The 72,089-nt window shown below is 34.4% G+C and overlaps 1 pseudogene; it reads right to left on the bottom strand.

Moving 5' to 3' along the window:
• Nucleotides 1-18,130: 18,130 nt before the first annotated feature.
• Nucleotides 18,131-54,132, bottom strand: LOC149562271 (CBL-interacting protein kinase 5-like; annotated as a pseudogene).
• Nucleotides 54,133-72,089: the final 17,957 nt, after the last annotated feature.

Raw genomic sequence — 72,089 nt, 5'->3', positions numbered from 1 at the left:
TGTCACAATACAATTCAACATTATTAATGTTGCATGCTATCTTCCTATCACCATAAGACTTCCTATCACAGATGTGCTCCTGCACCATACTCTTGAATTTCAAAAGTTTCCAAGTCCCTTGGAAATGCCTACAAAACAAAGCATTAGAAATACATATAGATCCCTTCAACTTGACTTTTGGTTTGTACTTTTCCTCCATCAGAAAACTTTGCTTTCTTGAACTTGTATCTTTTGAATTTGCTCTTTCTCCTTTATCTTTACCTTTGGTTTATTTCCCATTAGTAAAATAAAAATAATTTTTTGCTCACTATGCATCCACTTCATCATATTCTAAATTTGTATGGCTACTACATACACTTGTATCTTCATCACATTATGAATTTTTATTATTGCTACATACACTTGAATCTGTATTCTAAATTTTATGTTCCAAAAATAATTTGTTGCCTTATTGTAAACATATATATTCAACCTACTCTTCTTTGTCCATAACATCATCTGATATCTCTTCTTTGTAAACTTCTTCATGTGGAGTCTCTGTACTACCACCATGCTTTTTTCCATTCTCCCATGATGGCTGCAAACTCTTTCCATAAATCAAATTCTTCTTCTTGACTTGTTGCTACACATTCTTTATCTTCGTCCTCATGTCATTCTTCTTGGCATTCTACTAAACCATGCAATTTTAAGGCTTCATTATTTTCCTCCAAATTATTTTTCATAGGAGTAGCTTCCATCATTGTACTCATCTCTATTTTCAAAGGACACATTACCCTTCCAACAAAAAATTGATCACACTCAAATCCCACATGACTTGCCTCTTTACTCCTCTCATTAGTATTTACTTTTTGCACTTCTTCTTGCTGCACTTTTTTCTCTTGCTACATATTGTGTTCTTGGCCTTCCAAAGGACAACTTACATCTATCATTGTTGACATTTCTCTCCCAATTTCACATAAATTTGCATTGTTTGTGGCTATCTTCTCCATAGTTTCATTAGCCTTCACCAAAACTTCTTTCACTTCCTCTTTAACTTCATAATGCATTGGAAATACTATCCTATCAATAAGGCCTAGACTTCTTGATTCCTTCCATGCTGCATCATCCTTCAATGGAAACAACATCATCTTCTTTCCATCCTTGTTGATGTGATATGTGTTCTCTCTATAATCATAAATGGTTGACCTATCATATTGCCATGCTCTTCCCAAAATCAAGTGACCATCTTTTAAAGGCATAATCTCACATTCAATGGTATCAAAATATGGTCCAATATTAAAAGAAACATTTGACTTTTCAAGGACATAAATCCAATTCTTATCTCATAACCCATATGCTCTTTAAGGTAAATCATGAGGTGCTCTTGGAAGATTTAGTTTCTCAAACACTTCTACTGAGGTTATATTTTCAAAGGAACCACTATCAATTATAACTTTGCATACCTTGTTCTCGCACTTACACTTTGTTTGCAATATATAATGGCTTTGGTTATAGCTTTGTCTTTCTACTTCTTCTTCTTCCATAATCATGTAGAGCTACACTCTAGAAACCTTTCATCCAGATATACTCAACTTGAAGGGTTGCTTCAAAGGCTCACACTCATCAATCTCGAAACCTTCACAATCTACACATTGTATTTTGCTATAGGAACATGCTCTTCTATAGGAACATATGACATAAACATAATATGTTATAATTTTCACTTCAAACTTGGCTACAAGAGGATCAAATGCTTCAGGAACATTGAACCAATCTTCTTCTCACAAACTACAATCTTCTTGATCTTTCATTTTCTGTCAACAATCAAACCATTGTTCATTTACTTCCTAATCTACTATTGAAATATGATACACTGTGTTCAAAGAAAAATATCTTCTCTCATTTCTATAGTCAAAATACTTTAAATTTGAGTCTTATTTCTACTATAGGAACATAGAATGCTTTAGGAATGTAGGACATTTAAACAGAACAACTATTTTTCCATAAAAAAACATTCAATCTTGTTCTTTCACTCATTGCCTTCAAGTAGTAGTAATTGTGTCTTCACATTGACATGAATTTTGTCAAATAGTTATCCCCTCAATTAAAGAAAACTAACCATACTTTAACCATGATCAAAACAAATTGTCCAACTTGATGCTAGTAATTTTAGAACTGGGGATTTATTTCCAAACAAACTCTTTTAAAAATCCTGTCAAAACCAGTTGATGTTTCTCTTTTTGATTGTATAAATTTCTTTCCAACTAGTAATTCTAAATGTCTTTCAACCAAAGTCATTTCTAACTCCATGGAAATGAAGGAAGAAAAGACTTTCGAAACTATCGTCTTCCTATAGTAATAGTGACATGAAACAATGTAAACATGAATTTTTTTTTGAAATGGGTTTGTTTGACCCCTTAAAACACAAGATATTTTTTTTCTAGAAAAAATGAAAGTTGTTCAAAATAGAATGAACTATCCACCCACCTATTTTTAGGTCTTATACAACCATACATGACTGTTAAATTTTTTTCTTTGGACTAAAAATCTGGGAAACTAAAATGAGTCAAAATTGAACCAAATGAGATTATATTCAATATTTTTTCCAAAAATATCTCATGTATATTAAGGAAATACTTCATGCAAAAGCAAGGAAAGACTTTCCACTACATTGCTTGAAATCAAAAAGCTTCAAATTTAAGGAATGTTGACATCCACATAGTGTTCTCAACTTCATATATTTCTCTTTCAAATGATGGTAGTTTACTTAATTTGATTCATCCAAGTGATTTAGTAACAAATCAACCCAAAACTCATTTTTGGACCTTCTCCTTCAGCATTCACAAACAAATATGTGACTCAATTCTTTCCTACATGGAACCCCATGCAACTTCAAAATAAAATACCAAATCACCCTACACAAATCTTTTGTTGGGCTCTAATACCAAAAATGATGTAGATGGTTTTTAAAAAAATTAGAAAATCAATACACAACTTCATCCTTCACATGCATGCAAAGACCACTCTTAAAACAATAGAGAGTTCTAGCTAATAGGAAATGAAAAAATAAGAAAATACTAAGTTATTAAGATGTGATTTTTAGATTTCTTCCAAAAGAAAGATCTAAATAGAAAAATGCATCTACTATACTACACAATCATAACCAAATAACACTAGAAATTCAAGAAAACTCAAGGATTTCATTCTATTTACTTTCTCCCAAAAATCTCTCCAAAATCTCTTCTTACAATATGCACTCTTTTCTCCTTTTGAAAAATCCTTCTAATGTAACTCCTAAGAAGTCATCATAGCTTTATTGTGGCAGTTCTATTTTGAATGCCAACACATGATGCTTTAGGAATATTCATTATTTTCTACATTTTGAATTTTTTCCCATTAAACATTTTTGAAAATTAGGAACTTTTTTACACCCAAAACAAATTAAAATAAACTCATACTAAGTCCTATGTGGATAATGTTGGGTAGGCTTATAAGAATTCCACCTAAACATTTCCACCACATGAAAAAAAGGACTTTTATGTTAAAACATAAAACTATAAACTTACAAGCACACTAACATTTTAAATTTCAGATTTTAAACTCAAATTTGCCTAATATTTTCTTTGTGCCCTTGCATTTTAGTCATATTGCATGTTATCTTCCTATCAGCACTAAACTTCCTATCGCAATAAAATTCTACATTAATAATATTGCATTCTATCTTCCTATTGACACTAGACTTCATGTTGCAATACAATTATGCATTAATAATGTTGCATGCTATCTTCCTATTGCCACTAGACTGATGGGGACACAACCCAAGAATAGAATAGACACAATAGAAAAGGGAAATTGTATTAACTAAAAAAATAAGCTAGTACATTCAGTACAGAGAGAATAAACTTCAAAACATGCCCTAAGGGCTTACAATAGCATAATTCTGGAGATAATTTCTCCTTTCAGTACCTCCTCTCAAACTCCACTCTAAACTGCCTTTTACAATGCCAGAAATATCCTTAAATAGACCCCGGAGGGTTAAGGACTAGGAGTACATTCTAGAAAGTGCTAGTAGGCATCCACCGACCAAATAGAAGGTTCCAGAAGCTGCGTTAGAAGTCGGTGCAAATCTAGAAGAATCTAGAAATGGTAACTGAACTTCCAGGAGGCATAACTTTTGAACCGTAGCTCTGATTGACAAACTGTTTACATTTTCGAAAAGCTCTCGAAGTGCTCTATAGCCCTATGGACAAGCTTTTCTCATCCCCCATTTTTCAGCCCTTTTTGAGGTCATTTAATGCCCCTAACCTGACTTTGAAGCATTCTTAAGAGGTCTCCAAAACTCAAAAAACTGTAATAACTTTCAAACCGCGGGGCCTTTTGACCTGATTCTTTTTTTGGAATGCTCTAAATTACAATTACATTCATCTAGCCAATTTACACCTCCTAGTTCACCAAAATGATGGCCCAATTACATGCTCCTATTTTTTTAGGATTTTCTAGCACACTGATAGTGGAACTGTGAGAGTTGGAACCTTTATTTGACCCAAATGGGTATCCAAAAATGAAAACACATGAAACAGAAACTAAGTCTAAGTACATTTTTTTGGATGACACAAGATTGCCCTTATACCTTTGGATGCTCCTACATCAGACACCCAGGGTAGATTGAAAAGTGACCCTGTCACTTTATGAATGGTAGAGGGAATCCCAAATGGGAAACCTCAGCTGCTAAAATCCAAGTTGAGTCCTTGATCAGTCATCCTTTCCATTTGACCAAATACTCTTCATACTGCTTGTTTCTAGTACTCCTACCCACACGATGATCTAGAATGTCTTCTATCTCCTCCTTCTTAGAAGCAAGAATTGGACATGGCTCTAACACCAGCTCCTCATCTACACCATCATCATGATACTCTCTTAAATCTACAATGTTGAAAATGGGAGAATTGTGAATACCATCTGGCAGCTCCACTTTATATGCATTTCCTGAGTCATGTTTCTTCAAAATTTTGTAGGGGCCAAATTTCTTCATTTTCAGCTTGTTGTAAGTACCGACTGGAAATCTTTCTTTTTGTAAGTGCACCATGACTATATTCGCTTCTTGGAATTCCTTATGTCTTCTCCTTTGATAAGCCCTAGATTTATACTCTTGATTCATCTTGGTAATGTGTGCTTGAACCTCCTCATGTAGACGCTTGATATGTTCAGAAAATTCCTCAGCTTCAACAGTTGTCCTCTCCCCTTGCTCTATCTTCCTCAATTTTGGTGCAATCCTTGGGCTATTCCCATATACAATTTGGAATGGTGATTTTCTAGTACTCCTATTTATAGAGTTATTGTAAGCAAACTCTGCTTGTGGTAGAATCAAATCCCATCCCTTGGGCTTATCCCCAACTAAACATCTCAACAAATTGCCCAGACTTCTATTTACCACTTCTGTTTGGCCATCAGTCTGTGGGTGATGCGTGGAACTAAATTTTAGGTTTGTTTTCAACTTTTTCCACAATGTCCTCTAGAAATACCCCACAAATTTAGTATCTCTATCAGAAACTATACTCCTTGGAAGTCCTTGTAGTCTTACCACCTCTTTGAAAAACAAGTCTGCAATAAGGACATCATCATGAGTTTTGTGGTATGGAATGAAATGTTCCATTTTGGAGAACCTATCAACCACCATGAATACTGAGTCATTAACCCTTTGTGTCCTTGGAAATCCAACAACAAAATCCATACTGATGTCCTCCCATGGCCTTGATGGAATAGGCAATGGCTGATATAAGCTAGTATTGTGACTAAACCCCTTGGCAACTTGACAAACCTGGCAACTCTGTACAAACTTCTTCACATCTTGTGAAATTTGAGGCCAAAAATAATGTTCTCTAAGAATAGAAATGATCTTATCTCAACCAAAATGTCCTACCATCCCTCTACTGTGTTTCTCCTTAATCAGATTTTCCCTCATGGAACTCCTTGGAATGCACAATTGACTACCTTTGAACAACATGCCATCCTAAATCAAATAGTCTAACCACTTGGTTCTATCTACAGCAACAGGTTCTTTACAAGCTTTCCAGGCTTCAAAAAAACAAGATCCTCGGGGTACAAATTCTTGAGTTCATCAAACCCAACTACTTCAAACTGCATTACTGTAAGCAACAACTGTCTCCTACTTAGTGCATCTGCAACCCTGTTAGATTTTCCACTTCTATGCTTCAACACAAATGTATAACTCTACAAGAACTCTACCCACTTCATATGCCTCTAATTCAATTTACCTTGGCTATTTAGGTACTGTAATGCCTAATGATCAGTATACAAAACAAATTCCTTTGGCAATAAATAATACCTCCATTTCTTTAAGGCCTGAACTATTGCATAGAACTCTTGATCATAAAAAGAATACTTCTTCTTTGCATCATTCAATTTTTCACTAAAATATGCAATAGGCTTACCTTCTTAGCTTAATACAACCCCAATAGCACTGCCACTGGCATTACAATCCACCTAGAAAACCTTTCTAAAATCTAGAAGTGCCAACACAGGTTGTTCTGTTACCTTCTTCTTCAGTAATTCAAAACTTCTCACAACTGCTGCAGTCCATTTGAACTCTTTTCTATCCCCTCTTATTGTATCAGTTAGGGGTGCACATATGCCACTAAAATTATTAATAAAATTCCTATAAAAACTAACCAGACCATGAAATGATCTTACCTCAGTAGCAGACCTTGGAGTAGGCCATTCCACGATGGCTTTTACCTTCTCTGGATCCATTTTGAGACCTTCAGGTGATATAACAAACCCCAAATAGACTAACTCCCTTTTTGCAAAGATACACTTCTTCAGATTAATTAATAGTTTCTCTTCCCTTAGCCTTTCAAGGACACTGTGAATATGCAATAAATGTTCTTCCAAAGTCTTGCTGAAAATTAAAATATCATCCAAATAAACAATAACAAATTTTCCCAAGAACTTCTTAAGTACCTCATTCATGAGCCGCATGAAGGTGCTTGGGGTGTTCGTCAATCCAAAGGGCATGACTAACCACTCATAAAGACCCTCCTTGGTCTTGAAGGATGTTTTCCACTCATCTCCTTCTTGAATCTGTATCTGATGATAGCCACTCTTTAGATCTATCTTTGTGAAGTATTGAGCTCCACTCAAGCAGTCCATAATATTATCCATCCTTGGCAAAGGAAATCGGTACTTGATGGTGATCCTATTTATAGCTCGAGAATCTATACATATCCTCCACTCTCCATCCTTCTTTGGTGTGAGTATTACAGGTATTGCACATAGACTCAGGCTCTCTCGAATCAAGCCCTTCCTCAACAACTCCTGAACCTGTCTATTTAGCTCCTCTGTTTTAGTAGGAGTCATCCTATGAGCAACCTTGTTAGGCAAACTAGCTCCTAGAATCAGATCTATCTAATGACTGATTTGCCTTACTGGTGGCAATCCATCTGGAACATTATCAAAGATAATATCTCCAAACTCCCCTAGTAAATCTGAAACTTCAAGTGGTATTTCACTACTACCTTCTTTATCTTTCCTAGGAATCAAAGCATAACACATATGCTGATGTTTCATGCCATCTAAAAACTTCCTTTCATCAACAAGACAAATCCTAGCACTAATACATACCTTTTCACCTTTCTTTTTCATGGGCTTCAATTTGTGGTGAAGTCCATCCTTTGTCAGAGAGTATGTGTTTGCATGTCCATCATGTATTGCATGTCTATCAAACTGCCATGGTCTACCCAAAAATAGATGGCAAACATCCATCGAAATAACATCACAGAGAACTTCATCATGGTAACTCCCAATTTTGAATTTCACTAAACATTGTTCACTTACCAGGACCTTATGATCATCTTTTACCCAAGCAATTCGATAGGGCTGGGGATGTTTCTCCCTCTTGAGCTTTAGCTTAGAGACCATCTCTTCTAATGCCAGGTTATCAGTGCTACCACCATCAATGATCACATCACAACATTTATCATCACACTTGCATCTGGTACGAAACAAACTCCTCCATTGTCCTAGTTCAATCTCACCACTTAGTAGGACTCTTTCATTTACCAAGGTCTCTCCTCTTTCTGCATCCTTTGAATGTGATGATTGTGCATCCTCATCCACATGAGCAACCCTAGCTTGGCCCTCAGCTCTCCTATCTGTCCTTCCTTGTCATTGAGGGCATTCAAAGGCACGATGACCTTTTTCATTGCAATGGAAACAGGTACCATGGAAGCCTCCTCTTCCTTGTCCACATCCTCTACCTTTTCCTCTTTGATTTCCAAAGTCTTGATCATGGGAGTGGTTGAAACCATCATTCCTCTGGTTCCTGCTAGTACCCACATCTTCATTTTTCTTTTGGGTTTCATTGCGGCCTCCAGATGATCTACCGCTTCCCCTTCCTCCTTGACCGCACCCTCTTTGTCTTCCTTCAAACCTTTTATTCAGCTTCTCTTCAACTCGTAGGGCAAATTGGTATGCCTCTTCAACACAGGTCATTCTTACCAGACTTAATTCCTCCTAGATGCTAGGTCGCAACCCACTGATATAATGAGCAACCTTCTCCTTATTTGCTTCTACATGCCTCGCTCTAATCAAGAGTCAGTAAAATTCCTCTGTATATTCTTGGACTGATCTTCCTACTTGCTTTAACCTATGCATCTTCTTAAACAAATCAAGCTCGTAGTCCACAGGAATGAACTGCTTCTTTAATTTGTCCACCATGCGATCCCATCTTGTGATCTCCTTTCCTCTTCTGTTTCTTTCCAATTGAACCTCTTGCCACCAGATTTTGGCATGGCCTTTTAGTTTGGCTTTTGCAAACTTAACCCTATCCAGGTCCCTTATATCCTCATACTCAAAGTATTCTTCCAGCTCATTGATCCAATCGATTAACTCATCTGGTTTCAGATTTCCTGAAAATACACCCACTTCAATTGTGGGTCTTTTCCCAAACTTAGTAATGGCCCTAAAAAGCCTTTCCTCTGCATGATTCAGAACTTCCTCATCAAATTCCCCTTCTGGTCCCATTACTTCTTCTTCATTGTCATCCTCACTATCGTCACCTGTGGCAACATTTGCTCCTCTACGGAGCTCCTCTTCCAATGCCTGCACCTGCCTTTGGAGGGCTCTAACCTCCTCAGGATTAATAGCTCTGGCCCTTCCACCATGCTCTCTTCATGGAGGCATCTTCTAACTCAAACCCACAACCACACAGTCTTGGTGCAAACTGCCTCATAGTCGGTGCTCTATCTACACACTCAGGAAAACCAGCTCTGATACCACTTGATGGGGACACAACCCAAGAACAAAATAGACACAATAGAAAAGGGAAATTGTATTAAATAAAAAATAAGCTAGTACATTCAGTACAGAGAGAATAAACTTCAAAACATGCCCTAAGGGCTTACAATAGCATAAATCTAGAGATAATTTCTCCTTTCAGTACCTCCTCTCAAACTCCACTCCGAACTACCTTTTACAATGCCAGAAATCTCCTTAAATAGACCCCAGAGGGTTAAGGACTAGGAGTACATTCTAGAAAGTAATAGTAGGCATCCACCGACCAAATAGAAGGTCCCAGAAGCTGCGTTAGAAGTCGGTGCAAATCTAGAAGAATCTAGAAACGGTAATCGAACTTCCAGGAGGCATAACTTTTGAACCGTAGCTCTGATTGACGAATCGTTTACATTTTTGGAAAGATCTCAAAGTTCTCTATAGCCCTATGGACAAGCTTCACTCATCCCCAATTTTTTTAGCCCTTTTTTAGGTCATTTAATACCCCTAACCTGACTTTGAAGCATTCTTAAGAGGTCTCCAAAACCCGAAAAATTGCAATAACTTTCAAATCGTGGGGCCTTTTGACCTGATTCTTTTTTTGGAATGCTCTAAATTACAATTACATTCATATAGCCAATTTAAACCTCCTAGTTCACCAAAATGATGGCCTAATTACATGCTCCTATTTATTTGGGATTTTCTAGCAAACTGATAGTGGAACTGTGAGAGTTGGAACCTTTATTTGACCCAAATGGGTATCCAAAAATGAAAACAAATGAAATAGAAACTAAGTCTAAGTACATTTTTTTGAGTGACACAGGATTGCCCTTATACCTCTGGATGCTCCTACATCATAGACTTCCTATTGTAGTCATGCTCCTGCACTAAATGTTACACAAAAGGAAATAGATTTAGCATATAGTTTAAGATATCAACAAGTACATATAATTTTGTTAATGAATTGTATGTTTTTGAACTCATGATGGAATAATTTATACATGTTTGACATTATTGTAGGTGAACCACCATAAGGCTATGTTATGCAATGGTTATAACTTTCACATCTAAAATTTTGATGACACAAAGAGAACTTGTGATTCTAGGATAAGTGTAGTCTTCTAGGTGACCAATATTTCATATAGAAATGACTTACATCCTCAAGAATCTCAAAATTGATACTACATTTTGGTTGATATAATTGATTGTGACTTTAATCCCTTCAAATTTTTTCTCTTCATCATCAAATGGTACATACTAAAATTCAATCCAAATGATCCTAATAGAACTATTATTGAGCATGAGAATGGATTTCCAATTATTAATACAAGGATTTTTAACCCAATTGGGATGAATCCTATGTTCTTCCAAGTCAATGTGAGCAAGTATTTTACTTAGAGGTTCCACATAAACTAGGTTGGTCATTTGTTACTAAAAATGATCCAAGAGGAATGTCAATAAAGTATAATGCAATGGAAGAAGAAGATACCAAGGAAGATGAAGAAGTGGATAATGACTGAGAGTTAGTTGATGATTCTCCTAATGCAAATGATGTTTCTACTAATCACGATGATGATGCTTCTATTGGTGATGATGATGATAACGATGAAAACCACAATAGTAGTGGTGATGATGTCAATGAAAAAAATGATCTTAATGATGAGATGGATGAATAATAATATCAATGACGGTTTGGTTTGATTAGCTAACATTGAAGGGGGGTTTGATTATCAATGACAATAATGAGATGTACAGTTATGTGATCAATGTTTATGCTATTCAATATTGAATTCTTGATAGATCAATGATTAATTTTATTAACTTTTCATGTACCTTTTACTATTTATAATTCATATGTATATGTATCATGAAATTTGTATCTAACATAAGACAATTGATTTACATGTACAAAAACTCAAAGCCCTTTCACGAGCATCCCACACAGTCTCATGGATAATCAGGTATAAGTCAGTACACCCCATTAAGATTAATGTATTTTACCATATGTAAAATATCTCTCTCATTGCCACCTATCTCTTTTATTTTATGGAGTGCAAGTACCAACAAATAGTATTTGCTAGACTTGTCTTCCTCGAGCAAGAAAAATGTAAGAATGGAAGAAGAAAGTGAGACATTTAGTATATCTAAATTAAGGAGATCAACTCTAGGTCAAAATATCATAAATAAATTCAATAAGAGCTTGAAATTTTTCCTTTCTCAAGGGGGCTCATGTTCCTAGGATGATGAGATTGAAGGCAACTCCAATGTGCCCTTTAGGTACAAACATCTACAGAAGCAATGGGTGTCCATAGATTATTGTGTTGGAGAGAGAATATATATCACATAGCACCATCCTCATTACATGGTTTGGGCCTATTTTCCATGGATGACATAAATTTATCTTACAAAAAGGCTATTGAATTGATGGAATATGTCAGACCTTGTTATGATTACAATAGTTGGATGTAGATTGTTAGATATAAAAAAAAAAGCGTAGGTATGCACTCGCAACAAATTATATTCAACAAAAAGTTAGTGAACAAAGTAAAATATTAGCTATATACATTTATTGAAGGACAAAAGAATTAGGAATATTGTAGGTCTTATAAATAGTATATGACCTATGTCAACTAAGAAGCAACCCAATTGCATATTTGAGGTGTGCAAGGGAAATCATGTATTTTTATGTGCGATAAAATCAATATGTGGAGGCCAAGAGCTTCTTATTGATTACAATTTGAATCACATAAATACAAAAAAAGCCACTATTATAGGCGAGGTGGTACATACTATGCACATTTAAAATCAACTCCAATCAATGAGTCCAACACACAATTATTATTATTTTTTAATTACTAACTTAGAATAATAACACACGTGTTTTAACATGTCTCAATGATTTATTTTTGAGATATAAGGCTATAGTATGGAGCAATAGCCACAGGATATGCACGATGGTGATGGTTCTCACAAGACTTCTTCTTCTTGACAGGTAAAACTCATTGTTGTTATACAAATTAGATACAAGAAATATGTTAATGCATATTTTTTATTATGTTTTATTCTTCACTACTATTTTGGATTGATTTTAAATATAGAACTAATAATATTGTTCTCACAAATGAGTGTTGATCATGAAAAAGGAAAGGAAAAAGTAGTCCATGAGGAGCTGCACGATGAGCAGGATGAATTCATGATTGATTTTGCATCAGCTGCAGATCCTATGGTTGCAGTATAAAATGTTCTTCTTAATTTATCAAGAAGGTTAAAGAAATTGGCATCAATTCGACCTCAGACTCCTAAAATACAATAGAGGGAGGATGAGTTCATGCACCTAGCTGAAACATATACAATAAGTATTAATGTAGTTTTTAATTATAAGAAAAGTTCAATAATGCTTTTTATAGTATACTCTTTTATTTATGTCATAAAAAAAATGCATATGTGTTATTTTTATAGAGGATGCTAAAAAGGTTCAAGGGCAATGCCCCAAAGGATGATACTTCAGGTGATTCAAGTACATTGCATGTTCTATCCTACACTTTTGTTTTGCTTGAACAATATTTTTTTGAATAGCTCCAACAACCTTGTTTTCAAGGATAACTTTAAGAAACCCCCCTTTAGAAAAAAGTATAAACCTTTGGTGAATTGAACATTAGTTCAGGGGAAAAAAATAATTTATATTGACAATTTTTTATTTTTTAGGAAGGAATTATTTAAATTTTATTGGCGATTATTTTTCAATAATATGTAAATTCTATAAAATCCTGGCAAATATGTCATTATTGATGAAAATCATAGAAAAAAGTACACATACCTAGAAACAATGAATTTTATTATTATTATTATTATATGGAGCCTAATTAATTATCAAAATTTAAGGTTAAATTTAACCCACTTTTATCATTATAGTTTCCCTCCAAATTATCGAATGGTGGTTTGGGGGAAGCACCCCTATTATTTTTAATCATTGTATGATCCTAAATCAATGGCTTAAATCCTATTTCAAGATAAACTTTGAAAAGGATGCCAAGTTTTAAAGAAAGTTCCCAAAGTAAAGACTTGTGTCCCCAATCAAATCTATTTCATGATAAAGTGAGAAAGGATAAAAAGTTTCTTGAAAAGTCTTCAAAATAGAGACACATGTCATATCTACATACTTAATCTGTAGAACAACATAAATTCTTACCAAATATTGGCGAATATGACCATAAATTAAGACAAGCCATGAAAATTGTAGACAAAAATATTTAAGTTACTACATAGAAAAATTTAGATTCCATTGGTGAAGTCATCACTAAATTATAAATACTTCTATAATATTATTGGCAATTAGCCTAAGCATGGGACCCAATTTTGGTAAAGTGCAAGTGACATGGACACCCCAAAAGTGTAAAATAATTAGCCAAATTTGGGGTCCCCAATGAGTGAGATTAGCCAATTGGAAAATATTAGCCACTAAAGTTATCCTTGCTTATTTTATTGTGCTCTAACAATCTCATTTTTCAGATCCTATTATTGATCCTATGTTCACTACACTGCTTGCTACAAGGAACATAACCGAAGAGGTAATGTTGACTACAATGTCAAAAACACGTAGCATGTCCACATATGCGACAAAAATATCTATTGGTAAGTAGATTCCTCTTTTTCTCTCTCATTTTTCATGTGTTTATTTCACTTGAACTATTATTTCTTAGTGGTCATTTTATAAGATTGGATTTATTTCATGTAGGAGGTGATGAGGAAATTCCTGGGTGTACTCGTGTTAGATGTATGAGAACACTAAAGAATGTGATCAATTGCCCATGAGTAATGAAGATGGACTTCCCCTAAGAGTAATCCAACTTCCAGGTCATTTAAAGATTGATCCTTTTGTTTACTATACAATCTTATACTCATAATCAAATGCACTAACCTCTTATATAGTCCCTTGCAATAACTGCTTATCCCATTATTATTTTGTAGGGAATAATCTATTTTGTGAAAAACTTAATGATGAATGTTTGCACATATTTGGGTGGACTATATGCACAGGGTATCATATTTTTATTTCATTGCTCGATCATGTTTCCTTTCATCAATTTCTTCAATTAAATTAAAAGGTAGCTTCAATTCATTTATGACTCTAATTGTTTTTTTCTTTTCTTAAAAGGTGGAATTTAAAAACTGAAGAGTTAAGGGATAAACTTACTTTTTGGCTCTGAGATTTTTAGAAAGTGAATGAATTCTTTTTCCTATTATCAAAGATTAAAGGTTAATAAAGTGATTCAAGATGATTGCATCGATTGCATTCCTTGCATGCTTTTAAATATCTATAATGTAATGTACAAGGGCATATGTTTTGGAAAGTACTACTCATGAATGAGATGGATCTTATAAGGGTCATCCCATTTTTAGGATTCAAGATATGTGATTCTTGCCTTGCAATTCTATTTTTCAAAAGTCAACAACACAGGAGCTAAACACTAATTCCATGCAATTTTTGAATTTTGATATGTCAATGTAGGTTCTCAACTATATGTATTATGAACTAATGGTTTAACAGAAAAAATTTGAGGAAGATTTTGTCATGTTGTTGAGGACTACAGGGAAAACACATGGCTTAAACTTTTCATATGATGCAAATTTAACTCTCAAGTAAGGTCACAGTTTGGTCACATTAATTGTTGGATAATATTTTGGGTGTATGAAAATTATTTGAGCACTATGTCAATATTGTTCTATTATTAAAAAGTATCACTACTTATATTATTGTATGTACAATTTTGGTTCTGAAGTGCACAAAGATCTAATAATGAAGTTTGTTGTGCCTTTCCCTTCTCCTTTGCATGATTAGTTGTGGCTGATGAATTTTTGGTAGTGTCAATATAGAATTCTAGAGTATAACCATCATAGAAGAATAATAAATGCATTGGCCTAAACATGCTAAAGGGTTATGAAAGAATTTGTTTGACCCAACTTCATCCTACAATGTCAACTTTTAGAAGCGTGGTGTGTCTACTCAGTCGTATTCACTCTATGAAATACTAAAACAAAAACAAGAAGATTTGCACAATATATATAAAACTATCTTATTTTATGTTTTTGGATTTGATTATGTAATTATTTTTGTAACAATGTTTTAGGTCGTACTCTATGATCTATCATCAACATGTGATTTAAAATACATTACTTGCACTTTGTTATTTGTTATGCATGTAATTAAGTAAGATATTCTTATTCTAAAGTTGTAGTTGAAAAATTAGCTAAAGAGTTTATTTGTAGATGTTATAGATATTAATTTTGAATTCTAATATGTGTGAGAGGGAGACATGCAATATTATATAAAGAAAATGCATGTATGTTATATAAATTTACTGAAATTATATATAAAATGTATTCAAGTTGTATATACTAATTTGCACACTATATATATGTTTCTTTTTATGCAACCTCTAAAAATTATGTTTATGTTGCCATTATTTTTATATTTCTCATTTCTTGTTTTATTACATTTCTTGTTTCTCATTTATAGTTGGTTTTTGATAACTATGAGACTCAACTTTAGGAGAATTTTATCTATCTGATATGATATTGATACATATTCTTTTAAAAATAAGAATTAAAATATACCATCATATCAAATTCTTGTAAGAAGTTTGTTCTCTTCAACCAATAAAACCGTAACTAGTACAAAGTTGATCTCCTCCTCCTAAATGCATGTAGATAAATAAGCCCAAGGAGATGAAGCTAAATGTTCATAAAAGTTTAGTTATGTGCACCATGGAAGAGGAGAATCTTAAATATACCAAAGATGTCACTATTGATAGATTTGGAAGACTTGTTCTCAAATCTCAAATAGGTGGTTGGAAATATTCAATTTTGATATTAAGTACTCTCAAACTATGTTTCTTGTTTGTGTACAAAAATATCATATGAATGATGATAAAAGTTATAAGATAATTTGACAACTGGCCAAGTTATATGACACTTCAAAAAAATATAATTTTAATAAGAAACAAGAAGATTTTCATAATTCATATAAAACTATCAAATTTTATGCTTTTAGATTTGATTGTGTGATTATTTTTGCATCAAATTTTCTAATCATACTCTGTGATCTATCATCAAAATAAGAGAAAGAGAGAATCATGAGAAAGTGATGGATCAAAGAATGTGATTTGAAACATTGATGCAAAAATAATTGGACAATCAAATTCAAAAGCATAAATTTTGATTAATTGATCTTGTACATGATGTAACTTAGTAATAAACCAATGGTTGAGGTTCTCTCACATGACATATGTACACAAATTTTTAAGTTGATTGGTCATGCCAATTATGAAACTTGCACACTATGATAAACTAATTCATTGTAATTGTACATTATTTTTACTAGTAAACCAAGGATTTGTGATGATAGCATTATTTGAAGTCGGTGTAAACCTAGTTTTGTTCCTGAAAAGAGTACTTAAGAAAAGCAATACATTAGTAGAAAATAATGTGAGAAAATGGATTGAAGCAGTTTATATGTTTTCTCTTGTTTGAGCATTTCTAAGTGATTCATACATGGGACACTTCACAACATGCACTAGCTTTCTTTGTATTTTTGTTGGGGTAAGTTAAAGCCATTCAATTCAGCTCACTTTTTTCCTTGTATTTTGGTTAATGGTTATAGAAATGATTGATAATTTTAGATAGGCACCTGATGGACTTCACAGGGTATGTGATTTTTTTCATGCATCTATTCAAGTATTTAGTAAGAAAAACTACCAAATGATCCATGCTAGAAAAATCTATAGATTTATGGGCATTTTCTTTACTAAGTATTAGCAATTTCCAAACATATTGTCTATGTTTGAAAGATATAATGTGGAGCTAGGATATTAAATTTCTTATTGCTATATGCCCTTCCCTGATACAAAGATACATAAATAATTATCTCTTCCCATCATAATAGGATAATTTTGGTTTGTTTGAAATAAGTACTGCTGACAAATTTTGTTTTTGGATTTAATTGTGTATGTGTTTTAGCATTAATGTTTTAGATACATCATGTGATCCATCATCACATCTTTTTTTATTTATTATTCTTCCCTCTCATTCTAATGATGGATCATAGGTGCATCTAAAACATTGATGCTAAAACACATACACAATTGAATCCAGAAACAATATAGAATTTAAGAGTTCATTACACTGAAATTTGTCAACATTTGGATTTTGGAAATTTTTTCAATGCTCCCCTTAGGATTCCTGACAAGGGCTTAACCATCTCCTATGTACTATAAATTGAGTGGTTGTATTAGGCATTGATAGATTAGTCTTTTGGTGCAATGGCAACCTAACTCTAACAAGTGGTATCAGAGCTTGGTCACAGGTTTGAATCCTTAGACCCTCGGGTAACGTTGAGGGGGAGATTGTTAGAAATTTGTTCAATGCTCCCCTTAGGATTCATGAAAAGGGCTTAACCACCTCATGTGTACTATAATTTGAGTGGTTGTATCGAGCAATTACAACTTTGTCTTTTGGTGCAATGACAACCCCACTCTAACATTGGATTAGACCTCAAAATCAATATTGAAGTGTTTGTGTTATTAATAACTAACAAAGAACAATATATTTCTCTTATTTCTCCCTTGTCATTAATATTTAGATTGAGGTCAACAATTTTTTGAAATTGTGGATGAGTTAACTTTTTTTTTTTTGTAAAGATTAATAGAACTAGGCATGTGAATTTTAGTATCACATTCTCAATACAAGTTCTTTATGTTGAGAAAAAATATTATTAACAAGGATTAATAATTTTGGATATTTGTTTTTATGGTTTCAAATGTACAAACTGTTTATCCCAACATCTTGATTTTGCAATCTAGTTTCTTCAAATTTGACTTAACAATTTTAGCTTCTTCCTTAAGAATGACCCAAGTCCCAAAGTATGATTATCATCTTGTCAGATCCATACAATATCTTTGAGAGTGTGTTTAAGCTATTGATTACATAAATTTTTCTTATTATATTGTATCTCCATTGGCTTTTCTCAACTCCACTAGAAATAGTGAAGGTGTCACCTCAAAAATATTTGAAGATACCAATTTACCTTTTCTTCCATTCTTATTTCCTTGCATCTTGATTATGAAATCTATTTTCCTCATATTGAAGTTCAAGAGTTTAGCCACTTCATCAAGCTTTGTGCATATAATAGAAAATGATTGAGTAGATGTAAATCACTTCTCACTTTTTGCTATGTTTTTCCTCTTCAAGTAGGTGTAATAGATGAAGCCATGAGAAAAAAAAATGACATCAAACACATTTTCAGCTTGATAACCTCTTTACATGGGTGTTGTAAGGGGATGAATTTTGACTCATCTTGAAGCTTGCTTTGTCCAAAATTTTTCTAACAAGGTCATATCCTCTATCTCAGATTATAAAGGCTTGCATTGTATTTTAAATAATGGAACTTCCATCAATTAGGGAATAGTGAGTTAGGTTTTAGGATGGGGATCTAATAATGTGTATGTTATTTTTCTAATGTCATATATATGAATACTAAAATGAACATTTAATTTATTTGTATAGCTTATTGTACATGACCATCAGGTTGGGATATTGAAAAGGTAGACAACTAGCCATCAAAACAAACAAAATAACCCCTCATGGTGATACATCTACCTTGGCACCATCATAGAATTTTCTTGTAATCATCTCTTGTGAAACATATGTAGGAGTACCAAAAGTTGTATGCAATAGACCATCGTGATTGAGTTGTTGAGTCATTGAACTTAATCCAAAGTTTAAGACATTCAGATTGGTGATCTAATCTAGACTCAACTTTTGCAGTTTCAAATCTTTGTAATAAACTCCCATGCTATCACAAAAGTCCACTATAATGATAACTTGTTTGAAGTATTCACTTGCTACATCCTCCTTTATCTTTCCTTTTGCAACTTTGTAGAAGAGTTCTCCTATAATAAATTCCATATCATAATAGATTTTGGTATGTATTTCCATGACTTAAAATATTTGTACAATTTTGGGATGCTTGACTAGTCTAATCACAGTTGTACAATGTTGGATGCTTGACCGGTCTAATCTTAATGTATGACTTTTGATTTTTCTTGTAAGAGTTGTTTACATGACTGGTAGATGATAAAATGAATTGTTAAAATGAATAGTGATAGATTTTTTTATCATAGTCACAAGTCATGGAGGACTGTAAGTAGCAGTGGAGAAGGATAGCTAAATAATGTGAAAAATAGTGATTTTCCCAGTTACAAAATGAAGTGATAGTGTAAAAAAAACTAAAAATGGTGATAAGTCATTTTTATACAATAGCAGTATTTGGTTCAAGAAGAGATGAAAAGCTAGGTCCAAAGCCATACCCAACTATCCAACCACCTCCATAAGTACACGCAATCAAAGAAAAGCATAGAGAAAAGCAACAAGGAGAGAGAGAGAGAGAGAGAGAGAGAGAGAGAGAGAGAGAGAGAGAGAGAGAGAGAGAGAGAGAGAGAGAGAGAATAACACTTTTATTAATTCATCAAGTTTTCAACATACATACCAGCTGTAAGGCCTTTTGGGTTATGGTCAAATAAAAAAATACAATTTCAAGATCTATAGTACAACTTCAAATTTATAGCATCTTCTTTGAACTCACTAATTCCCTCCTTCTCCTAAATTCCCTCTTTTTATTTCTACCCTAGACTAAACCAAATACCTCTACTTATACTTTCCAAAACAACTTACAAAAGATTGAATAACATTAGATAAAGAAAGGTCAACCTCAAAATGGTCAACACTCATCCCTAGAAAAGATCATATTATTAAATTCATAATCTAAATTAAATACAAGAGTTGGATCCAACTAAGAACCGAATACAGACAAACTAAATCAAAGAAGGACTCAAGCATCAACAACAATAGGTTCACTCAGTGCAAGAAGGATTACTCAATCATTAGGTCATCATAGAAAAACTCAACTAATATTATAGGACTGGGTCAATATTGAAAAATCTTAGTTGACACTGAAATCGTTCGGTTGACACTACACAACTTAGTTAGCAAAGAAGAAACTCAATTGACACAACAAGCTTAGTTAACACAAAATAGCTCAGCTAACATTGGAGAGCTCGGTCAACATAGATAGAACTTAGTTAGACTACCAGAATGAACAAAAGTGAAGGATTGCAAGGAAACCTACGATGCTCCTACATCAGATAACTAGGGTTGAAAGAAATGATTCTCCTAAATATTGCAACTATCACAACCTAAGCTGAATCCAACTCATATTGAGAAATCTGTGTAGCATCTTCAATTAGTCTATTCTTCCATTTTACCAAATACTTATAGTAATATTATCCTCTTGTGCTCTTACCAAATCTCTGATCAAATACTTGTTCAACCTCTTTAATTTATTTCTAAGGATAATCATATGATACAACAACTTCATCATTTGACTCATGATACTTATGCAAATCAGCAATATTGAATATAGGAGATATTTCCACAGTCAAACTTCCTCAAAATCTTACAAGCTTCAAATTTCTTCATCTTCACCTTATTTTATGTTCCAATAGGAAATCTACCTTTCTTCAAATGAACCATCACCTCCTCACCAACTTCAAAAATATGACATCTTCTAGACTTATCAACATTCTGCTTATACTTCAGATTACTTTGTTACAACCTCAACTTCACTTCCTTATGCAAAGGCTCCTTAAAACCAACAAATTATTCCCTTGTAGCACTTCTCTTCTCTTAATGAACAACATCCCTCAAATCTAATATTCCTCTAGGCTGCATTCTACTAACAATCTCAAAAGGTGTTTTACCTTTACTCCTATTCACATAATTATTATATGCAAACTCAGCTTGTGCCAATACCAAATCCAATTACTTGGTTTATCTCCAACTAAGTATCTCAAAAAATTACCCAAACTTCTATTCACAACCTCTATTTATCCATCTATCTATGGATGGAATTTAGAACTAAGTCTCAACTCAGTATCCATCTTCTTCCACAAAGTTCTCCAAAAATATCCAACAAACTTACAGTCTTTGTCAGAAATAATACTCCTTGGTAATCCATGAAATCTAACAATCTCTTTGAAAAAAATCTTAGAAACATACCCAACATCTGATGTCTTCTTATATGGTATGAAATGAGCCATCTTAGAGAACCTATCCACAACAATAAATATGGAATCATACCCCTTTACTATCTTAGGTAATCCAAGAACAAAATCCATACTGATGTCACTCTAAGGTTTCTTAGGAACAGAAATAGGTGTATACAAACTAGTATTCTGACTCACTTCTTTTGTAGCTTGAAAAACTTCACAACTCCTTACAAAATTTTGAACATCCTTATATACATTTGTGGCCAATAGTAGTTATCAGTTAGCAAGCTCAATGTCTTATAAAATCCAAAATGGCTAGCCAATCCACCACAATGCTTTTCCTTAATCAAATTGACTCTCATAATACTTCATGGTATACACAACTAAATTAATTTGAATAACATTCCTTCTTCAATGAAATACTCATCATACTTACTCATGTGACCTGATAGATTTGGTTCTTTGCACTCTCTCCATGCCTCAAAAAAACTAGGTTCAGTATCATACAACACTTTAATTTCATCAAAACAAAGAACTTAAACCTTTATCTCAGTCAAAAAAGAACATCTTCTACTCATAGCATTAACAACTCAGTCAGTAACTCCACACTTATGCTTAATCAAAAATGTGAAACTCTTCTACTTAATGCATCAACAACTTAGTTAGTAACTCCACTCTTATGCTTAATCACAAATGTGAAACTCTGCAAGTATTCAACCCACTTCATATGTCTCTGATTCAATCTATGTTGACTTTCCAAGTACTATAAAGATTTATGATAAGTATACAACTCAAGCTCCTTTGGAATCAAATAATGTCTCCACTTCTTCAAGGATTGAACAATAGCATAAAACTCTTGATCATACACAAAATACTTCCTTTTTGCATCATTCAACTTCTCAATAAAGAAAGCAACAGGTTTACCTTCTTGAGTCAACACAACTCCTATTATATTGCCACTTACATCACATTCAACTTGAAATACTTTATTGAATTTAGGTAAAGCCAATACAAGCAACTCAACAACATTTTTTTTCAAAGTCTCAAAAATTTTATCAGCTCCATGTCTCCACTTAAGTTTTTTTTTATCTCCTCTCATTGTCTTAGTCATAGAATTACAAACATAACTACAATTCTTAATAAAATTTGTGTAAAAACTAGCCAAACCATGAAATGGTCTTACCTTACCCACATTCTTAGGTGTAGGCCATTCCAAAATTGCTTTAACTTTCTTAGGATTCATTCTCAATCCATCAACTGAAATCACAAAAACCAAATACACAATCTCCTCATACATAAAAGAACACTTTTTCAAGTTAATCATCAACTTCTCCTCTTTCAATATATATAATACTCGTCAAAAATGCTAAAGATGTTCTTCCTTAGTCTTACTAGATATTTGAATATCATCCAAATAAAAAATCACAAACTTACCCAAAAATCTCTTGAGAACTTCATTCATCAACCTCATGAAAGTACTAGGTGCATTAATCAAACCAAAAGGAATTACCAACCATTCATAGAAATGATTATTTGTCTTAAAAGTAATCTTCCATTGATCACCTTCTTTGATTTTGATATAATGATAACCACTCTTCGAATCAATCTTGGTAAAATACTTTTCTCTACTCAAACAATCCATCATGTCATCCATCCTCAGCATAGGAAATCTATATTTCACTACGATCTTGTTAATAGCTCTAGAATTAGTAGACTTCCTCCATTTTTAATTCTTCTTAGGTGCTAATATAGTAGGTACATCATATGGAATCAAACTTTCTCTGATCAAACCTTTATGTAACAACTCATGCACTTGTCTGTTAAGTTCTTCATTCTTTGTGTGTCAATATATATGGTTCTTTATTAGGCAAACTAGCTCCAAGAATTAGGTCCATGCAATGACTTATACTTCTTACTAGTGGTAAAACATTAGGTATATCTTTTGCAACAATATCTTTATACTCATTTAGTAAACTTGCAATTTCTACTGGCACTCAGTCAATACTACTAGTTTCTATTGTCACTCAACCATCACTTAATTATGTCACTCGGTCACAACTGACTAGTACTTAGTTATTACTAAATGGAAATTAGTTATCACTATTTTATGTCACTCAGTTGCTATTGGTACAACTTAGTCTCCTAGGAATTATGGTAAAACAAACTTGATTCCTCTTGATTTCCCTTTCAAAATGCCTTCCATTAACCATATAAATTCTCATAGGAGTACAATTAACCTCATCTGTTCTTTCAATCAAAGGAAACAATATTTGCATTATCCCATTCACCCAACGAGTATATTGATTCAATCTTCCATCATGCACAACATATCTATCATGTCTCCAATGTCTACCCAACAAAATATGACAACAATCCATAGGCATAATATCACACAGTGTATGTACGAAAAGTTTCACACTTCTATAAACCATTATTCTTGATAATACCCATGAAAGAGGGCATCTCAAGAGTGGCTTACAACTCTCTATCTATGATGTGCAAAGGCTATGAGATGGTGGATCTCAAATAAATCAAACTATGCAACCCTTGCAAGGTGCACCATAGAATGAGAGATTCAAAGATGGGAGAAATAATGCTAGCATCCAAGAATATAGAATGAATGCAATGCAAATGAAAGCTAAATGAGAGAAAGTAGAATGTAAGATAAACCAGAAAATAAGTATTAAAACCCCTATTTAGACTAGATGATTTAAGCTACAAGCATGGAGGAAAACTATAATGAATGAGAAGCATGAAGAATGAAGAATGGAAGATAGAAGAATATGAGCTCCACGACTATGAGATCTTCAATCCTACAACATAACATTAGTAAAAGAGTGGATTTGTGAAGTGAGGAGTGAGCTCTCCCTTCTAAAGAGAAATGGATGATAGAGATCATGAGGCAAGATGCATGTGATCAAGGGTGGAGTTTGAAAGTGAGATTGATCCATGTGCACAAGCATTTCCACCAATCGAGATGAATAGTTGACTTTTGTCACTCATGTGGGAAAAAAATGTCTTTCCTTTTCTTTTTAAATAAGGGAAATGCTTTTGTGTGTGCAATTTAGGATAAGAGATGAGTGGGGAATTTTATTTAATTAAAAGGGGGATATGTTCTTAGGATAAAGTGGTCAAACTATAGAATACAATTAAATATATGATTTTTTGGACATTTCATCAAGGATAAGCATTAGATAAATTATGAAAAAATACTAGAAAGGGGGCTCATAGTCTATATGACCATTTTTGGGTAATTACATTTTCCCCTCTTTGATTAATGTGTGATCGATCTAGGAACACATTATGCCAAAGAATGAAGAAGCCAAGATAATAGAGAGATATAAATCTAAAGAACGAAGCACAAAGAGATAGTAGATCCTAAATGTGCAGTCTATTTAGCAGCAACACTAAACATTTAGAGAGAGAAGAGACAATATCAGTACCCGGGGCAAGCACTTATATGTTGAGAAAAGAAAGCATATAGATCAAGAGAAAATAGATAGTTTTATCAAAAAGAAATTTGCATCAATGATAGAATATTCCTACTCCCTTGGGATTGAAATCAAAATGAGATAAAGGAGGTGCAAAAATAAGCTAGATTTGATCAATTCAAAACAAAGAAAAGTTCACAATGATAGATAAAAGATTAAGACCAAAGAGTGACCACCAAGCAATGAAGATATGCCCCAGTTTGACTAAGTTTGACCAAGAAAGATAAAGCATAAAAATTAGGTCAAAGAAAGAAGAAAGATGAGATGAAATAGAAATGAAATAGAAATCAAAGTGAAGAGTGGAAGAGAGTAGAAATGATGAAAAAATGAAAAAATGATGATTTCCCCAACAAGATTTAAAGATTAAGCCTCAACTACATAGAAGAAGGAAGAAATTTTGACTAGTAAGATGAACCCAAATTTGGATTTCGATCCCAAAAATGGATCAAGGATGTCAAGATTAGAAAAGATAGGTCAAAAGAATAGATGAGATGGTAAGATAGAAAAGAACAGAGAAATAGGAAAGAGGAGATAAGATAAGATCGAGAAGAGGCAAGAGAAGGATGAACACAATTAGCTGACAATTTTGTGAAAGATAAAGAAGAGAGCTCTCTCAACATGCAAAATGAAAAGCTAAGCTAGAATGAACCTTGGAATGCATGATAGTATGAAAAGGTGCAATTGCAAGGGTTACATAAGTAGGTCCTAGTTTTTATCATTGAGCCTTATTAGGGACATCAGAAGATCATACAATCATTACTAGAATAAACTATGAGGATATGAATATGATCTATATTGGATAAAAATGTGGGAACCCAACCTATACATCAAAGACATATAGGTCAAGATGAATAGTCTAGTTAGACTCTCTAAGTTTAGTGTATCAAGATTACACTTGTATCAAGGTATAAGCACTAGGATAATCCTTGAGTGTGGTCTTACAAAAATAGAATAGGATGATATGTTGTAAGTGAAACTGTCAAATAGGAAAAGCATGGATGCTCTAAACACCTTAGACTAACAAAGTATACCCACAAGCAGAAAGTAAGTAAACATGGCCCATGCCCATAGTATTCTAGTCAATGACATCCTTGAAAGACTATTAGGGAGGGAACACATAGAAAAGAAATCATCATAAAAAACACACAAAGAAGGTAAATTTCATCATAGCTCAACAAATTTTATTGTTTAAGTGTGTGTGTGTGTGGAAGTCACATGACTATCTCCTATAGGAGTATTAATGAGAAGCATCATAACATCATAGCTGACTGTATCTAAAGTATCTAATAAGTATTGTGTAATACCCCGCCAAGGGATCCAAAGAATTTCACTAAGTTTACCAAACAATTTTTTTTTAAAACATAAATTATAGACCACTCACAACATTTTGCGGAAGCAATAGTAACATCCAACTGCAAGTAATCATAAACAGTTACATTCTCTGAAGATCCCTTAACGTTGAATTACTTCTAATCATAACTTATTCATCTAACATTACATCCTTAACAATGAAATAACAATGATACAACCAACATTCTTAAACTACACACAAGTGTCCTTTTTTTTGTAATTACATTTTAGATTGCTCAATCATCCACTGTACATTTTACAAGGTATGAAAAAGCTTAAAAGAATAAAGCATCCATGTAAATAAAGTACATCATCATCCAATATTAATCCATGATGCAATAAAAGTAAATGAAACTATAAACAATACATGATACATCATCATCATAAAGATATAGACATCCATCATGTAAGATAATCATACATCACAAACATAAATAACTAAGTGCACGGTTCCTCCCAACTGTAAATAGCATCATTAGACCATCGTGGATCCTAGCCATCCCTCCGTGCGTAACATTCCAAAGCATCGAAGAGATCATCGACTATAAACATAGTAGGAATGTCACTCCTAAAACATCCTACTAACATGCAAAGTAAAACATAAGATAACATCATCTAACTATTGCAAATCATCAATATAAGAAACATACCAATAAATACATCCATCATAAGGTATATCATCTATCATAATGATCCAAGAACAAAATGAAGATAAATACCAACCAATAATACTCCAGCCACGGTGTCTCAATGGATCTCAAATGATAAGAGTGATAAAACACTACCACCCGACCGCGTGGATCCTAAGTGGTCCACTCCCACCGTGCTGAGGAGATAATGTCAAGTCCCAAACAAGCTATCAAAAAAATCATATAGCAAAGATACTCTCTAAGTCCAGGAATCCTAAAGTATACTACTCAAAGGTTCCAACACACACAAAATTGACATCTAATTCCCAGAGGCACACAATGACATGTAGGAAACCTACTCTACAAGTGAGAAAGTGTCATCGCATTTATCTCATACAAGTTACCCTAGCAGTTAGCTAAACTCCACGGGTCCATACAGATCTCATGCGGCCACTAGTATCCTCTCATACTGACAAGGCATACTATGGAATGCAAGGTCGCAACCATGCGTCTCACTACTCCCATCCTAGCCTGTACAAGCGCTCAAGGCATGGGCGAGAACCAAAACAATTATCTTTTTAGGTTCATTTAATCCCCATTTAGTGTGTAAATGTTATCACTTATTAACCAAACTTACAATGAGTTACCCTGGCAACCACTTAGGGCCCCGACCCCCATTGCAAGCCACTTCTGGACACTACAAGTAGATAACCTACCCTAATGCTCATGGAATCATAAAATCACCACAGTCCTGTACAAGCGACTGTAAAGAAAATCCATAAAAAGAATCATCAAATATCCATGATAAAAGCATCAAATATCCATAATAAGAATCATCAAATCTCCAAGATAAGAATCATCAAAATCTCCATGAGCATCTGGAAAGAATCCATAGAAAATCATGACCACAATAGTTCTCTATTGGCAACTGAAGGCATCACTGATAATCATAATAATCATTGGTTCTCAATAACCAAAATACATCTCAAAATAAATCACCATATCCTTTGGTTCTCAACAAGCAACCAAGAATATCTCAAAATCATACTGATCAAAGACTCCAAAATGGTTGAGTCAAACATGTCACAACATGACATCATCAAGAATAAATCCACATTTCAGTCCCATCATGGCGACTACAAAGTAATCCAAGGATGACTGATCAATGACTCAAAAATGATTAGCTCAAGAGTCTCATACACATACATCTCAGCTTCACACATGAAGACTGATGAACAAATACAAACATTTCATAGAGCATACGATCACATAACCATGGTTGGGCTTATAAAGATCGAGACCAAATAAGATCAACATGCCATCACATCTCATAACCCCCGAGCCTCTGGTAACAACCTAGGACTGGTCATCACTAGTTAACCCAAAACCCAAAACAAGAAGCATATAGAATACACGATGCAAACACATGTTTTGGTTTTGCTATAATCTCATGGTTGAATTAAGTGTAGAGCTTCGGTTTCCATTTTCAAGAATACTTCAAATGTCTAAGTTTCATCATCTGACCTACAAGTCAACCTGTTTGTTCCCCGATAGCATTATCATTCCATTATTAAGAATTACATTCTAAGAATAACTTAAAGATAAATATTCACTAAACTGATCATCATTGACCTTAATTAAATTGTTTTCTATTTTAACCATGATCCATATTCAAATTGATCAACTCTTCTTATCGTTCTTCAACTTTTCACATAAATCAAGGATCATTAATCGTTAAATTATAAGAGAACCAATTATCGTTCTTCGAATAAGATATCATAACTTAATTAGAATGATCAATTAAATCCATCAATTAACATAGGCACACCATCCATGACCTATTATCATTCTAATAATTCTTAATTAAGACTTAATTAAAAATTTAAGCCTTTTAATTCAATCGTTATCATCATTGACAATCATATAATATCTAAAGTCATAATTCAAGTCATAAGATTTATCAACTTCAATATAGATAATCTACAATCTCGTTAAAAGAATTATATTGATTGAATCTCTATTATATAACTTAGTTATTAATTAAATCCAATTAACTCTCACTAATTGATTTAATTAATAATTGCATAGCAACGTTCCAATTAATTTCAGTTGACTAATAACTAACTATAATTTTGTAAGTTAAAAGTCATACACAAATATTCATATTCATAGATCAATAATAATAACTTGTTATTATCTAATAACAAGCTATATAGAAAATCTTAATAATAATTCCGTATGACCACATTCGTCATTCCTATATGAATACTAATGTTTCCTTAATTAATCCACATTATCAATAATCATTTAGATCATTAAACTATTATTTATTAATAATTTCCTAGACCCAACAAACATTAATAAATAATAAACTCATCAAAACTATTATTACTCGTTCTAGAGATCCTTCCACAATCTTCATTAGTTAATATTCAACTAACCTTTAAGGTATATCAATAACTAATACATAACGTATTAACAAATCCAGATCATGACTAGGTTATTAAATATTATAACAATGATTTTGACCTTTGTCAATTAAATCCAATATCATTTAAAGTCTCTTGATTTACATTACTATAATAATCATCATTAAACATCTTTATATATTACCATCTCATAATTATTTAATATATATTAAATAGTATTTAATATACATTAAATAAAATTAACATTAAAAGTCAACCATTAGACTCCATTTTCTAAAATCAACTAAGGTAAGTGTTCAAATAACCTAAATCTTCAGATTTATAACTTCATAATTTTCTCAACACATTATGAGTTCTTTCCCACTAAATTCGATCTCCACTAATTCATTGATTATTCGTATTTAACCTTGTTAATAAAACAAATATGATACATTGACGATAATAACATATCATTTTTATAAAATAACAAACATTATTGTTTATTCATGATTTTATACATTTTAAATGATATTTATTATCATTTTTATTATTATTAACAAATATATATATATATATATATATAATCTTAAGCCACATAAATAACTCATTCCTAAAATAATTTGTCTATTTAAGAATAAACCAAATTATCACCGAGCAATTATTGGTTCTGATAATTATTTATCAACATTTTATTGAATGAAACTTATTAATACACAAAACAACATTTATTATGCTAAATAACATTTACTAAAGTTAATAATATTAACTTAATATCATATGATAAATACAATATAAATTAACAACTATGCAAAAATGTTTATCACGTAATACAAAATAACTTTTAATAAACATAACATCACCCTCCACTCGTGATGAAGTTTATTATAAGCACTGCTAATACAGTCGCCTATCTGTACAGGGGTTGTGCGGTCTGTGAATAGAGACGTACGACAGTCTTAAAGAGCCACCCTTATCGTAGGTTCTCTGCGATCGACCATGCAATTATTTTGTTATAATCATTTTTTCTCTTCTAACATTACACATTTCCTACTATCATCGGCCCCTCTCATGCATATAGTACATAGTTTGGTAAGCCGTGGACGGTAGCAGATTCTGTCGCTGGGCTATTAAATCGTCGTGCGGTCACAGCCTCCGCAGTCGGCTACACTGCAATCGCAGTGCTGACGCAAAGGGAGGTCGCCAATAAGAGGTGAGTGGGTGTGGTGGGTATAAACCTCACCCACCCCAACACATATAAGTTGCTTTATATATTTTGTTTATAAAACACAGTTTTAAATAGTGTTTTTCAATAACGCTTTATGCGATACCAAACTAATAAATTTCCATTGCGCTTTAAATATATATATATATATATATATATATATATATATATATATATATATATATATATATATATATATATATATATATATATATATATATATACGCAGACTATTTTTAATTATTATAGCATATTATATATACATATATGCAGATTTATATTAAGAGAACATATACAAGATTTTCTAAATCTATAAATTAAGAGTTTTCTCTCTAAAATAACTGTTCTCTAAATTTAACCAATTCTTCTAATAGGTTTGGCTTATAGTTTTAGAAACTATTTTTTTAAAGTCCATTAATCAATTTGATTCCAAATCAAACCCAAACCCGTTTAGATCTAATGTCTCTTAAATTGGATCTAGGGTTTTCTAATATTTTCTTCTCAAACAAATAAATACATATCTAGATTCTGATTCAAATTGCAAATTCATTTAGGTCCCGTTTGGTTGCTGGCATAGGAATAGAAAATTAGAATAGAAAAATGGAATGGGAATGGAAATGAGGAATGGGAATAGAAATAGGCAATTCCAATCATGTTTGGTGCACTTGGAATTCGACTAGGAATATGTTAATCTATTGTTTGGTTGTACAAAAATAGAATAGGAATAAAGTTAAGTTTTGTATTTTTAAAAACATTTTTCCTAAATTTTTTTTTAATTTATTATTTTTTTAGTTAATTCATTTTTATTTTCATTTTTTTAAACAAATAGATATAATTTTAAAAAATGTTATCAAAATTTAAAAAAAAAAAAAATTAACAAAAAAAATTCAAAAAAAAAAGTTAAAAAAAAATTGAAATTTTTTTTTTTTTTAAATTTAAAAAAAAAAAAATTTTAAAATTAAAAAATAAAAAAAAAATAAAAAATATTTTTTAATGGAAAATCAGAATGGGAATGGAAATGGCCTATTCCAATAACAGATATTTTTTGGCATAGACATATGCTCATTTTAGGGGCAAAATTGGAATATGTCTTCCTATTCCCAATTCCGATTGAGCTTACCAAACAACGAATATAAAACATATTCTAATTTCATTTTCCTATTCCAGTCATATTCCAGGAACCAAACGGGGCCTCATGGAATATAATCAGACACATATAACAAACATGATGAAGACAGGAAGAGAAATGGTGCAAAGAGAATATGCAAATATCACAAGTGCACCTGGACACTGATGCTAATATGCCATGCCTCAGAAGTTCATAGAAAATCCATTCCTTCTCCATCATTCGCAATTCCTTCAAGATCCAAGCCAACCGAATCCTCCAAGTGACTAGAAGTGCTAGAAGATGCATAGAAGCATGTAGAAATATATGAGCATGGAGAAACATATGAGCATGTAGAAGTATATGAGCTTCTCAATTGCATGTAAGCTTGAAGCTTGAGGCTTCCATTTAACTTCTACTTCAGCTTGTCCAAACACACTAGGGGAGCCTCTATTTAAAAGCCTCTAAGATGCATCTAGAGTGTCTCTAGAACAACTAGAAGATAAGCATGACAACCAAGAACGGGTCTTCTCCAACCTTCTAGATGAGTCTTAAGGTTGTAGACACCATGTGCTCAAATAAAAATGCTAACTTCTAAGTGTAGACAACTTGTGCAAACTTAGAGTGCAAACTCCAGTGTTGTCTACATGACAACTCCCGATAATTTGCCAACTCCTATGTGAGCAAATATTAAAATAATGCACATTAATTAATATAATATTTACTTTTATTCTTTCCAATTTAATTAATTTATTTATTAAATCTCATGTACTAACTTTAATAATTCCACTTTACAATCTTAATATATTTATATTTTAGTCACATAAAATTTAGAATCTTTTAATAATTTAAATATATCTTCCACTTTTAAATTTCATTTTCCAAAACTTAATTGCTAAAATATTTATTAGCTTTAATAATAATATTATTTAGACATTTATTTAAAAATGAGCTCCAAATATATTATTATTAAAATAAATGTTGTCACATTCCAAATTTAAACTTTTAACTTTTATTTTCACATTTAATTATTTTATTTAATTAATTTCCCAATTAATTAAATAAAATAAATATTAAAATATCATATTAATTTCCCATTAAATTAAACCATTAATTAAATCTTTTAATTAGGCTTAATTAATAGAAAATACATCAAAGACTCACAAGGTAAAAATATGAAAATCCATCATAGCCAAAATACATACAAAATCAAACCAAGGGTTAATATCATGAATTACGTTATCCAACGTATTCAGAGGGTACTCAACTCAGATACTTGTCCTAATTTTCCAATTAGAACAAATGGCTTAAAAGGGTTGGAATTTGGACTTGAGAATTTATCTCCCCTCTCTTATCATTGAGGTAATGTGATAGGGTACGCTTATCTTGGCAATTCAGGGAAGTCGATACCCGGTACCCGCAACCTGCATAAAAATCACGCATGTACAAGCACAATATATACTTAACTAAATAGGCAATGGCAGGAAGTGGTGCATTGTGTAGATCCCGACTAGCAGGTGACTACGACTCCCTTCCTTACCACATCAGACACGCCATACAAAAGAAAACACGCAAAGCAAACACGCACACCATACACATGCAAGTATGGGGTAAGTATCCATAATAAAACACATATGATAATAAACCATCTAATCTAATCATTATCAATAACTGAAATCACTTGAATAATCATCATGCAACCATGAAATGTAAAGTACCAAGTAATCTCATCACATAATAAATTGAATTTAAAACATTATCTGATAATCTCAAAACAATGCCACTAACCATCAACATAAGACTAGCTCTAAAAGAGTTCAGCAATGATAACAAAATGTGAACTAGGGGCAGGCACTACATATTGAGAAACACTCGATGTCAAGGGGAGAAGTGTTGAAAAATACTATTTAGATAAGTTGCCAAAGAAGGACCAATGCACAAGGAGACCCTAATAAGATAAGCAATTTGTGTACCCTAGACATATACAAGAGTCAGTTCCAAGCTTGGAAGGGCATAGCGAAGTGAATGAGTGCAAAGAAAGACTAATAGACTTGGGTGCAAGGGTCTCAAGTAGTGTCTATTTCTAGGTTTTCACCACTTGGCAAAAAAAATTTCATGACTTTTTTTCAATTTTATTTTTTATTTTTATTATTTTTTTGTGATACATCAAACTACCTATTGCAAGGTTTTCACCAAGATGATCATTTTTTCAAGACATTTTCTATTTTTAAGGATTTTTTTAGCATCGTATATAAGTTTTTTTTGGATTTTTTAGAATGATTTAGAGATTGCTAGTTCTCAACCAATATCACATCATTTTTCCTAATGTCTAGCAAGGTGTAGGACATGATGGAGCAAAAATATGGTGGATAAGAATAGATGTATAAGAAAGGAGTATGAAGCAAGTGAAATTGATCCTCAAGGACTAACTCCTCAAGAGTACCCAAGCTAGGGAAAGTGTAAAATATCCATATGAGGTACATTTTGGACCAGCGAAGAAATCCAAGAAAGGAGATAGCATGTAGGTTAATAAGTAGACAATAAGAAAGATAGCATGAAATCATGTAATCCAAGAGAGTCGACATGTCACGAGGCCTAAGATCCATGTTTTCCTTTGTATGATCAATATGAAGAGGTTGACTGGATATGATAACAATGAGATAGAGAAATAAGAATGAAGTTGGATATGAAGGATATGAGTGAATGAGAAAGCACAGTAAGGAAGTACATGGATAACATAGCCAATACACAAGGATAGATCAAAATTGTCAAGATCAAAGAGGGAGAAAAGGGGATAGATGGATGGTGGAATAATTACACATGATGCCTATTTACTAGGTTTTCATCATGGTACTTATCCAAGGTGCCACAAGAATTGGTTTTCATCATAGGATGAATCTATTTCTCCTTACTTTTGCTACCAAGGTGTGATAAGAAGTGGTTTTCACCAAGGCACATTGTTTTTCTTTTGGTCTTTTCTATTTTTAGAAAGAGCTCAAAATTTTTCAATTCGGATAGTGCTCCTATAGGAAGGATAAGTCATGATAAGCCAAGACCATAGAAAGGTATGCTCAAAGATGTTGATAGGATGAAGAGAGATTGTAGTAGGAAGAGTATATGGAGGATAAGAGTTCATGTATAGAAAGTAAGTGTAAGATTTAGAGGATTTAAAGAGGGTAGATGAAAAAGTGGGTAAGATCAATACTGACACAGACCTTGAAGGTTGATGTAATGATGGAGGAATTGTGGATGAAATAGCTTGAGGTTTAGATGTATAAGGTGGTAGGAGAATTTTAGAAGAAGATGGAGTATAACCTTTTGGAATATTTTTATGAATATGTTTGGAAAACTATGGAGTGGAAGCTTTTGGAAGCTTGACTTTTGGAAGCTTGAATGTCAACTTTGAAGTATTTTTCAATATTCAAGTCTTTCAAAAGAAACTTGGGAATCCATATAGCTTTAGATTTTTCATCTCCTTTGGATGCTTTAGAATGTGTATCTTCAATAATGGATTTAGGAACCGATATTTTCTTTGATTTCAATTTTTAAATAGTGGACCTTTGTGGTCTCTTCAATGCTTTCTTCTTCTTTGCGATCTTCATTTTTCAATAGATTCTTATGTTTATTCTCTTTTCCAAAAGACTTGGGATTTGTGGATGAATAAGGCTAATATGAATAGTTTAGATGGATAGATGGGTGGAAACTAATCAAGGATGAGTGTCTTTGTTAATCTTGAGGTATGATGGGAGAGCTGAGAGTGGAAAATGTAGGAGATTAAGGAACATAAGGTCCCAATATAGATGGAAGGTTTGAAGGCTTTAGCTTTGATGGATAAGGACCAAGGATAGATCTAGGAGATGTGAATAGATAATGGATAGGGATATCAACATCTTTAGAGTGAGAAACATGACCAAGGCCAATAATAGACCCATGAGTAGCTTTGATAGGATAATTTGAAGCTTGAGCATAGTTTTGAAGTGGATATGGAGAAGTAGAATAAGAGGAGATACTTTGATCTTGATAAGTTTCTTTGGATAGTATAGGCATATAAATTTTCTCATGATTTTTAGTAAGCTCAATGGAAATAGTGGAAGTGATGTCTTCATCATACTTAGGAGGTGGATTAGACATAGGATATGGAATAATGACCTCTTGAAGGAGATGAAGGGATTCTTGATCTTGATCTTTCTTGACATTTATAGCTTCATGTTTTTTAGAGTCCTATTGACATAGAGCCACTTCTAAGGACATGGAAAAATATGAGATTTGTGCAATAGGGTCTTGAAGAGTTAATGGGGGATTAGCTAAAGTGGGAATAGTAAGCATATCATCTCATGGAAGTGGAGGATCTTTAGGGTTAGTAGCATGGAAAATATTTGCAGCCAAGTGAATATTATCTTGAGTTTCTTTTAGAGGTAGCCCTTGAGGATAGGTATAGTGTACATGAAAAGCATTCGGTTCTTTATTTGATGGAGGAATGTTGGAAATATTTGAAGTTTTGATAGGTTCATGAGTGTTGGAAGAATTAGGGGTGTCACAAAGACCATCACTATACATAGGTTCATCAACATGATCTTTCTCAAGAGATGTATCCTCATCACATGAGTCATTAGAGGTATCAATTATCCCATCATCAATAAAATCTTGGATTTTATGCTTCAATTCAATGCAATATGAAATACCATGCTCATTATGTCTATGATAAGAACAATAGATATTCAAGAATGTGTTTCCATATTAGCTATAATTAGGAAATGCGATGAGCTTAGTGCCAATGAGTGTTTGTGAAATGCTATCATAAGAATATTCCAAGGGAGTAAAATTCCTCTCAAAAGATTACCTAGGGTCTTCTTGTTTTTTTCTCAAATGCACAACATGAATCCATGTCTTCATCATTGTCTTGGTCAAAGATAGGTCCATCATGAAAGCTTGACATAGGCTCAAAGGAGGTATCACTTGCTTTTTCTCTAAAGAGGTCTTTAGATCTAGAATATGAAGACATTTGATGTCTCAGAGTAGGATATGTAGACCTTGAAGAAGATGACCAATGTGTATGTAAAGATCTTAAGGGATATTTATTTAAGAATGAAATCTTCTCCTCTAACCTTTTCTCAAGTTTAGACTTCATTTCTATCATGCTCTTAGAGAGATGAAGGTAAGAAAGATCATTTGTCTCTTCTAGTTCTTTGTATTGAGCTTATAGATCTTGAAACTCTTTAATGACATGGAGGATATCATGATCATCTAGATTGGGTTGAGGTTTGGTAGCAAAAGTATTTAATGCCATAGTGGTAGATAGATAATAAAGCATGAAGAATACTAGAGGAAGCTAATAAGGTGACACAAGATAACTTGATGTCCAAACTAGAGAGATTGAGTGTTCATTTTTTAAATAAAGGTAGCAACTAATGAGTGACTTATCAAGAAAAGTGTCCAAGAAGATTATGACACTAGCGACTCAAGTCAAGAGCTAGGAAAGAATCCCAAATAGCCAAGTAGATAAATAAGAAAAAATAAGTGAACAAATCTTACAATTAAGGAGTGCAGTCAATAGATCAAGGTAACCTTTAGCAAAAGAGGGTCCTAGAAAGAGGACATGGATGAAGAAGGTGGGAAAGACCAAGAATGTTAAGACCAAGATCCATTTTAAGAAAGTTCAAGCAATAGAGACATAGCGAAGAAAATCCACATGATGGAACTCCTGTTGGAAAGCAACACAAGAATTTTTTTAGACTTTCTGTTTTTCCCTGGTTGGCAAAGTTTGACAATAATTGATAGCATAGAAAGTTTGATATTCAAAAGAAAGTTTTTTTCAACCAAGATAGTGACACATGGAGTAGTTTGCAAAAAATAAACCAAGAAACAAAGGAACCTTGCATTATACAATAATATGTGAGGGCTAAAAAGGAAAGCCCTAGAACCATTGTCATGTGTTTGTTCAAAATATTTCCATGGGTGTAGCACATTTGAGAACACATCAAGCAATATCTACCTAAAGGACATAGTTCATTACTCAACAACTTGTCCCATGCTTGATTCTCATTTTCCTCACACCTCGTGGTTACCCATGAGAGATATTGGCTTTTTCATGGAGATTTCATTGTCATAACCAAGGAGACACAAATGGTGAGTGTAAAATCTTGGGGTGATCTAGGTAATCCACTAGGATCGGTCCTTGCACCAAGATATTGAGTGGGAAACTAATGTAGTTTCTATCCTAGGTTCTTAGTAAGGGCTTCCATTCATAGCACTCCTCTTTCTCCCAATACAGGGAACCTTATCATATGATAAGGAATGGACCTCGTGGCCATAAGAGTACCTCAAGAATTCTCACGTAGTGATTTCCTCATGGTCAAAATCCCACAAGAACTTCCACTACATGAAGACAAGTACTATGTCTACCAAGGTGTTGTGTCCTTAATAGCCTTGATTTTATAGTGGGTTGGAAGAGTCAAGTTTACCTATGCCTACTTGGGTCATTCCTCTTGATCTCTTAAGAGAAGGCCCGCTAGAGGATTCTAAAATACACAAAATGGATCAACTTTTGGAGGTCAAAATTTTTGATTCACCACAAGGGTGAAGAACATACTCTTATATTCCAATATTTTTCCCCAAACACACCAAGAAGTTCAATTAACCCACTTAATTTCAAAATATAAAGGTGGGTCAAGATTTCTAATTCAACACAAGGGTGAAGAGCACACTTTCCTACCATCAAGAGATCCCAATTGCAAGTTTTATGTGCCTATGAAATATGAACAACTAGTTATATTTCCATAGACAAAAATAAGGAAAATAAAGAACACTTTTTTGTTTTCCTATTTGCTCTGGGAAGCCCTACAAATGAATGTTAGTATCTCTTTTAGCAAGCAATGTCGTTGGCATGTGTTCTTTTTAGCAGTGAAATAAGAAACTCCCTACAAAACAACCAAGGTTAGGGAATAATAACCAAGTAAGACTTGTAACACGAATTGATTAGTTACATCAAAAATTTAAGTTATCTTTTAACCAAGTGTATGGAAAGAAAGTGAAAGCTAATCACAAATGCTCTCATTTTCACAATTTGTTTTTACCTAATCAACGAGATTGGACTTGTTTGCTATGATTTCGGCTCAAAAAATAGAAATGAAAAGAAGAGACCCTGGCTAAAAACTAGAGAGAATTCAAAAAATGCAAGAAAAATAGAAATATATTTTCATTTGTGCCCTAGGGACACATTTTCCCAAAATAGAGCTTTTTTTTTCAAATTGAGTTTTTGATCCCTAATATGACCACTAAATTCAAAAGACAAAGAACTAACCCACTATATAATTCAAATACATTTCCAAAAATGTAGAGTTTTTTGAAAAATTTGTTCATTTGTGACCAGACACAACTTTTTATGAAACACAAAGAGAAAATTAGACCTAATGCAAATAAACTCAAAACAATCTAAAAATTGGACAGAGACATTTGAGATGCATCTCCAACCTGCAAAAAAAAATTCAGATCTAAACTCAAAGATTTGAAAGATATGCTCAAATCTTTAAAAATAGCCTTCAAACCAATTTGCACAAGAGTTAGCCTTAAAACCAAAATGGAAAACCTATAAAAACCACTTGATTAGATGCAGTAAGATTATGTAAAAAATGGATATGAAAATGAAACTAAAATACCAACAAGAAAATGGAGCTAAAAACTTGGCTCTAGCCCCACAGAGGGTGCCAAAAATGTGTGTACAAAAAGTGTCACACTTCACTAAACCATTATTCTTGAGAATACCCATGAAAGAGATCATCTCAAGAGGTGGCCTATAGATCTCTATCTATGGCATGCAAAGGCTATAAGATGGTGGCTCTCAAATGAACCAAGCTATGAAACCCTTGCAAGTTGCACCATAGAATGAGAGATTCAAAGATGGGAGAAAGAATACTAGCATCCAAGAATCTAGAATGAATGCAATGAAAATGAAAGCTAAATAAGAGAAAGTAGAATAAAAGATAAAATAGAAAATAAGTATTACAATTCCTATTTAGACTAGATGATTTAAGCTATAAGCATGGAGATAAATTAGAATGAATGAGAAGCATGAAGAATGAAGAATAGAAGATAGAAGAAGATGAGCTCCACAAGTATGAGATCTTCAATACTATAGCATAACATTAGTAAAAGAGTGGAGTTTTGAATTGAGGAGAGATCTCTCCCTTTTAAAGAGACATGGATGATAGACATGATGAGGCAAGATGCATGTGATCAAGGGTGGAGTTTGAAAGTGGGAGTTATCCATGTGCACAAGCATTTCCACCAATCATGATGAAGAGTTGACTTTTGTCTCCCATGTGAGGAATTTTATTAATTAAAAGGGGGACATTTTATTTTAATCTAATATGAACTTAGGATAAAGTGGTCAAACTATAGGATAAAATTAAATATTTGGATTTTTGGAGATTTTATCAAGGATAAACATTAGATAAATTATGAAAAATGCTAGAAAGGGGGCTCATAGTATAAATGACCATTTTTGGGTGATTACACATAGAATATCATCAAAATAACATCCCATCTTGAATTTCAAAATATATTGTTCACTTACCAATATCTTATGCTCATACTTGATCCATGAAAAATGATAGGATTTAGGATGCTTCAACCTCAACACTATCGCTTTGTAATCAACTCTTTTGATGCCAATTTTTTTTGACTCCCATGGTCAATGATCATCTTGCAACATTATCCAATAATCTTACATCTGGTCTTGAAAAAAATTCTCCTTATAAAAGGATCCTCATCACTTCTCTTATTACATAAAGTTCTTCTCACCATAATATTTTCTCTAGCCTCATGCCCACTTGGTGAACCCTCGGGATCTCCATAAATCACAATATTTCTATTACCTTGTTCATTATCACTAGATGATCTATATGCAAAAGATATATGCCCTTCTTTGCCACATCTGAAACAATTACCATGAAAACCACCTCTAGAATAAGAATTACCTCTTCCTTGGTAAGAACTAGTACCTCCTCAATAAGAATTGTAATCACCTAAAAATAGTCATCTAGACTATTAACCCCCTTCTCAGCATTTTGACTAATTTAATTAATCATTTAACTAGACCAAATTGCTAAATATCAATTAATTTTATTATAACCTATAGTTTGACTATGCTATCCTAAGTTCATTATTTGATTAAAAGAACATGTCGCCTTTTAATTAAATAAAAGACCCCAATCTTCTAACCCACTTAAAGTGCACACATAAAGTCCTTTTTCTAATCTTCAAATTAAAAGAAAAGGCTTTGTGACTTTTGTCTTATATGAAAAGTCAACTTATATTCTATTGGTTGACTTGTGTTTGCACATGGATCACTCCTCTTTTTGAATTTCACTATTGATCATCCATCATCTTCATCTTGATCTCTACCATCTGTATGACTTTAAAAGGGAGAGAGCTTTCCCCCTCAAAGGATCCATCCATCATTTGAATATTGTTATGCTACAAGTTATATGTCAGGTTTCTTGGACATTTGAGGAGAACTTCTATTTCTTGTCTTCATTCTCTCATTCTACCACATACTAGCTTGAAATCATGTTGCATGTAACTTAGCTTTCATTTTGCAATAATTTAAATCACATAGAATTAGTTTGATTTGTAACACTTGCATATTGCTTAGAATAGCTACATTTTGTATTCTCATTCTAGCTTAGCTTCCATCTTGCATTGTATCATTAAGGAATTCCTTGTGGATATTTTCACTCTTGCATCTCATCTTTGGAACCTCCTATTGCATGGTTTACTGGCAAGAAGAGTATTCCTAAGGCTCAGCTGAGAGCCCTTGTACTTGAAATGCACTCTCTTGCACTCTGTGGATTGGGAGCTCTAAGCTAGCATCCAAGCATTCCAAACTCATGGAATCCCTTAGATAGAAGGGTTTAGAGTGGGATACTTTCTTACTATACATTTTTAGCACCCACCGTGGGGTAGAACATTTAGTTTTGTCCTCTACTTTTCTATTTTCATTGCATTTTTCGCTGCTTGTCTGCATTTTTTTTTATTTGCGGATTTTGGGTGACATTTTTCCAGTTTCATATGAGAATTCTTATAACTATTGGGCAATACTTTTTTTTGAAAATAGTGTCATATAGATATACTAAAAGCTATCGCCTTAGTAGAGTGAGTTCTATCATCTGGCTTAGGAAGAAATATAACATACAAAGGTTCTATCGCACACCTATACTAAGAAGTATCCTACGAAAGTCTTCTAGCAAGAACTATCACTTGACTTGAATTTTCTTGGTGTTTAGGGTGATTTTTTAAGTTTTTAGTTGTTTCTTGTTGCTTACTCATTTTTATAGGTCCTTAGCTATTTTACAAAAAAAATTGTTTACAGATTGCATATTGTTTTTGAAGATAACTAGTTTGGCTAACAGTTATGATTGCAAGGTGTTGTCTTAAAGCATTAACATTACCTAAATTGCCTTAAAAAGAATAGATGATAAAGCTTTAAATGCACAAGGGCTACTAACACTTATCTGTAGGGCTGCCCAATGCATAAAAACCCAAACTTGCTTGCTTTTTTTAATTTCATGTGCAACATCTACTAGTTGTTCATTTTTTTGTGGACATGTTAAAATTTAAATTGGGATTCTTTCATGATAGGAGAGTATGATCTTCACCCTTGTGATGAATTAGAAATCTTGACTTACCTTTGGATTTCAAAAGCAAGCAGATAATTGAAGCTTCTTGGTGTATTTGGGGAAAACAATCAAGATAGGAGAGTATGATCTTCACCCTTGTGGTGAATCAAAAATCTTTACCCTTGAGAGTGGATCCATTTTGTGTTAGTTAGAATCCTTTAGAGGGCCTACTCTTGGACAACCTAAGAGGAATGACCCAAGTGGGAATAAGCAAATTACCCAGCTCTTCTAACCCACTATAAACTCAAGGCTATCAAGGACACAAAACCTTGGTAGACATAGTGTTTTTCTTCACTCAATATGATCGCTTATGGGATTTTGACCATAAGGAGATCACTACGCAAGGAGCTTAAGGTGCTCTTGTGACCGTGAGGTCTATTACCCACCGCAAGGTGGGGTGTCCCTTAATTGGGTGCAAGAGGAACATTATGAATGGAAGCCCTTTCTAAAAACCCTAAGTTAGTAACTACCCTATTTTTTTCTCAACTTCTTGGTGCAAGGATCGATCCTAGTGGACTCCTGGATCACTCCAAGATTTTACACTCACCATATGTATTCTCTTGGTTGTGCTTATGGTACTTCCATGACAAAACCAATATCTCTTGTGGGAAACCACTTGGTTTGAGGTGAAGGAGCATCAAGCATGGGCCAAGTTGTTGAGTAATGAACCATGACTCTAAGGTAGATTGCTTGGCTACTATTTTTGAATGTATTGACCAGTGTTAATGTTCTTTTAAATCAAACATCTCAATAACATTGGTAGGAAGGCTATTTTGATATCACAAATGCATGTTTTCAAGGTTTTTTTTACCCTTGTTCAATTGTTTGAGACATATTAAAACCCCTACTATTTGAAAACCTTGCTAATAATTGATATGAACTGAAATCTCACACTAATTGATCTGAAAACTACCTGATTGTCAAACTAAAACATAAACTTTTCGAGTCAAAATTTGTCCTTCTTGCAAAAAATTGACACTTTATTGTTTATTCTTTGGAGAAATATTGCATGACATTCTTTTTCCAAAATTGTGTTGCCTTCTTGTTGTAAAGTCTATCAGCTTACTATACTAAGATCTATTGCCTTGCCTTGTGCAAATTATTGCTCAGAAGAAAAGTATCACATGAATGTTCTACATTGTGTCATATGACATATTATGCTATCCTACTATCACCTAGTTTCTAAGAAAGCATCATTTGAGATTATTTACTACCAAAATAGGGATTGTGTTCCAATTTTTATGATCTAGGGTCTTGTCACTTCAGTCTTTCCTAGCCCTGGTTGCACATCTGTATGTCAAGTGCTGCCCAAAGTTGAAAAGATGGGTTTAGTCCATTATATGTAAGTCTTGAAATGTCATTGATGAATCACTTGTCAAAATCTAGTTACCATCCTATTATAGTTATTTTCTATTGAGCTTCTTGTCTCTCACTCAGCTCAAGTCACCAGTGTTATAAGTTCTTGGGCACTATTTGACAAGCCATCTATTATACTTTGACAAGTGACTAATCTTGATTATAAGAGCTTCAAATTTGACACACTTTTCTTGTCCTCTTAAGAAAAGATGAATCCTTACATGCTATTTACAACTATATTTCAAGTTGGTAATGGTAGTCATACCCCTTTTGTCTTCAAGCAATTGGAAACACCACCTAGGCACCCTTGCGGACAACCTTGTGTGGAGGATCTTGAATCTACTCAAAGACAAACAACCAACATTTGGCATAATCTTCTTTACAGCTTTGAAAATATGTTCGATACACCTTGTGAGACACCTAAGGGTGAAAACTATTTGGTCACCATGGTACACCCTAATGAAGTCCAACACTACTTAGAAGAACAAGCCCATGAAAATCAAAAGATCTTGGAAGTAATGTACACTAGGGAAAAGGAACATCAATGAGATGAAAATGATAATCATACCCACCATGAAGGGAACAAAGGGACTTTCTCTCAAAATCCTTTTGATGGAAATGATGGTAACAACACACCTCCAAGAACTCCTAGAGTCACCATGGGTGCATGCCCTTCCCATCATGAAAGTGATATAGAATAAATTGGCGAAGATGATGTAAAACTCCAACGAGATGGTTTTGCTAAAAAATGGATGCTTAAAGATTTAGAGGAAAATAGAGACCAATACTTGTGATACATGGCAACAAGGGGATGGAAACTCCCCCAATATTTTGATGTTGAATGCATAATTCAAAAATGAGAGCCCATCGAGGCTAAAATCTTAAGGGAAGAAATACAAGAACTGAGGAAAAAATTTACACAATTGCAAACTTCAAAAGAACCACCTAAATCATCATTTGTTGAATCAATATGTGCTCTTTTGTTTGATAGGTGTCTATACATGCTACCATTTCCTAAGGATATAGAGGTTCCTAAGTATGAAAAATACATTGGAAATGGTGACCCTCACAATCATGTGAGGCATTTTTATGCTATTAGCATGGATTTTATGCATGAAGAGACCTTTCTTATGCACATATTTCCTAGAAGTCTAAGAGGGAAAGCCATGGAAAGGTTCACAAAATTGAGTCCACCTCTTAAAACATTTTTCGAGCTTGCACAATGCTTTATCTAGCAATACTCCTACAACATTCAACACCCTGTAACTATATAGGACTTATGCAACATCAAAAAAAAACTAGGCGAACCGTTTGCCACATATCTTCAATGATGGAGATCCTTATACTCTCGATACCCTCGGCAAGTTCCTGAGGCCGAAAAAATTGACATTTTTGTCAATATGCTTGTACCTAAGTTATACATTGATCTAAGAAATTAGTTATTCACATCCTTTAATTCCATGGTTGAGAGTGCATATCGCATTGAGGATGTTACTATCATAAAGGGTGACATTGTTATAAACAAAGACAAAAATAACAAATTAAATGGTAAAGACAAAGGCAAACCTTGGAATAAAAACAAGTATGTTGTCAATGACAGAGTAGTGGACACTCCTAAGACCAAGGAACCTATGTTTAACCTTTCTACTACCATCTATGCTACAAAACAACAAGAAAATATGACACCAAAAATATTTGACAAGAGCTCTAAGTTTACCAAAAAATGCCGTGTTTATACATCAATGGTTGAGCCTTATGAAGTGGTCTTAAAAAAATTAATTTCAAATAAGTTGGTTACTTTACAAGATGATTCCTATCCCTATGACCCACCTATCAAACCCTCGTGGTGGAGAGAGGATCATATTTTCAGTTATCACTAAAGCAAGGGTCACAATGTTGAAAACTATTTCAAGCTCAAAGACATAATTCAAGACCTCATTGATGATGGTAAAGTTGTCACAGATGGCCTCGTCAAAATTTTTGACCATAAATCTTTTAAACAACCCTTTCCAGAATACAAGAAAGATGAAGCATCCAAAGCTACTAAAAATAATCATGATAACAAGATTAGTTATGCTTATGCTAACATAGACAATGTTATAGGCATGCTTGAGCCTATTGAGTATTTATGCATGGAAAGTTCTAATGATGACAACCAACCTGAGGATGAACAACCCAAAGTTGTCCTACAAAAACAAAATTCTCCTCAACACCATAATGATACTAGACCTAAGGTGGTACTTTCAATGGCTAACTCTTCCTCTTCATAGAGTAAACTACTTAACACTGTCACTAGGGGACAATCTAAGGTTGTCCTAAAAGTTGTTCATGATCCTTAGAATGCTTCATCTTCTGAACAACCAACTACTTCCAAGATCTCCAACTATGAGCTTGTGAGCCAACAGCAATGTACACTAGCTCAAAATTTCCATTTTTGAGTTGTTACAATTGTCCCCTTTGCACAAGGATATCCTCAAAAAGGCTTTATGTTCTACCAACATACCCACATATATTGATCTAAAAGGATTCCAAGCTATGGTGAACCATATCTCTTCACCTCACTATCTCACCTTTTCTAAAGAAGATGACCAAGCTCTCAGTCATCCTCACAACCTTGCTCTTCATGTTGAAGTCCAAATCTTTTGTACTCACATTCATCGAGTCTTGATAGATAATGGTGCAAGGTTAAACATCATTACATTCAACATGATCGAACAATTGGGCATGTCTAAATTTGTCATCGACCCTTTATGTAGGATCACTATAAAAGCCTATGATGAGGTTGAATGACCTTCCAAAGGTCTCATTGTACTTCTAATTAGAGTTGGTCCAATTGAGAAGGATGTTTTTTTTCCAAGTCCTAGACATACCACTTGCATACAATTTGTTGTTGGGGTGACCATGGATTCATGACATGCAAGCAGTACCCTCTGCATACCATCAGTGCATCAAGTTCCCTTTTAATGGTACTAAAACAGTTGTCCCTGGAGACAACTCAATGTCTATCAACACATTATCTACTACTAAAATAGTAGTTCCACATAATCGCTCTTCTCATGAACCGATGTCATCCTTTACAGAGTGTGAACAAAAATTGAAAATGATGAGCCTTGGTATGGATGAATACACTCTAGACTCTATTGTTGCTCTACCTATTTTCCCTCAGTCTTATGGAAAACCATCTACCAAAAAGAAGCCTTTTGCTTTTGCCATGACTCTTTTTTGCACTTTTGTGTAGTCCTTAGTTCTCCTAGATGTAGAGAAAGAAGAACAAGCAATTAAAGATTGGATCTATAGAGAAGAGGAAGATGGGGAAGACGTCATAGTCACTACTCCTATTTTTCCTAAACATTACTGAAAAGGATATAAAATGCTTACAAACATGGGCTGTCAGGCCCATAAGTCCTTAACTAGTAATAAAAAAACTCTAGTTGAAACTTTAAGTCATACTAAAGGTCATGATACTTGAGATACTATTGGCCTAGGTTTCTTAGGCCAACATTGGGGCAAAGAAGAATTAATGATTTATAATGAAGTTTGGTTGGTCTATATGTGTCAATCTAAGAGCGTAAGCTTGCGAAAGGTGTCCGAGAAATATGCTACTAAGGGATGATAGTTGTGAGATGAGGGTTTATGAATGCATCTACAACACAAAAAAATGAATCTATGGAAGGCTGAAATAAAACTATGACATGAACTGCCACCTCCTCTGATAGGAGCTTGGCTGAAATCTACTAAAGTAATTCTGACAACAAAAATGTCTTTCTACCAACAATAACAATATAATTACCTCTATTCAAAACTATGAAAATACATTAGTAATTCAAATTATAAAGAAATAATAATCATATTATACCAATGCAAATCAAATTATAAATCGCTATAGGAACAATAAGCATATCATATTAATAAAAATCAAATTACCAGCTAAACAATTAAATCAATCATGAATTCAAACAAATCCTGATATTAATGTAATACAAACATACCATACTGAAATAAAACCAGAAAATACACTAGACGTTCCAAGAAGGGGGCCCACTTCTCAAAACCAAGCATACCAAGCATCGTAAATGAATATCATACATTCAATAACTCTATCATTAAGTAGGTTATTTAGTATTACAAATGATAGATAGAGTTATTACTATGAATAGATACTTGATAGAATGGATAAATACAAATAAACTTTTGTGTTCATATAATAGCAATGCTAGTTAACACTAGAACACATACCTTGAATTGTAGAGATGTCAAATGTTGAGGTTTGCTAAAAGGACCAACATAACAATCAATGAAGCTAGATTTGAAATCATCCAAGAACCACAAGATTGGAGGGATTCTACCCAAGTTAACTTCATGCTACAAGTCATGAAATCTTTAGGATAAACAAAGAAATTAGGTAACTCGAAGAGAGTAACACATCTTTAGAATTTTGTGAGCCTTACTAAATGATAGATAAATCAAATATTTCAATAATTCAATGGATGTATTCCCAAATATTGGTTATAAATGTATATGGAATTCAAATCATCCAAGGAATCAATAAATAAACATGTGTAATCAATGAAGGATCAATTGGATATACAAGAACCAAGAATGAAAAATATATAGATAGTAATACTTTGATCCTTGCTAAATAAATGAATCATCCATAGTGTATTTGGTCATCTTAGGACAATGAAAAGAATCAACAATGAGGAATAATGTGTTCGAAATATTCAGGATAAGATAGGTTACTAAGAGGGGAGGGGTGAATCAGTAACTTATAAAAGTTTAAATCGATTCAGCATATTAATCATTTACCATTCATTCATCTGATCTACTGCATAATTGAAAGAACAAGCATTCATTGCACATGTACACAGAGATTTGGTGACCCAGAAACCTTCCAATTAGAAAGTAAAACTTGGGTGGGGATGATACCCACAAAACTTCAATATTGCAGTATAAAGTTGGCCTATTAAGGCTTACAATGATCATTTATGATGATCTTCCCTATTAGGAGCAAGTAGGACTGCTAGATCCACCTTGTTAGAGGATTTACAAACATACACTGAAGTATGCACTCTGTTAGGAGATTTAAAAAAGATTGTTAAGTCTACTTTGTTAAAGGATTTAGAAACTCATTCACCTATTAGGATGAAGTAGTGGATCTGCTCACAACTATTTGCTAATAAGATCCTTTTTGCATTGATCACTTGATGTGATAGATATAACTTTTTTGCTCCTATGCTGACCTTGCTGAATCCCTTTTACCCTACTACTGATTCGCTTTCACTTTACTCAAAATATAGAATAACTTTTCACATTATTCTCTTTTTTTCATATACACCATTCCAATATTTACAACTACAAGGTCGGCCAAAACATAAGTGAAGAAAATATTACTGAGTCGGCTAGATAGTAGAAAACTTGGGTTCACTAAACTGACTCGGTGACCTTCTGATACTCAGCATCCACTACATTACTTGGCATAATCATGCACTCGGTAGAAGTGAAGGCTCAGTCCATACTAATCACCTAATGTAGTTCTAAACTCGGTAACCATAGGTGACTCGATAGATATAGTGTCACTCAGTAGAAACTATCTTCTTCATTTACCTTGCTGTGCTTGGTGAACACAGAGTCTTGTTTACCTTCTTCACTCGGTAAACACTACTGAACTGCCCATTCACTCGATATTCTCTGGAAAGCTTGGTGAAAATTGTTTACCTGCTTAGCTTGTAAGATAACTATTGAATACTCGGTGTGAACTGTAGACTAAGTGATGAGCTCAGTAAGCTTTCAGAATCGAATAAGTGTTTGCACTAATGACAAATATATCATAATTCCAACATAATGATCATCCAGTTTTAACATTTTGGTCATTGATGCATATAATCCCGTATGATTGCGCTTCATCAATTATTGGTCCCAAATCAACAAGTATGTGAGGAATGTACATTTTAACCATAGGCATCCAAATATCAATATGTATAAGTACAAAAGTAGTAGAATATAGATCGTGGAGGATATGGTACCATGTTTGTGTATATGGTTCAATATTACTTAGTGAATGATTAATATTAACACACATACTTATGAGTCCAATAATTAAAATTGGTTAAATTTGAAGTATGGGCTCATTTATGGGTATTTGGAATTCACTGAGTGGAAAAGAAGAACAAAGATGATTATAATTTAATAAGTAATATTGTTCTTCTAATTTAATTAAGCCAAAATCACATTCCTTAAGTGCATCAATATATTCCAATGTTGATTTATCAACTTCAAGCACATCATTGGAGTGTACAGGGATCCTTAAAAGCTTAATATTATATATATTATTAACCACCTTATTATGAAGTATTGTATAGGGCAATATAGTTGTCTTTGGTGGATAGGATGGAGTCCAATGTGAATGGGATAATGAATATGGTAAGAAGTGTGAAGGAAATAAAGTAGATGGTAATAAGTAGGATGGATGAAATGAAGATGGTAAGGATGGATATGGTAGAATATAAAAGGAATATATAGGTTGTTGTGATCATGCATGATTACATTCATTGTGCATGCTAGGTGGAGAAGTACATTTTGAAGAAATATGTTGGATTTGTAATGAATTAGAGTGATAATACATGTTACCAACATAATGCATACCTTGATCTTCTTGAGTTGGTGCTTGAGATGGTTCATAAGTTACAAGGAGCACAACCCTTTATTTGCACAACCCTTTGGTGCTTGAGTTGGGCATGTCTAAATTTGCCATCAACCCTTTATGTAGGATCACTATAAAAGCCTATGATGAGGTTGAATGACCTTCCAAAGGTCTCATTGTGCTTCCAATTAGAGTTGATCCAATTAAGAAGGATGTTTTTTTCCAAGTCTTAGACATACCACTTCCATACAATTTGTTGTTGCGGTGACCATGGATTCATGACGTGCAATTAGTACCCTATGCATACCATCAGTGCATCAAGTTCCCTTTTAATGGTACTAAAATAGTTGTCCCTAGGGAAAACTCAATGTCTATCAACACGTCACTTGTTGCTAAAACATTGGTTCCACATAATCGCTCTTCTCATGAGTCGATGTCATCCTTTACAGAGTGTGAACAAAAATTGAAAATGACGAGCCTTGGTATGGATGAATACACTCTAGACTCTATTGTTGCTCTACCTATTTTCCCTCGATCTTATGGAAAACCATCTACCAAAAAGAAACCTTCTGCTTCTTCCATGACTCTTTTTTGCACTTTTGTGTAGTCCTTAGTTCTCCTAGATGTAGAGAAAGAAGAACAAGCAATTAAAGATTGGAACTATAGGGAAGAGGAAGATGGGGAAGACATCACAGTCACTACTCCTTAACTGGTAATAAAAAAGCTCTAGTTGAACCTTTAAGTCATACTAAAGGTCATGATACTTGAGATACTATTGGCCTAGGTTTTGGGTTAGAAGATAATATACCAAAATTTGATCAAAATGCACCCATATATAGAAAATTAGAGGATGATGATCCTCCCTTTTGATAGGCCAACACTGGGGCAAATAATAAGAAGAATTAATGATTTATAATGAAGTTTGGCTGGTCTATATGTGTCAATCTGAGAGCATAAGCTTGCAAAAGGTGTTCGAGAAATATGCTATCAAGGGATGATAGTTATAAGATGAGGGTTTATGAATGCATCTACAACACATGAAAATGAATATATGGAAGGCTGAAATAAAACTGTGACAAGAACTATCACTTCCTGTGATAGGAGCTTGGCTGAAATCTACTAAAGTAATTCTGACAACAAAAACATCAACAACAAAAATGTCTTTCTACTAGCAATATCAATATAATTACCTCCCATTCTAACCTTCTAGAGAGAATAAAGGGCTAGTGGAGCATAGATGTGGAAGGCACTGCTATGTTCAGGGTAGCAAGGAAACTCAATAATGTTGAAAGGATGTTAAAAGTCTAGAATAAGTCAGATTTTGGTCATTTATTCTCTATGAAAGAGGATCTTTCTTCTTATCTCTCTTCCATCCAAGCCTCCATTCATGAATATGGGTATGATACCTCGAGTAGAGATGTAGAGCTATCCATCCTGTCTGATTTGCATGACATCATTAGTAAAGAGGAAAAGTTTTGGAGGCAAAGATCTAGAATCAACTGGCTCAAGGAAGGAGACCAGAACAAAAAGTTCTTCCATTTATCCACACTTAAACATAGAGCTATCAACAAGATTTCTAGCTTGAAAAAAGAATAGGGTGTGTTGACTAAGGAAGATGATATTTCACTTGAAGTTGTCTCTTTCTTCTCCTCCCTTCTTTCTTGGGATCCTTTTCTCTTTGAGGTGGACTAGGATGATACTGTCTCTTGTATCCCTCAGATCCTCCAACCACACCATAATAATATGATCTGGGCCATTCCTTCTGATTCTGAAGTGAGAGAAGCTCTTTTTTCTCTTTTGATGGATAAGTCACCTGGACCTAATGGTTTTCCTACCTTCTTTTTCCAAAAGTACTAGCCTATCATTATAAAGGATGTTGTTAAGGTGGTTCAGGAGTTCTTTGGAGCCAGATGCATTCTGAAGGAAATCAACTCCACTTCCTTAGTTCTTATTCCCAAAGTGCTAGGGGCTGACACTCTGGATAAGTTCAAACCCATCAGCTTATGCAACTCATTTTATAAGATCATCTCAAGGTGCTTACTTTGAGGCTACTTAAGCTCCTCCCCTTGATTATCTCCCAACAACAATCTGGTTTTGTCCCAGGCAGATAGATTTTAGATTCGATTATCATGGTGCATGAAGTGATTCACTCTATGGAAGTTGGTAAGAGAGAAGGGATGTTACTCAAACTTGACATGTCTAAAGCTTACGACCGGGTGGATTGGTGCTTTTTGGAGTTGGTGTTGAAGGCTTTTGGCTTTGATGTCAAATCTTGCAAGCTAATTTCCCAGCTGGTCACCACCCCCTCGCTAGCTATTTTAGCGAATGGATCCCCCTCTAATTTCTTCAAACCTACTAGAGGCCTTCATTAGGGAGATCATCTATCACTGATTCTCTTCATCATCCTGGCAGAATGTATTGGCAGACTCATGGAGAAGAAAAAGAAAGATGGGAGGATCAAAGGCTTTAAACCTTCTTCCAAATGCACTCCCTTCACACATCAGAAATTTGTTGATGATACCATTATGGGAGGAGAGGCTTCGATCAGGGAGGCCAAGGCTTTGAAAGACACTTTGGACACCTATTCCAGAGGGTCGGGGCAACTTATAAATTGGGACAAAAGCTCTATTTCTTTATTAACACTCCAGAGGGAAGACAACAGAGAATCTCTAGAATCTTGGGTTGTTAGGTGGGGAAGCTTCCTTCTACCTACCTTGGTCTCCCCTTGGGCACAACCCCTTTTGATTCCTTCTAGAATGACATCTTGGATAGTTTCAGTAAGAAGTTAGCTACCTGGAAAGGAGCCTCTCTCAGCAAAGCTGGAAAATGTCAACTAGTTAAATCCATCCTTCAAAACTTGCCTATATATACCCTGAGCCTTTTCACCATACTTGGAAAATACACCAAGAGAATGGAGAAAATCCAAAGGGATTTTTTATGGATGGGAACTAATAGGAATAAAAGGTACCCCCTTGTTGCTTGGGACAAAGTTTGTCTCCCTATAAAGAATGGGGGTCTAGGGATCAAGAAGCTCACTCATATCAACAAGGCCCTCCTGGCAAAGCAAATTTGGCACATCTTTAGTAGCATAGGGGAATGGAGAGACACTATGGTGAACAAGTATATAAAAAGGCCCTCTTTTTTAGTTCACTCTTTTCAGTGAGGATTTACCCAGAGGCTCAGTTGTTTGGAATGGTTTCTTAAAAGCCAGGGATTTGGCTAACTCTAAGATCTCCTAGAAGCTAGGAAATGGGGAGAACATTCTTTTTTGGTCAGACAGTTGGCTTTCTCAGGGCCCACTCATTAATAACCCTACCTATGGTGTTTGGGCTAATGATTGCATCAACCTTTTTGGGCACAAAGTCAGTAACTACAAGACTGATCAGGGATGGAAGGACCTTTCTATTATCTCAGAGGAACTCAAACCAATTATGATCATGCTTAATTCCTTATCTCTTAGCACCAAAAAGGATGAACTAGTTTGGAGGGATAATGCCAATGGGCTCTATTCAGTTGCCTCTGGGTACTCTGCTTTATGGAGTACAAATGCGTCCACCCCTTGGTCAAGGGCCTGGCTCCTGGGCCTAACACCAAAAGTCAACATGGTTTTTTGGTTGTCACTTCAGGACAAAAATATCACCTAGGAAAATCTCATTAAAAGAGGTCATATCATGCCCAGCAGATGTGTTTTATGCAAATACGAGTCAGAGATAGGCAATCATTTGTTCGTTCTTTGCTCTTACTCTAGAATAGTCTGGGACTTCCTCACCCAAGACCTTGATCATAGCTGGTGCATTCCTTCCAACCTCCTGGACATTTTTGGCCAATGACAAGGTATGTTCAATGGGTCTGCCTTGAAGGAAATCAGCTCCTGGCTCCTGCCCCATTTTTTTTGGAGCATATGGAAGGAGAGAAACAACCAAATTTTCAGAGACAGGGAGGAGCCGACTTTGCTTGTTGGAAGGAAGATCTTCAGTAACATAAAGGAAAATATTTCTGTGAGGAACAGGAGAGCTTTTGAGAAAGGAGGCAGGAAGAAGGAGAGGGTAAAAAGACAAAATGAGAAAAAGACAGGAAGCCAAGTGGCACCTCCCCCTTGAAGGCTGGCACAAAGCCAACTTCAACGGAGCCTCCAAGGGAAACCCTAGATCCTCGAGTAGTGGAGGTGTGGTTAGAAATGAAAATGGAGATAGTATTGTGGCTTTTGCTCTCCCATTAGGTTTCTAAACAAATCATTTTTTGGAAGCCAATTCTGCGTGCAATGCAATTAAACTGACTTTTGAAATTGGGGTCACCAATTTATGGCTGGAGGGGGACTCGAATAACATTATTAAGTGCATTAATGGAAATTTGTATCCTTCTTGGACGATTGCAAATCTTATCAATGAGACAAGAGATATCCTTGCCAAATTAAAAAAATTCCATGTCACCCATACTTTTCGGGAAGCAAACTCGGTTGCCAACAAGTTGGCAAATATAGGGGTTGGCATAGACCAAAAAATGACATGGCTTCCTAGAACTTCCTTGCTGACGGACGTCAAGTGCCTAATCAACTTGGAGAAAATCCAAGGAAGTACAAAGGATATCAAGTTGTAATAATGAATATGAAAGAGTTAAGATATATGGGTACTTTTCATAATAGAAAAATGGGAATTCGTAAATGCAGATATCCTTCATTGATTAATTGCCACACTTTGTGGATTTTTTATTGCATTTGTTTCAGGGGCAACAACAGACTTATTTTTCTCTGCTCCTTACTTAATCTCAACAGTCCTTTCCAGTCTCATAGTGAAGAGCTTATGAGTAAAGCAGGTGTGTAGAGTGAGGAGATGGTGGGTGAGAGATGCAGAAAGGAGCCGGCAAGGGACTTTGAGAAATGGAGAAGTAGGCCGAAAGTTTGGGAAAAGCTGGATGAGGGTGGGGTAACCAAGTATCTCATGAAGCTGCACGATTTTGATCAAGAGGTGACTAATAGTATGGTGGGGTCCTGGAAAGAGGGAAAGGTTAAGGTGAATGGCATCAACTTTCAGATAACAGAGGAGGTAATCTCAGCTGTCACCGAGATCCCTATCGAGGGTTTCAAATTCTTCAGGGATAAGAAGCTCTCAGCCAATGTGGTAAGGGATTTTGTGGAGAGTGAGAAGGAATTGAAGGCATTAAAAAATTTGATACCTACTATGTCCCTGACTCCATGAAGAAGTGGTGGAGGTATGTGCTGAAAGTTGTTATTGAGTATATCACTTTAGACCCAAGGTTTGATAGAGCCCGCACCCACCACTTTGTTATTTTAAATCATTTATGGAAGAAAGCCAGAATTTCTTTTCTTTTTTATCTATTAACCTCTATGAGTAAGGCGATGGACAGCTTCAAAAAGAAGCCCATTGTAAACTCGACACTGCATGAGGGGATGCTGCTTCTTATCCATGAGCACTTCAAAGCTTAGACTATTAGTAATGCCCCCCCTCAAACAGAGACTATGGAGTTTGGAAGTTCCAATTACTCCTCTGACTTGGATGACATTCAGAGGCTTAGTTCTAAGAAAGACGGAGTCTCCTCCTAAGGGAAAGTTGCAACTTTCCATGTTAAAAAATCCCCCTCCCCCATAACCCCAAGTAGAAAAAGCCCTAGGGATCTCGGGCAGAAGCATGCTAAGAAGGCTGAGGAGGGAAGTAGCGACGATGAGGAGGATCCGAAGTTTGAGGAGGTGGTGAAGGAGACATAGGAGGAAACAAAGGTCACTAGTGGAAGGAAGAAGTGCAAGAGGGAGAGTCTGGAGGATGTGCGCTCTCATTATGAGGAGACATCTGTGCTGCCCCTTTCTCCTATCCATCTCCACCCTGAGGAGCAGAAAGAGGAGAAAGTTGGGTATGCAGAAGGGGAAGTGCAAAATAATGACAGGAGGAAAGCGTGGATTAATTTCAATGTCAATACCACCAAAATAGGAATCTTCAGGGAGGCCATGAATCCCCAAATCCTAGTAGATAATCAAGAAGAGCAGCGGCTGGAAGAATTAATTGATCCGGCAATTGTGGCTATTTCGGACAAAGCTAGGGAGACAGGGATGAATCTTTTAAATAATTCTTAGAATAGTATGATTGGTAATTTTAGATCAATCAAATGGCTTTTCCATGAGCTTGAGGAGGTTAAAGACCAGGTGAAACACATTGAGGCAACAAGGGAAGGAATGGATGCCAACAGGAGGACAGATTCGGATAATAGGCTCACTCTGGCAGAACATAGGATACACAATCTGGAAAACTACAACCACAACCTTGCCAATCAAATTTTTTCCTTGTTAATCTCCATCAACAACAACATCATCTCTCTCATGGGCTAGATCAAAGATAGAGAAATGTATGATGATGAGGATGGAAATGACAGGAACGAGGCTAGAACTAAGGATGACCCTGCAAAGGAAAACTCCACTCCTGCATAGGACTAGGGGAATCAAAGAGGGCAATAGATGGAAATTGAAAAGAATAAATAGGCCTTTGAGGCTACTCAAGTGATGCATGAGCTGGAGTGAAAGAACAAGGAATAACTCTTACCTATTCTTTTGTTTATTGCTGTCTTTTGGCTTTTTGTGCTAGCTTTTGGCCATGGCTTTGTTTGTTTCCTTTTCCTGGTCTTTTCTTAGTACCTTTTCCTTTGGCTGAGCTTAATGCTTATTATTAGCCTTTGAACTTATACTTTTTTGGCTGGGCTGTCACGCTTATTATCAGGCTTCTTATGTACTAACTTTCGGGTTTCAGGTTCCCTGTAAAACTTGTTTATCTAATAAAAAACAATATAATTACCTCTATTCAAAATTATAAAAATACATTAGTAATTCAAATTCTAGAGAAATAATAATCATATTATACCAATGCAAATCAAATTATAAATCACTACAAGAACAACAAGCATATCATATTAATACAAATCAAATTACGAGCTAATCAATTGAATCAATCACCAATTCAAACAAATCCTAATATTAATGTAATAGAAACATATCATACTGAAATAAAACTAGAAAGCACACCAGATGTTCCAAGAAGTGGGCCCACTCCTTAGTCCATTAGGTGGTGAGATGGAAAATGTTGAGCATGAGGTGGATCAACACAGTCTTTATTTCTTAGAAGAGTGGTACAAAATTAATACATATGATGCCTTTGATTATGACTTACGCTATTTATATATACATAGCTTATAATAGATAGAATGATAGCTATTGTACAACCTTATTGACAAGCTATGTGTAGTTACAAATATAGATTATTTATGCCAAACGGGTTTGTTTTGTTTTGGCCCATGGCTAACAAACTATAATACAATAGTTCATACAATCTTGGAAAAAAAAGATGGTTATAACAGAAAGAAAAAATAGGAATAAATTGAGCAATGGTTTTCTACCCATGTGAGACTTGCAAATCATCCTTTATACCAATCATGCAGGTTGTTTCAAAACGCAGCCAACAATTGCATCTTCTACCATGAACTCCACATAATATGGTTTGAATAGCAAGATGTATATTTTTCTATCAACCTGTGTATTAGGAGCTTGTGATTTGAAATTGAATACATTAATAGGCATTTCTATGTTTGGCTAGAGGCTAGCAATTTGTGAAAATGAAAACTAGAACTGAGATATATGATGGTTTTTCTATTTTGTATAAAGGGCAGATTTGGGCATGAAATGATTTGGGCATTCTTCATTATAAAACAAAATCAACTCACCTCCTTTATTTAGATATAAAGGGAGTTATAAAACTTTGTGAAGATTCTAACTCCCTTAAATGCCATAGGTAAGGTTGTGAATAGATTTCTTAGCCATTAAATTACTTCTTTATCCAAAGTGCAACATGGAGAGCTTGTAAAATAGGCGACAGGAACATCTACACTCATCAACATGTTGTAATTATAATAGTTAGTAAAAGAAATCAATAATGCATTTTCCATATTTTAATCCCAAAACCTCATTAAATACTACTTATATATTGTAAACCATACGCAATTAAAAAATGGTAATGATGAGATGGAATGGAGTGGAAATGGAATAGGAAAGTGAGTAGGAAAGTACATGAAATGGATTAAAATATTGAATTAAATAGGCTATAATTGGCACTCATCACCGTTGTTGCAACCAGTTCGCAACATGAGGACTTAACGCCTATAACTTCTCTTCTTTTTGGAGAAGAAATACTAATTAACAATGATGATGCTGAAGCTTCCACTTCTCAGCAGCTAGAACAAGATGAATCTGACCATGAAGACATGAACAAAGGATGAATTAGAAAAAATATTGATCATCCAATTGCTAGAGATCAAAGTACAGACTCTCACAAGCATGAATGGGAAAACTTGTCAAACAACTCTTGTGAACTAGGAGTGGATGTTATTCATGCCTATGCAACCCAACCAAATATAGTCAAAGAGACTAGTATAGGGTTAGATGACTTTGGATTGCAAAATGCTTTAGTGGATCATGTTGGTCCCTCAAGGTCTATTCCTGATCTGGACTCCTTTGTGACATTCACTATAGGCTCAACTTTGCATGTCACCAGAGATGACTTTTTTCACATCAACAACCTTGAAGCTTCCACCTCACTCTCACTGATCCACCATGATATCATGGATTGGTCCATTCAACATCAAAGACCTTGAATATAGTCTTTTCAGAATGACTATGAGATCGCTTGCTATCTAAATGCCATTGAACCCATCACTTCTTCCACCAGTGAACTCGCGATTCATAAGATAGAATTAGATATCAAGTACCTTAGTCATAAAATTAAAAGAAAACATAAATGATTTGATGGTGAAAACCATGTTGTGGTGGTATCTAAACCTAAAAATAGTAATAACAAAGACGTATCTAATGGTGAAAACCTCCTTGAGGCACCTACAGATGAGGTACTTAGTAGTCTGCCAAGCTCTTTTTAGGATAGATCATTGGTTCTCATTGAACTGACATAGCCTATCAACTTGGGACAAAGGAATCTCCTAAAATTATTCATGTGGCTCAATCACTGACAACTAAAAAAAAAGAATAGCTTTCCAAATTCTTTCAAGACAAAAAGATCAATTTCACATGGACATACTCAGATATGCTAGGGCTTGACATAGATCTTATCATGCATCATTTGTCTATCTCTCTTGATATCAAACTTGTTAAATAAAAATTGAGAAAGATTTATCCACATATAGCCTTACTTGTGAAAGCAGAGTTAGAAAAACTCTTGACTGCAAACTTTATCAAAGCTATTGATTATGTAGAATGGATTTCCAACATCCTACCTATATCTAAACATGATAAAACTATCTAAGTTTGTATTGATTTCAAAGACCTTAACAGAGCATGCCCCAAGGATGACTTTCTACTACCAAACATTGATATAATAGTGGACATGACTGCAGTTATGAAATGTATTCCCTCATGGATGGGTTTTCTAGGTATAATCAAATTAAGATAGCTCCACCTGATCAAGAGAAGACAACCTTTACATGTGCATGGGGTACTTTCTACTGGAATATCATGCATTTTGGGCTCAAAAATGTTGGTGCTAACTATCAAAGAGAAATGACCACCATATTCCATGATATGATGCATAAAAATATGGAAGACTATGTTGATAACACATTGGAAAAATCTAGAAAATGAGACACACATCTTGATGACTTTAGTCTAATATTGGACTGTATGGAACAATTTCAACTTAGGCTAAGCCCAAAAAAGTTTTCCTTTGGTGTCACTTCTAAAAAATTGCTAGGCTACATTATCTTAGCAAAAGGTATTGAGGTTGATCCTAAAAAGGTTCAAGCTATCATGGAAATCTCTCCTCCAAGAAATATCAGTCAACTTAGAAGTTTGCAAGGACATCTACAATCCATAAGAAGATTTATTTCTCAATTGGCTAATAAAGCTCAACCTTTTAACAAGAATTTGGATAAAGGATCTACTCATATCTAGAACAATGAATGTCAACAAAGTCTAGACCAAATCAAAGGGTACTTGGCAAAACCTCTAGTTTTGAAGCCATCCATTTTGGGCAAACCTTTGATCTTGTATATCTCAGCCATAGCTTCTTCTCTAGGAACACTATTAGCCCGAAGTGATGAGACTGGTAAAAAATGGGCTATATATTACATTAGTCAAACTTTGGTTCCTTATTAAATGAAATACACTATTATTGAGAAATCATATCTTGCAGTAGTCTTTGCTTCTCAAAAACTCTAACATTACATGTTGGCACATATAGTTCACCTAATTACTAAAATTGATCCTTTGAAATATTTGTTGAGAAAAGTTGTGCTTGTTGGTTGTCTAGCTAAATGGATGATGATTCTTGTAGAATTTGACATTCAGTATCTTGAACGTAAAGCCATCAAAGGACAGGCTATAGCTAACCAATTGGCTAGTTTTCCACTAGAGGATACAACACCCATGCAAGTTGAGTTTCTAGATGCCTCAATTATGTACATCACTAAAATAACTTGGAAAATGTTCTTTGATAATTCTGATACACATAATGGAGCTAGAGAAGGTATCTTTTTTTTTTCCCCTCATGGATATACGATCCCCAAATCTTACAAACTCTTATTCCCTTGTACAAACAACATTATAGAATATGAGGCACTAACAAATGGGATCAAAATGTCCCTTGAATGGAGAATAAATGAATTGCACATCTATAGAGATTCTCAACTTGTTATCAACCAAGTGAGAAATCTATCAAACAGAGGATGACAAGTTGATACCTTACAAAAAGTTGATAGATGCTCTAAGGAACTATTTCATTTTATGACATTCTAGCAAATTCCTAGAGCAAAAAAAAAGGTTTTTGATGCTATGGCCACTCTAGCATCTATCCTCCAACTAAAAAAACATGAATCACGATTTGAGTTCCTGGTGGAAGAACTACATCATCCCACCTATGATTCCTTAGATAACCAAGTGATTTTCACTGTTGTAGGTTAGGATTCCTCCTGCTATGTAGCTATCTTCTCTTACCTACGTGATCAATTTATTCCTAAAAACCTCACATGCAACCAAAAACACCAATTCCTCTGCAATGCTTCATATTACACTTTGGCCTCTAGTGAATTGTATAGGAAGAGTCTAGATGGAACATTCCTTAGGTGTTTAGAACTAGAAGAGTCTGAAAAAGAACTTGTCAAAGTCCATGATGGCATTTGTGGGGCACATTATAATGGCCTTGCACTTGCTCAAAAACTATTTAGGGTGGGTTATTACTAGCCAACCATGCAAGCTGATGTTGTTTGTTATGCCAAGTCCTGTCAAAAATGTCAACTTCACAACTTAATTCATGCTCCTGGACATGAGTTGATTCTATCTATGACATATTGGCCATTTCAACATTGGGCCTTTGACTTGGTAGGAAAAATTTACTGAAGTTCATCTAGTGGTCACAAATTCATCATTATAGCAACTGAATATTTCACCAAATGGGTTGAAGTTGGGCCACTATCTACTGCTATAGGAAAACATGTTGCCCTATTTATACTGAACCACACCATCTATCAGTATGGTATCCCTTCCTCCATTATTATTGATAATGGAGGAAAATTCAAGAATAAGGACCTCAAATAGCAGTGTAAGAAATTTCAAATCAAATAACATTGGTCCTCTATCTACTGCCCTCAAGGGAATGGCCAAGATGAGGCCTCCAACAAAACATTACTGAAAATCTTACACCAAACGGTTCACAAGTATGGGAAAGATTGGCACCTATAGATAAATACAACACTTTGGACCTATAGAACTACCATTCATACTCCTATAGGGGCCATGCCCTTTTCTCTAGTCTATGGCTCTAAGGCTATTCTCCCATTAGAAGTTGAGATCCCCTCCTTGCGAGTCTCCTTACATGGGTTGATCACTGATGAAGACCATAGAGCTATGCGAGTACAATAACTAAAGAATCTTGATGAATGTTGCAAGGCTACGTTTGATCACATGAGGGCTTATCAGAAGTGCATGTCTACTCAATATAACAAGAAAGTTCACCCATGTGAGTTTCAAGTAGGTGAACTTGTGCTTAGAGAGAATCCAAAAAATCAACAACATAGAGAGCAGGAGGGAAAGTTTGAACCTAACTGGTTAGGACCATACATTATCACAATAGTATTTGGGTCTGGTGCTTATCAACTGTCTACTCCTGAAGGCAAAGAACTTGCAGAGCCTATCAATGTCCTACATTTGAAGAAGTTCTATACTTCGAGGCTCACTACTTAGTGATCTTGTACATATCTATGATCTTGAAAAAATACTAAAAATCAGAAAATGTCCTAAAAAATGATCATCTTAGTGAGAACCTAGCAATAGGTGCTTTGATGTATCACCAAAAAAATAAAAAAATAATAATAAATACAAAAAATTTGAAAGAAGTCTTGCAAAATCGGCCAAGTGGTGAAAACCTAGAAATAGGTGCTACTTGAGACCCTTGCAACTATGTCTATTAGTCTCAATCACCCACTTCACAACACATTTCCTAGCTTGGGATTGTTTCTTATCCTCCTCTTGGGGCACCATTACTTAGAATATTTAAGGTTTCCTTGTATATGAGGGTTTTCTTGGAAACTCACAAAACAATGTTTCTCAACACTTCCGCCCAACTTGGCATCAAGTGTTTCTCAACACTTCTTAAATAGTTTACCTATAGTCTCTGATGTCACAATATTTCTCATTATTAGAATCAAGTCTTGAAGAAATGGCCAAGTGATTTACACACATGCACTTAAACACTTAAATAACTAAGCTATGCTAACCTTTATCTACTTTGTGTGTTGTCTATGATGATTTCTTTTCTATATGTTCCCTCCCCAATGTCATTGACTAGAAGGCTAGGGGCATAGGGTATGTTTTCTTGATTTCTACTTGTGGGTATACTTTATTTGTCTATATTGTTTAAAGCATTCATGATTGTTATATTTGATACTATGATATATAAATGTGTCATCCTTGACTAATTCACAAGACCGCACATGGGGGTTATCCTAGTGCTTATGCCTTTATACAAGTGTAATCTTGCTATACTAAACTTAGGGAATCTAATTGCATAGTCATCCTAACTTACATGTCTTTGATGCTTAGATTGGATTTCCACATAACTATTTGATATTGATCATATTCATATCCTCATAGTTATACTAGTGATGGTTGTATGATCTCATGATGTCCCTAAATAAACACTCAATGATGAAATAAGAGTCTAAATGTTATGTGTTTCTTGCTAGTAAACCACTTTTGCATATTAGCTTGCATTATAGGTTCATTCTCTAGTCTTGTTTTGCATTCATTCATATAGGGAGAGCTCTCTCTGCATCCTTTTTATGGACATATCGGCTAACTGCTTTCACATCTTTCTTTGCTTTCTTCTTTATCATGTTTTTTTCACCTTCTTGATTTTTTGCTTCACCTCTATTTTGCTATCCTATCATCACAAGGGGTTAATCTAAAAATTGCATTCGATCTATCCAAGTGTCACATGTTTTCAAAAAATAACTCTTTATCATAAATATGAGAGCTAAAACATCATACATGAGAGAGATACATGAGCATATTCACATAAAACATCAAAGACATGCATACATGAGTAAGAAATAGAAGAATCACATGAAAACTTAAAATGTTGAAATATCCATCAAAATGAGACAAGTACACAAATGTTTTGATCAAAATCCAGTATCTCATATATATATATATCTCAATGTGTCCTAGTCATAGTACATATATACAAATGTGAGATCCAAAATTTGGATATTTGTCTCAAAAATACATGGAGTACAATCAAAATTGTCAAAACTATCATAATTAGGCTATGCCTGACTCACACCCTCTCTAGCTAATTGTGGCCCTGTTGGTGGAGCTCGTCTCCTATCTGGTGGCTATACCACACCCTCTAACCTGCTTACCCACTTTGAATAGTCAAGAAGTCCCTACCCTAGTGTCACTACACCCTTGTAGGCAACATAATAATATGTGGCACATAAACCATGATGTGATGCCTCTTTCCTTGCATCATTTTTCTCCCTATGGAGCTCATGTCCATGTGCCCACTCATCCATGAGTTTTTGATCTCATATTACAATAGTAACTTGGGCTGCCTATAGCTCCACCTCTAAAGTATAGATCCTCACATCATGATCATCATCTCCTCAGGCTATTTTCTCTACCTACACATCCACCCATATTTCTCGTCATTGCCTTAGTGGCTCTTGCTCCTCCTCCCTAGTGGCTTGTGCTCGCATTGTCCTCCTCCCAAATTAGGAACCCTCCCCAACCTCCATCTGTCTCCCTCCTTCACCTCTAGCTCAACCTCTACCTCCTCCGTATTCCCCCTACTATAGGTAGCACATAAGACTCTATAAATTGAGGAAGTAGATGTCTCTACATCTCATATAGGTATGCTAGGTCTTCTCTTACATCTGCCAAATCTAGGAAATAATCCCAAGGAGTCTGCACCAAGGTTGTTGTATCTCAAATAACTATTTGATATTCTAACATCGGCAACCATCCTCATGCCTCATCCAAGTGAAAACAAGCATAGGTCATAGTCTCCACTAAGATCACCTAGAACTCTACAAACTGCCACCAAACCTAACTAATCACAAATATCTCTATGATCTCCGAGTGTCTGCCCACTAATGGTTTGCTATAATGCATATACTCTAGCTCCTAGGAATTTGACCATTGGTGGCACTCTCAGTAGGGCCACCATGTAAATTTTGTTAGCTCATCAAAAATGCATTGATAATATGTAACATCCCCACTATGAGTCTGCGGGACAAATCCTGTGTACCCAAAAATGTATGGCTGGCTTTGCTCTCATTGCTGCACATGTGGTCAGATCACAGTATTGTGCTCCCAGGCCTAGATCTGAACTAGTATTGCCCCACATGCCTAGGAGTGACCACTATGGTACACTATCTCATGCAGCTCACGGTATATATTTTCCAGTATCGCTGGCTGCTATGCCATCTTGTGCGGCAGTGCAATCGAGTCTACCACCAGTCTACCCCATCCAAGTTAGAAACCCTTTTGGCTCCTATTAGTCAATAAGGCTTGAGCTATCAGTGAACACAATAAGCTCGATAGAGGGTAATCTACACCATACTCATCAATGAGCCACTCCCAACTCAGATGGCAATCTAAGATGGTAACATCCTGGAACATCTATTTCATCACTGCTTGATGCTTTGTTGGGGTTTGATCATAGCACACCTATGACATATAATCAAACTTGACATCAGTACACCTCACATCAAAATCAAAACTTGCAAAAATATGACAAAAAATCAAAGATATAACTCATATGATCACCATAACATGGTACTCGAAGGATGTGATACACATCCTCTAATGTGATCAAGGCCTCTCTGGTTGGCAGATGGAAAGTGTTATGCTTGCTATGCCATTGCTTAGCAAGTGGAGTCAGCATCCCATGGTTCACCCGTATATGGGGCATCTGTATAACCCATCTCAACCCCATAGTCAATATAGAGACAAGCTCATCCTCAGTCAAATATTGAACAACCTGTAACCCCACCACTTTGGGGGCTCTGATGAGAAGCACAGGAAACACCTCTTGCAACACAAAGACATGCAAACATTAGTAATGCATCACAAAAATGCTCAAAAAATAAAACTTCCTGAAAAAATGCTCAACACTAAGTTCTACGACACTTCTTTCTACATGCAGGCGACATAAAATTTTGAAATAATATCATGTGATACTTTTCTTGAATCAGTGTAATACAATTATGTCATATGATATTTCACACCAGTCTAGGCATAAAATGGGTGTGTCCCATAAAACATATCTAAAACTAATTGTACAATACTTTTTTTGGTGTGAAATATCACGTGATATTTTATAAAGTACTCATGATACTTTTAAAATATCATCTAATATTCTATATTTTACCTCTAAAAATGTACGAAAAAGATTTAAAAAGCTCAAAAAAGTGGGAAAAAAGTATACACTTGTCGACACCCCATAGTGGTCTGGCTAGTTGTGTAAACAATTGTACTCGAAATAGTGTTAGTGAGTCAAAATGTTCACCAAAGCCATGATGCTCTCTCTTGACCACTCATAAGCTCTCAAAAATAACAAAACACAAAATGATTTGAAAATGACACTTGGGCCCCTTTTATAGCCTCCGATCTCATTTTGACCTAATTTTCAAACTCCTTGGAATTACACAAAAATTGCACCCCTGGCTAATTTTGATGTCTTGGATCCATTTTTGAGATCAAAATCAAAATTTGAGTTCATCTTAATAGTCAAAATCACATTTTAAAATATTACTTTCTTCTAAGCAATTAGCTAACCTTCTGAGGTCTAATTTCTAAATTATCATTGAGGCATCTTCATTTCTTCATGTCTTCATCATTTCCATGCTTCATATCTACTCAAATTCACCTTTTCATGTCTAAAATCACCTTTCTTCTTGATTTGACCTAATTTTTATGATTCATCCTTCATGGTCAACTCTAGTCAAATTGGGCCTTTGGTTCTAATCATCTATATGTTAACTTGGATATTTATATGTTTTGATTTATTCATATCTAGTTCATTTATGCATCCCCTTACCTCATTTCAATTTTGATCGTGAGGGGGCAAAAATATTCTATCATCACCTACTATAGCTATCTATTTCTTAGGAGCATTTGTTTGATCTTTTCACTTGCTCTTGATATATCTTCTTTGCTAGGTGTTAGCATTCTTCTTGAATTCTGACATTTTCTTTTTCCTAGTGTTCAGTACTACCACCATCAGACTATACATTCAGGATGTCTTATCTTTTTTTGCATTTTGTTCTTCGAAATTAGATATCTATATCTATTGTTGCCTACTTGGCTTCTACTTTCTTTGACGTAATGTGTTCCCAAATAGATCACACATTATTCATCTAAAAATGGTCATTTAGACTACTAGCCTCCTTCTCAACATTTTGGATAATTTAATGAATCATTTACCTAGACCAAATTACTAAATATTAATTAATTTTATTATAACCTATAGTTTGACTATGCTATCCTAAGTTCATTATTTGATTAAAATAACATATACCCTTTTAATTAAATAAAAGACCCCATTCTTCTAACCCACTTAAAGTGCACACATAAAGTCCTTTTTCTAATTTTCAAATTAAAAGAAAAGGCTTTGTGACTTTTGTCTTAAATGACAAGTCAACTTATATTCTATTGGTTGACTTGTGTGTGCACATGGATCACTCTTCTTTTCAAATTCCACCATTGATCATCCATCATCTTCATCTTGATCTCTACTATTTGTACAATTTTAAAAGGAATAGAGCTTTCCCCCTCAAAGGATCCATCCACCATTTGAATATTGTTATGCTACAAGTTTTTTGATAGGCTTCTTGAAGCTTTGAGGAGAACATCCATTTATTGTCTTCATTCTCTCATTCCACCACATACTAGCTTAGAATCATGTTGCATGTAGATTAGCTTTTAATTTTGAAATAGCTTAAATCACATAGTAATTAGTTGGATTTGTAACACTTACATATTGCTTAGAATAGCTGCATTTTGTATTCTCATTCTAGCTTAGCTTCCATCTTGCATTACATCATTGAGGAACTCCTTGTGGACATTTACACTCTTACATATCATCTTTGGAACCTTTCATTGCATGGTTTACTATAAAGAAGAGTATTCCTAAGGCTCGGCTGAGAGCCCTTGTACTTGAAATACACTCTCTTGCACTCCATGGATAGGGAGCTCTAAATCAGCATCCAAACATTTTGAACTCATGGAATCCCTTGGATAGAAGGGTTTAGAGTGGGACACTTTCTTAGTGTGCAGGAATTACTACCTTTTCATTTGTTCTTGCCTTTGTCATTATTTTTCCATTCATATTTTCTCTTATTTTGCATAATATTGTTAGATCTACCACCTTCTCCATGAGATCTACCTCTGCCTCTATGGAATCTACCACCTCTACCTCTTTGTCTTTTTCCATGCTTCTTTGTCAAGATATCCTCATCTTTCAAGGCATATTGATATGCTTCCTCTACAATTTCCAATTTCACAAAACTTATTTCATCTTGAATTCTAGATCTCAATCCATTTAGATACCTTGCAACTTTCTCTACATCATCATCCACATGTTTAGCTTTGATTTCCAATCTATAGAATTCCTCAGTATACTCCTTCATAGTCATGTCCCTTTGTCTCAAATTTTGCATTCTCCTCAACAAGATAGCTTGGTAATTAGTAAGAAGGAACTTCATATTTACCTTATTCACCATTTTTAGCCAAGTCCTAATCTTCTTCTTTCTTCTCCTTTGTCTATCAATTTACAAATTCTCCAACCATAGTGAGGCCTGACCTTTCAACCTAGTAACAACAATTTTCACCTTTCAATTTTTAGGAGTATTTTAAAATTCATATAATTTCTCCATATCAAAGATCCAATCCAACATAGCATTGGTGTCTGATTTTCCATCATAAGGGACAACTTCTACAATTAGATTTGAATGTGCCCTAGATAATACTCTCAAAAATCTTTCCTCATCTTGATCTTCTTCAAGTTTTGGATTATGGTTTGGTGCTAAGGCTTCATCATCACTCACATCATCAAGATTTTCTCCTCTCCTCTAGGCTATCTCTACAACATCTTATCTAGCTACAATTTGTCTCAATATATCCAATATGGAATTGTCACCATTTCCTCTGCCTTGAACCAATCTTTATAATTAGGTTCTTGCAAGATCGTAACCCTCTACAAGTTATAGGTCAAATCCTCAAATATTCCACCATAAAACCAAGTTCACTTAGTGTTCCACATGATCCAATATCCAAAAGGATGAAGCTCAAGCTCTAATACCACATGGTGCAAGGAGAGATAGATATCTAGGGCCAAAGGCACACCCAACTATCCAAACACCTCACTAAGTACACACAATGGAAAAAAAAAGAGAACAACACCAAAGAGAGAAATAAAACAACACTTGTATTAACTCATCAAGTTTTCAGCATACAAGCTTAGCTATAAGGCCTTTTGGGTTACGATCAGATACAATAATGCAACTTCAAGATCTATAGTATAGCTTCAAATTCACAACATCTACTCTAAACTCACTAAGTCCCTCCTCCTCAATCCCTATTTTTATTCTCTACCCTACACTAAAAAATATATGTCTCCTTATAGTTTCCAAAATCACTTATAGAATATTCTAGAACATTACATAAAGAAAGGTTGACCTCAAAATGATCAACGCTCATCCCTAGACAAGATCCTATCATTAAATTCATGATCTAAATTAAGTACAAAATTTGGCTCCAACTAAAAACTAAACATGGAAAAACTTGGTCAAAGAAGGACCCAAACATCTACAACAACATGTTCACTCAGTGCAAGAAGGATCACTTAGTCATCATAGAACAACTCAGCTAACACTGTAGGACTTGATCAACACTGAAAAGCTTGGTTGACACTACAGTCATTTAGTTGACACTGTATAGCTTAGTTAGAAAAGAGGAAACTCAATTGACACAACAAGCTCAGTTAACATAGAAACATCTTGGCTAACATTGGAGAGGTTGGTCAACATAGTAGGAACTTGGTTAGACTGCCAGAATAAACAAAAGTGCAGGATTGTAAGGAAACCCAGGATGCTCTTGCATCCGTATCACATGAAGTTTAAAGCTAAATGAGAAAATGATTTTAAATAAGGCATGTAAGTGATTCAAATGAATCCCTATTACACCAAGAGAAGTCAAAAAATAATGGAAAATATGTTTTGTTCGATACATTAAAAAAAGTGAATGCGTATGATAAAACAAAAAGTATTTTCTCAGAATCTGACAAGAATGTACCTATCATAACTGATGTTACTACCTAATTCTACTGAACTATCGGAATAAATTATTTCACATTGCATAATATGTTTCTTGGTTTCTGAGTTATCCTTGGTGAAATCTGGCTTGCAAAGCAGTTACCAATTTTTACATTGGGTATTTTTGAATCCTTCTTTCTAACTAATGAACCATATATGTTTTGAAAAATCACTTCAATTTTCCTTTACATAAGCCTTCCCTCCAAGATTTGTAGAATTGAATTTGGAGGTCTCCATAGCTTTCTTTTTTAATAGATCCATTCTTTTTACTATGGAATTACTAATGAACCTTTTAAGAAAACTTCTAGTTGGAGTAGTAGCTATGGGTGAATTATGTTTTACTAAGTTTGTCAAAATATTCTTGGTACTAAGAATGTTTTTCTTAGTAAATTATCTAAATCCTTTTCAAGTTGTATTCATTGTAGTGTGATAATCCATATTCTCCTCCTTAATCAGGCTTTCCTCTTCGAAAGAAAAACATCCACTATACTCTTGAACTTTATTTGCAAACAAGTTAGAGTCTGTGTCCAAGGAATTTGTGATAGTTCTATCAAAAAATATTCCACCTATAGGGGTCAATGAATATGAATAATCAATCTCTAATGGATATCCCTTCCCCCAACATTTGATGGAGTTTTCTGAGTGATCACTAGAGTCTAAGGAAAGATAAACCCATCATGCATTTGATGGTGTGTAATTTCTACACTTCAATATTTGATTTACTAGAGTGAATGAGTGAAGAGCATTGTGAAAATTTGTAGCTTCCTTAACCATATTTAGAAGTTTATCCATTTCTCATCACTCTATAGGCTTTCCTGCTATTGTGTAAGTCTTCCCCATTTTGATTCCTTGTCATATTTCTATTTCATGTAGGGACCCCAATCATGTTCTTGGAAAAGGATCATCATGAATAGTTAAATCAACAACATTTCTTGCTGAGGAAAACTTGTGGTAAGACTCCATCATTTGCAACTTCAAATGGAAAATATTCTCCCAAACTAGACTTTAGTCCAAATTGATTGGAAGGATTCTTATTATCTGTAGCTGACTCACTTAAACCATGCTAAGCAATTTTTGTAACCACATTTCTTTTCATTGAAGGTGTCCTTTTAAAGTCACATTTGTCCATGCCACCTAGCCCCTTTTGGAAAGAGAACTCTGAGACATAGTTAAATGTGAGAGAGATCTTGAAGCCTTTCTAACAACAATAAGTAGCCTAGATGTTATAAGCAATTTAAAAAAAAATAATTTGACTAGCTGTCACAATTATGATGACCTATTCTGATGGTTATCCATTACTTGTACAACACAGCTATCACAAGAGAATCACAATTATGATAGCTAGTCCCAATAGATGACATCGCTTTTACAATGCAGCTATCACATCAATGTCACAATTGCGACAATAGACTAGAAGCTTAAGATGTCATAATTATGACAACATACTATTGCAATTATGGCATCATGAACATGAACTCTTTTCCCTTCGTTCTTCCAAGTTAAGATAGTTTTTTCCATCACTATTATAATGGATACCCTCATTACTACAATTTGTGATAACAAAAGTCTACTGACCATCTAACAGGAGCCAATTCATGGTTCTGTCACTTCGGCGATAGGTAGCCATCACAATTCAAGTCCAAATGTAGTATTGGATATTGGCAAGTTTTATGCAAGAAGTAATGAAAATATGTTCCTTGGCTATTCATTGAAAATAAAAGCTTATAGATGTTTTAACCAAAGAACTGAGACTATTGTTGAGAGCACAAATGTGAAAGTGGATGAAAAGTTTGGAGTTAAGGAAAGAGTGTTGGATTATGATTTTTATGAAGAAGAAGATAATCCTAAACATGTTATGGAAAATATTGAAGTTTCCTTTAAGATTAACAATGATTTGTAGAATGATGTTCAAGTTGTTGAATAGAGAGTCAAACCAATAATTGAACCTAGAGAAGAAGTAAGAGTTAAAACA

This window comes from Cupressus sempervirens, chromosome 4 (genome assembly GCF_028749045.1).
Source record: "Cupressus sempervirens isolate cs-2001-9-10 chromosome 4, ASM2874904v1, whole genome shotgun sequence".
NCBI classification, from domain to species: Eukaryota; Viridiplantae; Streptophyta; class Pinopsida; order Cupressales; family Cupressaceae; genus Cupressus; species Cupressus sempervirens.
This window is presented reverse-complemented; position numbering and strand designations above follow the sequence as displayed.